At 38.1% G+C, this 72089-nt stretch overlaps 4 protein-coding genes and 1 non-coding gene across 8 annotated transcripts; 2 read left to right on the forward strand and 3 right to left on the reverse strand.

The window, feature by feature from the left end:
* Positions 1 to 269: 269 nt before the first annotated feature.
* Positions 270 to 818, reverse strand: LOC142642969 (mitochondrial import receptor subunit TOM7-1). The gene has a single exon (XM_075817443.1). The coding sequence runs from the start codon at positions 729 to 731 to the stop codon at positions 507 to 509; it is 225 nt and encodes a 74-aa protein (XP_075673558.1). The 5' UTR covers positions 732 to 818; the 3' UTR covers positions 270 to 506.
* A 3017-nt stretch (positions 819 to 3835) lies between these two features.
* Positions 3836 to 8004, forward strand: LOC142643284 (uncharacterized). The gene is made up of 2 exons (XM_075817833.1): positions 3836 to 4106; positions 7722 to 8004. The coding sequence occupies exons 1-2, from the start codon at positions 3939 to 3941 to the stop codon at positions 7767 to 7769; spliced, it is 216 nt and encodes a 71-aa protein (XP_075673948.1). The 5' UTR covers positions 3836 to 3938; the 3' UTR covers positions 7770 to 8004.
* A 2204-nt stretch (positions 8005 to 10208) lies between these two features.
* Positions 10209 to 18513, reverse strand: LOC142644617 (DNA-directed RNA polymerases II and IV subunit 5A-like). The gene is made up of 5 exons (XM_075819196.1): positions 18386 to 18513; positions 16798 to 17002; positions 14803 to 14979; positions 13982 to 14095; positions 10209 to 10641 (listed from the first exon to the last, which is right to left on the reverse strand). Exons 2-5 carry the CDS (start codon positions 16993 to 16995, stop codon positions 10516 to 10518), a joined length of 615 nt encoding a protein of 204 aa, XP_075675311.1. The 5' UTR covers positions 16996 to 17002; positions 18386 to 18513; the 3' UTR covers positions 10209 to 10515.
* Positions 18514 to 34935: 16422 nt separating this feature from the next.
* LOC142643677 (cell division control protein 2 homolog) lies at positions 34936 to 43626 on the reverse strand. 4 transcript variants are annotated; one of them, XM_075818379.1, is made up of 9 exons: positions 43487 to 43626; positions 41128 to 41239; positions 40850 to 41034; positions 39460 to 39580; positions 38661 to 38834; positions 37733 to 37896; positions 35941 to 36028; positions 35781 to 35834; positions 34936 to 35311 (listed from the first exon to the last, which is right to left on the reverse strand). In XM_075818379.1, exons 2-9 carry the CDS (start codon positions 41134 to 41136, stop codon positions 35222 to 35224), a joined length of 885 nt encoding a protein of 294 aa, XP_075674494.1. In that variant the 5' UTR covers positions 41137 to 41239; positions 43487 to 43626; the 3' UTR covers positions 34936 to 35221. The 4 variants fall into 4 exon arrangements, with proteins under 4 accessions (XP_075674494.1, XP_075674492.1, XP_075674493.1 ...); XM_075818377.1 differs by having other exon boundaries at positions 38661 to 38881; positions 39432 to 39580; XM_075818378.1 differs by lacking the exon at positions 43487 to 43626 and adding an exon at positions 42097 to 42180 and having other exon boundaries at positions 38661 to 38881; positions 39432 to 39580.
* Positions 43627 to 70402: 26776 nt separating this feature from the next.
* LOC142605440 (small nucleolar RNA snoR118) lies at positions 70403 to 70483 on the forward strand. Its single transcript, XR_012839060.1, has one exon. It is a non-coding gene; the product is annotated as a small nucleolar RNA snoR118 (small nucleolar RNA).
* The last annotated feature ends 1606 nt before the right edge of the window (positions 70484 to 72089 follow it).

The following is a 72089-nucleotide window of genomic DNA, read 5'->3' on the forward strand; positions in this document are numbered from 1 at the left end:
GGGTAATTAACTGAGATCATACTAATAATCATCAACCATCGCAGAAAACATCATCAATAAGACAATAACAAAACCCCCAATCTTCTATAGAAGTAATCAGATGGCAGAGGGAATACAATCACAAAACAAATTATTATTATTATTTTTAAAACTTTCTGTTCTCCTATTTTCTCAGCAACCAATCATATTAGATTAATATATCGTATAAGCATAATCAAGAATTAAAATTTAGATGCAGATGCTAATGAAACCACATCAGGCAACATAAAAAAAAAACGCAATAAAATAAAGCTTTCAACATTGAAAATTAAACATAGTATTATTTTTCTAATTTCCCTAGATTATGACTTTCTGAAAAGATAAACCTAAAGATACACAAAATCCATAACATAACAGATTAAAACCCAAACTCAAAACATGTAGATTTCGACAAATAGGCACCAACCCATGAAAGAAAATCCCAAATCCCGATCTGGGTATTGCAGAAAAAAAGCCAGTAAGATCGATCAGACAGGGCTGAGGAGCTGAGCGAGATGGGGTTTGGGCTCGGAGTTCATGCCGATGATGATGACCAAAGGAATGAAACCATAGTGGGTGACGACCTTGGCCTTCTTCAGGGCCCAAGTGCTCCACTCCTTGAAGCTCTCACCAATGGATTTTTCCTCTGCAGAGCCCTTCAAGGCCTTGCCGCTCGCTTTGCCCTTGCTTTTCAATGAAACCCTAGACGCCATTGATTTTTTCTGTGTTGTTTGTTTCTTCTCTCTTGTTGTAGTTGTGGTGGTACGTGTTTCGTGTCGATGTGTAAACCTAGGACTAAGGCCCTATATATGTTGTGGAGTATGTGTATTTTTAAGTCTGCCTCACTAACACGAGTGTAATTAGGGCCTGTTTCACTCTTTAAGTATTTCACATCACTTATACAAAACAATATTATTAGAATAATATTGCCAAACGGATCCTAATATTTTTGACAACCATAAATTTTCCTTGATGATAAAGTTTATAGCCTAAAAAAATTCAACAAAACTTTTTATAATTGCTGATACGGCAGATTATTAGCGATAGATAAAAATGTGATATTAATGATGAGCTTAAATGAGAACCATTAAAAACTTTTCAACTTAATTATTATAAAAAAAACATTTTCAATTTTGTTCTTTCATGATTTTTTTTTTTGGGAAAAAAATCACTTTTAGTCCCTATATTTCAGGTTGTTTTTGTTTTATTCCTTGTGTATTTAAAAAAAAAATTCAATTTTGGTTCTTGAGTCTTTCAACAAGGTTTCATTTTGATCCTTAAAATTATCTTAGTTATGGAACTTGCCTGCGTGTCTTGGCATGCATAATTGACAAAATTAACTAACAAATATTTTAAGTTTGTATAGCTGATACATCTTCTTGTCTAAACTTAATTGACAAGCCACAACCTTGCATGTGTCACAAGTTTTCTCCAAATGAAAGCCCTAATCCCCACGAAAAAACATTTAATAGTTGCTAATATGGCAAATTGTTAGTAATAGATAAAAAATTAATGTTAGTTGTGGGTTCAAATGAGAATCAACAAAAACTTATCAACTCAACTAATGTGAAAAAAGTAGTGAAATTTTCATGTTCTTTCTTCATTTTTATTTTGGGAAAAATTAACTGTTACTCCCCTATATTTTAGGTTGTTTTTGTTTTACTCATTGTGTGTGTGTGTGTGTGTGTGTTTTTTTTTTTTTTAAATTCAATTTGGTTCTTAAGTCTTTCAACAAGGTTTCATTTTGATCCTTAACACCATCTTAGTTATGGGACTTGCTTATATGACTTGGCAATGCATAATTGAGAAAATTAACTAAAAAAATGACGTATTTTAAGTTTGTGTGATTGATACATCTTCCTTAATTGACAAGCCACGACCCTGCATGTGTCACCAATTTTCCCCAAACATAAACCTAAATCCCCAAATTGAAGATCACAACCCATACATCCAAATTTAAAACATAATCCCCAAATTGTTATCTTCCTTTGTGAAATCCAATCCATCTCTATCAACTTGAAATTGATGGCACCTAGCTTGACATCCTTAGTTGTTAGCTTAAGGGGGGATGTATTTGCAACTTTAGGCATGAAGCTGGGATAGTGACTTCAATGGATTGTTGATAACCTTGAAAGAAGGTTTTATGGGTGTGCCAATTATTGGATAAGTGATTAGGGTGTTTTCGTTATCAACTTTATGGATGATTGTGGTCTACTTGTTAGCTTGTAAGTTTTTGTTATTGATATTTGTGCTTTTTTATTTCCTTCTTTCCGTGTGGGTAGGCTTTTTGGTTTTGATTAGTTTCCTGACATGAAACACCCCCCCCCCCCTTTTATGGAAATTTGTTATTTTACGTGTTCAAATTTGTTGTTAAGTTTTAATTATCAAACGAAACTCATGTTTCATAGTCTAAGTATGGGTCAAAGAGGGGGTGTGCAGTTATCCAACCGATTCGTCAAAAACTGACTTGATCCAATCCAACTCACCTAGTTGGGTCGGTTTTTAAGGGGTTGGAGGGTTGAATTGGATTGCCAATTTTTTTTACTACGGGTCTAGGTAGGTGCGGGTCAATAGATTCACAAATCAGCCTAATCCAACCTAACTCATCTATATTTAATATATATATATATTAAAAATATATTATAAAATTTTATAACTTACTCTTTTATTTATCAATTTAGTTGGAATAAAACTATATGATATCTTACTAAATTTGAAGCACTAATAAAATAGTTTGTATAGGGTTGGTGTTATGCTTAGGTTTCTTAAGTTATAAATTTGCTTTTATTTGTATTTGTGTTGTCCTAATACTCAATTAAAAATAAAAAATAAAAACTGTCCAACCTGATCCAAGTGGGTTGGGTTGGACCCTTGTGATGATTTGAGTTAGGTTGGATTTTTTTTCAACTCGACCATGTTGGGTTAGACTAAAAAAATCCCTCTACCCATCCTAACCCAACTCATGTACAGCCCTAGTCAAATTAAAAAAATGTCTACTTTATTAGTTTAATCTAGAATAGAAGCAAAAATAGTACAATACATCATTTGACCATATTGATCTATTTGCCTTTATTACAACGAAAATAATGGGTTAAGATCTTGTAGCATAATTGGTTAACACTTTTTAGTATTTTCAAGATATTCAAAATTTAAATCTTCACTCTCTCAATTATCAAAATAGAAGAAGGAAAGAAACAATGGTATGTTATTTAGTGCGTGTATATATCTAATTTATAAGTTATTTAACTCTTTTTTTTCCTACAAAAAAAAACTTTTTTTTTTAATGTTTCACGTATTCCATGTATAATTGTCCTTTTTTGTTTCTTTGTAAAAGTATTGGACTAGTAGAAAATTAGAACTAATGGCTAAAACAATCAACTTTTATATATATATATATATATATATATATATATATATATCATTCAACTTTTTATTTTTAAGCACCTTTTTATTTTTTATTTTATTTATTTATTTTATAGGAATCTTTTATATTTTATTTAAACTAAAGAAATATAAAAGAATAAAGGTGAGAAAGAGTGAGCCTAGCATCACACTAATTTTTACAATTTTGTCATAATTTTACTACGTGTCAAGTTATAAGTAATAGAAATAAAATAATAAATTTATGTGGGTCAATAATTTACCACTACCTACTTGAAAAAATTGTGGTAAAATTGTGAAAATTAGTTTGGTACTAAACTTTCTCGGTTGGAAAGGACGGGATGGCCTGACTGGCGCAGCCAAACAGTGGGAACAACAGGCAAAAACCAAGCACCAACCCAAGCAAAAAGAGTTGAATGTTCACTCACTCTATAACAGCAAATAGAGAAAGTAGAAAAACACACACACAAACACACTCATAACTTCACAAGGCAAGGACAAGGTAGAGAGAGAGAGAGAGAGAGAGAGAGAGAGAGAAGATGGCAGGAGGAATGGAGGCAAACAAGAACAAGTTCATAGAGGAATGGGGATCAGTCAGAGAGAATCTGGAGCACAACTTCCGTTGGACTCGTCGCAACTTCGCTCTCGTTGGCATCTTCGGCATCGCCGTTCCCTACCTCGTCTACAAAGGCATCGTCCGTGAATTCGTATGTCATTTCTCTCTCTCTCTCTCTACTATTTTCTCTTCAAAATCGATCAGATCCCATCACACTTTCATCTAAATAGTAGTTTTGTCGAATTCTAGAAATGGGTTTTTTTTTTTTTTTTTTTTTTTTTTTTATATACATACTATAGGATTTATAGCTTTGATGTTTTTGTCTAATGATAATTGCTTATGGGTTTTTTGGTTGTATTGGGATTAGAACCCATGTCACAGATTTTAGCAGTTGAGCTAAATACAGTTGGGTTTTACTATTTCAATTGGTATTTCAGCTAAATTGTAAATTTGTCCGAAATCTATAACCAGTGTAGCGTGTTTTAATTACGATGTTTTGTGCGTGAAAGGGACAACCTTGTAGTGTAAAATTGAGATTCTGGTTTATGGGTACTTGTAAATTGTAATGTTGTTAATATGTAAAATCTTGGGCTGTTAAAGTGGTAACTATAAATAAAAAAAGTTCGTACCTAGTACACAAAGCTCCCACTTTTGTGGGTTTGGGGAGAGGTGATTGGCAATCCGCCTTAGCCCCATTGTGGCGTACAATTGAGATTCTGGTTACTGGATACTTGTAATGTTGTAAATGTGTAAAATCATGCGCTGTTAAAGTGGAACTATCAATAAAAAAGGGTTGTATCTTGTGCACAAAGCTCCCACTTTTCCAGGGTCAGGGAGAGGTGATTGACAGTCAACCTTAACCCCATTTTTGTTTGGGAAAGGCTGATTCCCGAATTTGAACCCATGACTTGTACCTTTTGGTAGAAGGAACTTGTGGAAACTGTTAATGGGATAGAAAATTATTTTGATTGCTAAGTTACACGCGCACTCCCGTGGTCTTACCCTCCATCCCATGTAGGGAGGGAGGAAGTGCCATTTGCCAGCAACCCATGTAATCCAATGGCACTTCCTGACCTCTTCCAAGGGAGAGGTTGAAGGTTCAATCCCTAATAGTGAGATACCACATGGTGAACTGATAAAAAATAAAAAAGGGGGCAAGTCCCACTTGAGCTAGAACCCATGACCATGGGTTGAGGTTATATCAAAATAATTGGGTCTGTTTGTTTGTCTTGTGACATATTGGAGTTTGCTATAACGTGTTTCAAACACTTATGGAATGGCACCAAAGTTGCCATTGTTCTTGACATTTTTCTCCTCTTGAATAATAAAGCACGTACCTTGGAAAAATAGAGACCCACCTTACTTCATTGACCTTGTGATTGCTTTTATTGTCTTCAAGGAGAAGAAAAGCAACTAAAATTCCCTTGGAAGTTGTGAGTATGCAGTTCTTAATAAAAATTTCTCTCTTATGAGTGGATTGTTATGGTTGTTGGGTTGTGGGAATAAGGTTGAGAGAGCATTTGGATGTATCTTGTTGTTGAAAGCTTATTGACTTAAAACTGGTTAAAGTATAGTTGTACCTAGAAAAAGTGAGGCTTTAAAAATTTGAACATAAGCAAATAAGCTAAAAAGCTAAATGAAAAGTAAGTGTAAAACAGACACTGAGCTTCCTATATTTTTGAAGCTACTGACACAAATTCTACATAGATATGTGTTGATCTCTTTATATCTGTGCAAAGTATTTTCATATGGGACATCTAATCTTTTGGGAAATTGATTTGAATAATCTTGTGTTGTTTGAGTAGAGTTTCATTGTTAACAGATATGGAAAATTTTGTAGGCTTTCTTATTCAGTTCTACTGTATAAGGGAGAGGTAAACAAAGTAGTTTATCATCTACCATTTCAGTTCAAAGAATTGGTATATGATGACCTTAATTGACTTAAAACATCTGCGTGTTAAATTATTTCCTAGCCATAATCGTATTAGTTTTTGGCCGGATTTATAAGCTTAATAATGTTAGGTACTTTATTCAGTATCCCCATTTAAGTTGGATTAAAAAATCTCAAACATACATTATTCTTTAAAGTTAGTGACATATGCTACATTACCACACTAAGCACCATATTTTAGTTGGGGAAAAAGATGGGCTCCTCTATTTGATAAAAATTTCAATGTCTTGCTTGAGTAAAATCTGGCTATACCATGCTTAACTGTTTTTCATTCACAAATATCTTTTTTCACCCTTCTGATATGTGAGTTTTTTTGTCCCCAAGGGAAGGGAGTAAGGGAGATTTAAACTAGTGACCTCTGCTTCATGAGGCATGATACCCAGTTGAATGTGCTACCCCCTGGGATTATTTTCCATTCGCAAATATTATGTCTTCTAAGTTGCTCTCTTTATTTGTTCATTTAACTTGTATCCTCACACACCACTCGTTTCTTATGGGGGTGGAAGCACTATTTAGCCTAGAGGCCAATTCAGCTTTTGGTTTTAGTTTTTTAAGGTTGAAGACTTGCTATACTTAGAGATATATATATATATATAAAAGCTTTTAATTTAATGCAAAGGGCTATGGAATTTTATTTCTTATTTTCTTGGTTTATGTGAATGCTGTGAGAGGCGCCAAGCACAAGTCTGGTACAATGTTAAAATGTTAGGGTGCCAAGCGCAATCTTGACAGTGGCCACTTCTTGAAAAATGCTGAAGAATAGGACCATATCTAAGTCACCCCTTCCATGACCTCACTTTAAGTTTGACTAACACTCGGCTCTGTTTTGTTTTCAATAAAGTTTTTTGTTACTTATCAAAAAAAGTTTGACCAATACTGGGTAATGACCCTTTAGTGTGAGAAGTCCAGAATTGGCGCCTTAGAATATGTGGGGATGGAGACTGGGAGGGATGGTGTACAAGATCTTTTTATTTTGTTTCAGAATGATGTGAGGAGTCTTAAACTCTAGAAGTGTAATGTTATTTTGAGTTGTATAACATGCCTCATATGATCTACTTTATACAAGTTTTTGTAAATTCAGTTCTGGGGAAACTGGAAAGATCATTACTTTGCACTTTTCATGATATTGAATTATCTTTAGATTTATTATGCTATATAGGCTCTACTATTGAATTATCATAATTTCCTTGAGGTCCCTTATACTAATAACATTGAACTTTTTTATGTAAAGCCAATTCTACATACAATGGTACATAAATTGTGTGGTTTTTGTTTTTCTCTCCTTCCTTTTTTTTGGGGGGAAGGGGGCTGTTTCTGTGTTGCCTGAACTTATTTGCCTCTGTTTTGTACTTCATTTATTCATGTTTATTTTCGTCTACTTTTTGCCTGTGGTCACAGGTTTGGACTTTACCTAGTAAAAACTTGTAACATGTGACCTTGTTCCTCTATTTTTTATTTATTAAAATCTATTACTGTACGTACACCCTACTATCAAAGTTGTGCCGTTGAACTTTCTTTGCAGCAGATATGAATTGATTCCAAGACTAATTTGGACTCAAAATTCGATCTTTGTTTCATCACTGAAATGTAATGGTACTGCACACTGCAGAAACAGCCTTCTTCATTTTCATTTACTTTTTGCCCATGGTCAATCTTCTCTCCTTACCATTTGAGAAACAACTATGTAGAATAGTTTTGTACATTTTCATTTTTGTTATTTAGATGGATGCAAGTACATGTTGAAATTGTTATTCCATACTTCCAGTTACTCATTGAGCTTGCTAAGTGCTAACATATTGTTAATTGTGGTTACAGCATATGCAAGATGAGGATGCAGGCAGGCCGTACAGGAAGTTCCTGTGAGACTTCAAAAGTGCTTGATAATAATTGTGGGGAGTAGTAGAACTAGGTTCTCTATGGAACCACATAATATTCCTTTTCATAATCAGAGAAACAATTTTCTTTTCTTTTGTTGATCTGTAGCATATGGTGTTCTGCCAGTGTCCATTGTACTTTGCATACTCTGCTGTCAAAAATTCTGAATATTTGATACTCAAGTTCTGGCTTCTGCGATCAATTCAATATGTTTCTTCTTTTATGGAGCCCATCATGCATATTTATGTGAATTATGATCATGGGTTTAGAAACCAACCCTTGATAGAACTGAAGAAGGAGAAGGTTAAAGGTTTCAGGGTTTTATTTATTTATTTATTTTTTATATATATGGTTCGTCTGTAATTTTCCCTTGGACTGCTCTTTCTCAAAACTTTTAAATCTTGTGCGTAATATTTCCAAAATTTCTTAGAACTCCGGCCACGTAACAGAGAAATGTATTCCTTTAGACTCTGCTCAAGTAGAAACACTAGTGCCTGCAGGAGTTCAATGGGGGTCACATTGATAGATTATTTGTTTTTGAAATTTGCTTTACTAAGAACGGATATGAGTCACATGACAAATCTTGAGTTTGTGGCATTAAGCAACAGAATTGGCATTGGAAATGTTGTAGAGTTCTCAGTCTCTTAAAGGGTGGAGAATTAACGCTACCATCTGCAAAATAGCTTGAGCAGCCACAATGTATCATTTATGATTGCAAACAAATGCTGGTGTTCATATTGGTTAATTCAGAACAGAGAGAGTGGCTTCTTCAAATCATCATATACCTTAGAGCCAGGGCTAGGTTTTGTAACCAGATTAGAAATCCCATCTATAAGTGAGTTCTATAAGTAAATAAGGGATACCATTTTCAAGCTTTAAAAGCAATTGTTTAGGATAGAGTTGTATGGTTCGAAATTTGCTTAATGTATGATTTGTAGGATTCGGTAACATGAGTTTGTAGCAGATTGCTGCTTGTATATGTGTTGTTGACAAATTGCATCTGTTGTGTTGCTTTTGTAATGAAATTTATTCCATCATTTGAAAAAAGAAATAAAGGAAACTAGAACATGGGTACTGTTTGGTAGGAGTGTTTCAGAACTGTTGTTTGTTGTTTAAATGCTTAAATATGTGGGCCCCACACTAAGTTCTGTGTTAGGTAAGGTGTGTTGTTGAAGTGGTGTTTGAGTTATGTTGTCCCAAATATGTTACTGTTTGGTTGAAATACATTGGGCCCATCTGAAGTGACTATACCTCAATGTCTCTTCTCCTCGACACCATCTGTCCTTTCTGAGTCTCTACCCTCTCCATCATTCTCGAAACTCTCTTCTCCTCTTCCTCTTACACAATGGCAGTCCCATCACCATAGAGTAGCTAACCCTTCATTAGTCCCACCCACCCACCTAAATCCCTTGTTACTCATACCTAACGACCACCTAAAAACTATCATAAATCCAAAATCAAAGTTACCAAACCCTAAATTCACCAATTCAACCCAAATTTGTACGGCCTGATTCATCTCCTCAACCACCGTATTTACTCAGCCAGTCTAGCCATGCCTTAATCATTGTTTTGGGCAAGATTTTTTCAAACAAGTATTAGACTTTATCTCAAATCAAATTAAGTTCCCTTGCATAGCTCATCTACCATTACCACGGTATATTGTAGATGTAGACACTCCGTCTTCCTCCTTGGCCTTTGCGCCCTATTCATCCTCCTCCAATGCAGTTCTTTCACCTATAGTAAGTGTTTAATATTGCTGTTCAATTAAATGTTGAATTTTGCTGTTGCATTTGTTCTTTGTTGCTGTTGAACAATCTTTCACCCATGGTGTTCATATTTATTCACAATTGCTGTTGATTTTTGTTGTTGATTTTGGACACGATTTTCCTCCAAGCCCATCAAACTAAAGTTAAGTATGGTTTGGAAAATGAGCCTTTAAAGCACAATAGGGTTTGGGAAAATGAGCTTTCAAGGTGAATATTTGATTTCATATAAATCATTTGATCTCACTGAATTAGTAATTGCCAAATATCACTGAATTCATTCCCTGTTTCATCTGGACAACTGATTTCATTGAATCGTGTCACCTTTGCTTCACCGCCTAGGAAAAGTAATGACCTGACAATGATATGACCAAAACTAAAATGGTAGCATAAAAAAGTTCAAAAGTACACTTTGGAAATTATTATCAAGGTGAAATATTCTAGTCACAATCCCAGAAAACATGTAACATGGGACTACTGTGCTGGTCTGATCTTTGGCTTCTTTTTTGAAACGCTGAATGCAGCTTAAAAAAATGATTCATATCTATGCCAAGTTTGAAATAGGATGATACATGACATGACAAGACAAAAACAAACTGCAACAATAAAATTGAACAAAATAAAAACAAAGGATAGATAACATGAGAAAGTTAGTGCCAAACCATTGGAGGGAAATTTCCAAAAGAAAATTTATTATTCAATTAAAACTATAAACAAAACTGAATCCTAGGTTCTTTAGAGTTCCAAACTTAATAGGAATAACAAAAAAAAAATTAAAAATTAAAATTGTCTTGCAAGAAAATAAATTAGACTCCTACACCAAATAGGAAAAGAAAAAAACAAAATAAATGACTGGGCTTATATATTTAGGCCCCAATATTCGTATGTTGGGCCATCTTTTTACGTCTATGCTCATAGATCTGTGTATTTGAAGGCATTATATCTTGTATCTGCAGAGCACCATAGGAATTTTATACAGCAAGTCTATATGTTTCATATTCATCAGCAGTCATACTTTCTCGGATGATCTTCACAACTTGCCCACGTTTAAGCCCATAATACTTAGCAACTGGATCACGTACCAATATCTGTGGTAGCTGGTTTTGATACAAAAACAAAAACAAATACAAGAAAATGTTAGAACTTGGAGGGATTGTCTTAGATTAGCCGGCCTATGTATATATCATAAATGAAGTAGACATCACAAATGATTAGAAATATCGAGGTTCAAGCATTTGCAGAGAAGATGGAAAAACATGATTTTGAATTGGTATGCAATCCAAGGTAACTTAAGCTAAACATATATGAACATGATCCTTGGTTCTTTTTCCAATATCTGAGGAAGCCAAAATCCAATCCAATATCAAACATGAAATATTTCGTTAGAAAAGTAAGCCACAGCATTATCACATGTGAAGTAGAATTAAGATTTGAGTATGAGATTTGCTAGTTGTAAACATTTGAAGAGAGGATGGGCATACAACAATGGGATAGAGAACAATGGGCATACACTGGTTCAGAATTTCACATGTAATTCGAACTTTTAACAGTTGAACTAGACAATGTACGGATGAACAAAAGTTCCCTCTTTCAAAGCCAAAGCTAGCAGAGCTGGGAGTTGTTTTTGATTAGTCGGGATAGAGATGCTTCTGTGGCTGATTTAGTGCAAGGAAACAATGGGGTGATGCATTGGGACCTTCAGTTTTCAAGATTGGGAGCTGGAAGCAATGGATAGGTTTATGGATTTGATCTGTTTAATGTTGGCGAACAGAAGGGGAGATGAGAAGATGTGCTAGAGGCCCTCAAAGAGTAGAGGTTTTGAGATAGGAGGCTATTACTGGTTGTTATGTAAGCCTACCTCAAACTCATTTCCATGGAAAATTATTTGGATATGAAAGATCCTTCCTACAGTTGCCTTCTTCTCTTGGACTGCTGAGCTGGGGAAGATTTTGTTTATAGATAAATTACGGAAGAGAAGTATAATTGTTTATCAATTGGTGTGTTATGTGCAAACAAAATGGGGAAAACGTGGACCATCTGCTTCTACATTGTCCTATAGCTTGTGAGTTTTGGTCCCTGGTTTTTTGTGTGTTTGGTTTACATCAGGTTATGCCACAGTGAGTAAAGGATCTGTTAGCATCTTGGCAGGGCAGTTTTGGCCTGCATCATAATGTCATAATCTGGAAGATGGTGCCACACTGTGTGGTGTGATGTATTTGGAAAGAGAGGAATGCTAGGGATGTGTACAGTCTAGCATCGAGCTTAAATCCTTTTTCATTGTTAGACTTGCTTGAGCTTTGTAGTTTGAGAGGTTGATGCTGTTGCTTTCTTTGTAGTATACTTGGAAATTTTTGTTAATAAAGATTCGTTACTTATCACAAAAAGAAAAAAAAAAGAAAAAAAAAAAGAAGAAAAATGAAAAAAAAGAAAGCCAAAGCTAGCTGAGCCATCCAACCACAAAAGAAGACAGTGATTATGGTGCTGCCAATTGAGATTGTTTATAGAAGGGTTTTTAAAAAAAAAAAAAATAGCTTTAATTTTTTTAAAGAAAAACCCTATTAAAAGTAACTTTGATGTTAAGCATGGGAAGCAGGAAGCTTACCAGTAGCTAAAAATATATTATTTCATGTGGAGAATTTTAAGTGGCAGAACCTGCTGTGTTGAGAAACAGTTTTTCTGTTCACTTGTGAGTAATTCCTCAGGCAGCACCATCTATTGTCTTTCTTTATAGCTGAAACTCTCTCTTTCCTTATCCTATCATCTCTCTTTCTTATTTTTGTTTGACCATATTCATTGCATGACAGGCCATAAGAGTCAAATAAGGCTGTACTGCATAATCAACCAGTGTTTGACCTGTCCGTCTATGGGATAAATAGATATTAGAACAATATTTGTAGAATTTGATTACGATTTAATATTATTTTACAAAATTTGGGTAAGAAAATATTGTTGTTGCTAAAAAATTATGTTGATGGGCTTTTTACAAGATGTCTTCTGTGTGTCCTTGTTGTAGCTTGTAACATTTCATTAACATTACACCATTTAATAATTTTGCATTAGATCAATATGTAACCAAACCCACCATTAGATTATGAAAGTGGGACAAATTTGGTAACCTGCTTACAATTGACTATATGGTGGGGGTAAGGGTATGTAAAATTAGTGGTTTCAGGGCCTGGGATTGTTAAAGCGTGTGATTAACATCTGTAATTTGGATATAGCGTGGAAAAAATAGGAACTAAGAGGCAGAGAGGGGGTGACACAAGGATCAAGTTGAAGGAATTATGGCACAGCAGGACACTTAAGTCTTTCTAAGGTTGCTTTGTGCTAAAGCTGTGGGAAAAAGGTTTACAGTTAAGGTTTCAAAAGATCAAGGGAAATTTCCCTTTCCCCAACTATCAAAGAAAGAAAATAATAATAATAATAAAAAAATAAATAAATGATTATGATCAAAGGATAGCATGAAATAAGACTCTGGGAAAGAGGAAGATTTCTTGGAAAGAGGGAAATTCCCAAGAGGGCACCCAAGCCTTTCATAAACCAAAACTCAATTTCTCATTAATCACACACACACACAACCAACTTGTAATTGGACTAACCCAAAAATTTCACATAAATGCCTATAAACATAAGTACAGACATGGCATCTACTAATAGAATAAATCCCATGGGCCTGCATCTAACCCATGGCCTTTGTTCAACAATCACAGAAATTGCAAAAAAAAAAAATCATCAGGTTCAAACTTATACATTAGTAGAAATTAGACTGAAATAAGATCACACAGGACAAGCCAAACAAGACGTTATTAAAGCTCTTGACGAGCCAAGAGAAATGAAAATGGAAGCTATAGTTCCTTGTACTCTTACAAAAATCAATGACAAATGCAAGTTTGTAAAGATATGACTCTTCATAAGAAAGCAAAATTTAGCCAAGCATGACCATTAGAGCTTTTTTTTTTTTTGATAAGTAGTAAGTTTATTGATATAAAAAAAAAAGGGGTAGCACTCTCGTACACAGGGAGTGTACAAGAGGTCAACCAATCAAGAACAAAAATTTCAAGAATCTAGGAAATCAAAAAAAGATTAAAATGATTGGTTCCGCAATGCAGCCAACCAATCCATTAAAGTTCTAAAGAAAAATAGCTTCAAGTCTAAAATTGATCTCTCCTTATCTTCAAAGCACCTACTATTTCTCTCTCTCCAAAGACACCAAAATAAGCAATGGGGAACAAACAACCATATATACCCATTTCGATGACAGCCAAATCTGCCTTGCCAGCATGAACATTAGAGCTTATGTGAATGGAATTCAATTACTTTTCCTTTTCAGGGGTGGGGGGAGTATGTGGCATTTGGTGCTTGCAAAAGCAGTAGTACAAATAAATCAACATGCCCTGGAATCTAACAAGTGCAAATTTGAAGTTATTCAAGACTGACCTGTAAATCCTTTAATCCATACTTCTTCAGCATCTCCTTCTTTTCATCGTTGGATAGTACTACATGTTTAGGAACTAAAACATGTTCTGTTATATTGACCACTAATTCTTTTTCCTGCATAAAGAGTTGACAAAAGCATTAGATTACCAACATTCAGCTCCTATAGCAGCAGTTGCTGGTACTACCAAAACATCCCATGGCAATATTAGGAAAAGGAAAAGAAAGTTTTACAGCTACATGCACAGTTGTATCTGATTTACATCACCCACTATGAAAGCCAAATGTTGAGAAAAACTCCCCCACCCTTCACTTATACTTCGCCATAAACCACACCCATGGGCCCTCCTACAACCTTTAGTACTCCACCCCCCCCCCCCCCCCTTGCCCTCTCCATATATAGTGGCAATAACCCTCTGCCAAAGATTAGAAACTTCATGCTCAAACCTCCATAACAATTTCCCTAGTAAAGTTTGATTAAAGAACACAATCATCCAAATCCCCAACCCGCCCACCTCAAAAGGTGAGCAAACCTTATCTCATGCCACCAAACCAAAGGGTATTTGAAACACTCCTCTGAAGCCCCCCAAAAGTTTCTCTAAATTCTTTCCAATCTATCAGCCATAGATTTAGGGACGGTAAATGACGATAGATAGTATGTTGGAAGGCTAGAAAGAGTACTCTTCAACAAAGTGAGTCTACCACCGTTTGATAAATAATTTAAAAAAAAAAGAAAAAGAAAAAAGAAAGAGATGCACAATAATGGGTATCTTTCAAAAACATAAACATTGGCTATTGAATATCAGCAGAGAATTAGTGTTCACCTCAAAGACCTCCATGCGGATAAGTTTATTGACTTCTTCAACACCATGTTTGGCTTGTGCTGTCAAACGGTTTTGAGCAACCACAATTGCACTGAAAATATTATCACCTTTCAGACGCTGGGCCAAATTCTTTACTACTCCAGCACCAACTTGTCCCTCAGGAAAGAAGACATAAATCTGGAACAAGGACAAAAGCAAATAAGAAGCAAGCACACAAAAAATTGCAGACTTAAACAATATATGCAAAATGTGGCACAAACAAGCAGTCCTAATTTAACAGATCAAAAAGAGACCACCACAAGAAGGAACAGAAAGAAACATGTAAAAAAAAAAAATTGCAAGTAAAACAAAGTGAATGAGTGTGCTCATTTAATTTGAGGTAAATAAAATGATAAAAGTCCGACATCCTATGACTTTGGGTAGACTAATTCCAAACTAGAATGAGAACTAACAATAAGGTGGAAAGTGATCTTACCATCAAACAAATTCTCAAGTTACTGCCAAAAACATGAAACTAATTCTTCACACAATTCAGGAATTGGGGTACCCCCATTTTCGTAATAAATGGTCAAAAATGTGAAAGTAGGAAATAAAAGATAAAATTGTAATTTTGTACTATACAGTTCCTAGAAGACAAACTAAGAAATATCTTCTCAAACTTTTTGTACTATATTTCTATGTCTGATGGTACAGACAAGCTCCTTTGGCCCTCATCTTTGAAGGGGTTGTATGAAGTTAGTAAGGGCTACCATTGCCTTAGTAACACTAATGTCTCCAGTAACTGATTCATGAAAGAGTGCGCAATATCAATTGGAAAAATCTTTATTGTCCTTAGCTTCCTTTTAAACCGGTGGTTCTCATGGTAACTTCTTCATAAAGATTTGCCTCTCGGGACTATTCTAGCTAGCAGAAGTATAACCACTGCTTTTTTGTGCCCCAATCTGTCAGGAGGAATCTTTTATAGTTTCTTACTTGCCCTGTTGCTATAGCCAATTTTCTTGGTTGTAATTTGACTCTTTGAGCTGATTTTCTTAATCTTTGCAATTTGCTTACATGGTTATCTACCTGGTTGGATAATACTCAATTCAAGAATAAACACAATCTATGGTTTTCCATTGTTCTGGTGACCACTTAATGGACTGTGGAGCAGAAGCAAAATTTTGTTTTGAAGATAATTAAGGGGATACTATGGCTACTTGAATATTTAGTAATTGTCTTATTTGCAGGTACATTGCAGGTTTTAAGAAGCAGGAAAATCACCAAAACCAGCAGACCTAAATTATCTCAGTCTACGTTTGGTGGTGCTGTGTTAGATTGGTAAATCCTACAGCTAGCGCAACAACTGTGGAGTTGTAGCTTTTGTTGCAAAGAAGGAAGGGAAAAGAGTTTTGCCATGTTGCTCCAGGAAAGCTGTTATGAGCATGACACAAGCAAATCTTTTAGCTATGAGATAAGCAATGATTAAGGCTGCAGAATTGGGTTTTTGTTGCGTGGTGGTACTTCTGAATAGCAAAGAAATTCAGGAGCATCTCTCAAAGGTGAAGATGCTGCTTTGTATTGTACAATTTTGGTGGAGGATATAAGACATTGCCAACAGACTGTGATCAGGCTTAGCATACATACTGTTCGCCTTAAGATATTTTGCAGTTGTTGCCGAATTAGCTGATATGGAAATAAAATCTTATATGAGTGTAGCCTGGGTGTCTTCTTTTCAACTCTTTTCTTCTGTGGTATATATAATAAGAGGGAAAAAATTGAAATTCTATTATAAGGAGCAACTTATCTTTTTTTTTTTTGCAAGGTATATAGGGGGAGGGTAGCTGGAACCACTGGGCTATCCCTCAAACCCCAAGGAGAAACTTATCTTGACCACACACAAAATGATCCACAGAGCGAATACCAAAGTTGGGATTAAGGTCGAACTAAGTTGGGAAATCAATAAGAATGTTCACTTTGCCTTTCTACTCCTTTTACTTGAAGAAAGAGATATCATACCTGATCGGAGGAATCTTGTTCCTTGACTTTATGGATAAAAAGCTCATCCCTTTTAATTCTTTCACCAAAATGCTGAGTAAACTGCTGTCTTGTCATGTTGATCTCAGAATCGTCAACACTATAACCACGATCCCTCAGCATTTGAAACACTGTTTTTCGGACTTTATATATCCTTGAAACTTGTTCTGGTGTTGACATCTTTTAACTGGTAAGATTTAAAAGAGAGCTTGTCTGTTAGGTTTTGCCATGAAAAATATCTCAAGACTCTATTATAAATTGGGAGAAGACATTGCAAGGCTACTTCTTAGTCAAAAGTCAATTTCAATAAATTAACTAATAAAAGTTAATTAGATCATGACTAAAGACACTTTATCTAATTGAACGAAGCATTAATATCCAAAATGAGTTGGCAGGACGATAACAAAGCCTTAGTCCCAAAATTCGGGGTCGCCTATGGATCCTCCACAAATTAGATGGGTCAGTCACACAAACAATAAAGAAAAACAATGATGATATAAGCAGAAGAGAATTCCTGGTAACTCAATCTGTAACTCCAATTCCAGCAAAGATTATTTAATGTCTTCAACTATACAAAGCTATATATATCTGTTGGATTACCAGCTAAAACATTACAAGGAGTATATTCAGATTAATTATATAATTTGTAAAAGCTTAATATATGGATTCAGATATATCTAAGGCTGAATGTATCATTTTCATTGAGGAGACCATCCAAAACCTTTAACAATATCACTTCTAGTCCTAAAAATTCTATGTCACCTCTACGAAAGATAATCAGGTAAATAGTATAAACCACTAGTATATATATAGCATATAATATTTATGCATATGGAGAATGCACCAATTTTCATTAGTCCAAATTAGCATCTCCTACCCAACAAAAAATATGGGTTGGAATTTGATGCCACAGGTTCAATCCCAAATTTGGTGTTTGAGTAAATTTGATCATCAGTTCGTCACACAAAAATACAATCCTCAATAAAGAACATTCTCATTAGTCAAGCTTAATTCTGTCCAGAATTGAGCTTAATTCCGCAAGTCGAACCATTTCCCCCTAGACCCCAAGCACTTTGTGCATAGAGAGGTGTCAATTCAGCTACAAGGTCTTTGGCAGAATTGAGCTTGTTGAATACATAATGACCACAACCCAAGGGTACAATCTATGAGCAAAATTATTATTTTTAAGCACAATCTAGAGAAAGAACAAAAGGGCTTCTTGATCATGAAAAAGATAATATGAATGGAGAAGTTATCTGATGAGACAGCCACGAGTGGGACCCACATATGAAACAGACCAAATGTATATACATTCATACATACATTGATATATATATATACATATATAATCCATGTATTGAACTTCAAATATTAGAATAAAATTGAAAGTATATGAAAATATAAAATTACCCAGATGGAATATTAAACATGAATTGCGAGCTTAACTGTCTATGTGACACCAAAACACACACAGACACACACACACAGCATAATTACATAAGTGAATCAAAAAAATATATAAAAGCATGGGATTAAGGGTACCAGAACTTTGAGATTGTGTTCATAGTACCTGGGTCTTTTTGCACAGACCTTGACAACCTCAAAATCTTGTCTGTGAACTGGGATTCTTAAATCTTTGCAAAGCTAGGGAGAGAGAGAGAGAGTATCAATGTTTATCACGTTAGCTCAGACTCATGCAAAGGGAGCCTAATTGAGGTTTAGGGTTTTTCATCCCTTGTTGGGCCTAACGGCCCAGCCCATCGTATCCCAATGCCAACAGTAACTTTTATGTGTAACGGGCTCTAGCCTCTAGTCTGGATAGATAAACAAGCCCAAAGTATAAAAATAAATAATTAAAGTAAATTTTAATTTGGATTTTAATTAGCTCAACGGATAAAGTCTTTTATCTCTTATATAAGAAATTTGGAGTTTAACTTTAAACCTGTCTACATAAAAAATCATTAGGTTCTACTTCTAATCTTTTCTTCACAAAAAATCACTTAATGTTTTGACTTGAAGTTAACGTATAACCGGTAAAAGAAGTTGGTATAAGTTTGATTTCTATGATGTATATTAAAAAAATATTTAAATAAGGGAAAATGGAATAAAATAAAGGCAAATAAGCAATGTCTAGCACATTTAAGGCCCTTTTAAGCTTAGCTATGGGAGTTTACAATCCATAAAGGGCACTTTTTTATTATCATCCAATTCAAATTGAAAGGCTCGGATATATTATTCTCTCTTACATATAACCTCAAATTAACTCTAAACTCATAATTTGTTACTTGTTGAAATCAACCGTAAACAAAACTCTTATTAGCAGTAACTTGCTAATTAAACCTTTATATGAGCGAACCAGTAGGTCATAATTGTCTTTTTGAAACCAGTAAACCTGTTACCTTTTGATTTATCAAAGGGTAAAATTGAGTTTTTAATAAAATATGTGGGTAATTTGATAATTGACCTTCAGATCCAACGGTAATATTTATTAAAAGCGCTTTGACTTTTGTAAAAGCAGTTGAGAGCTATCCACACATTAAAGTCTCATCCTTCACATTTAAAAATGCAACTTTTTTGAGAAATTAGCTTTTAAAACCGTTACCAAACGCACGTTTTATTTTTATTTTGTTTCAAAAAGTGCGTTTTGGCTTCTAAAAGCTGAAACAAACGCACACTATGTACCCATAAATGGGACCAATTTTAGTCGTGACTTTTGGGTTTTCACGGGGAAGTGGATGATGGTGAGTATATCTTGCCAATCAAAAGGACTAAATTTTATTAATCCTTGAAGTCCATCAAGGCATCAATAGGCCATAAGCTTTTGGGCTTGCTCAACAGACCGTATCCTCTGTAGGATAAGTCAAACATATCTTACAAATTTAAATAATGAAAACAAATATATCCAATCCTATTAAGAAATTGCTTTCTGTCATTGCTTTATATTAGATTTTTGATTGGCTTTATAAGATGTGGGGTCGTAGAGCTAATTTTTTGAGTTCTACTTATTACTTTAGTCGTATTTTCAGTTTCTCTCATTAATTCATGCCAATATTTTATTAACTAGATCTCACAATAACTCATCTTTAATGGGACATCGTATAGTGCCCATTAACATTTTCCAATATATTTTAAAGGATAAATCTTATGTACACATTAAATTCAACCACGCGATTGTGTTAATTAATCAACCATATTGTTGGATTTAATTATCTTTAAATAAGATAACACTATTTTTTTTATCCTAATCAATTTGACCAAATAATTAAATTTAATTAATAAATTCAAGATAAAGCATCTAAATAATTGTACTTAAATTTTAACCCGTGAATCAAATTCTTACAAGTAGATTGCTTTTATGTGTGACCTTTCCAAGGGGTTGGATACATCATTGGTATCTTGTCCAATCATACCTATCTACTTGTTCAACGTTAATTAATAGAGAATCGCCAAATTCATATACAAGTTGTATCCTAAATGATATTCGCTAATCACCATTTAATTAAATATACATCACGATTGAGGCCAAGGGGTACAAATTTTAGGGCATGTTTGGTATGTTGTAATAGATATTGTAATGAAATGGTTGTGGGGAGTAAAAGGACTCAAATGGGCATATAGGCCTTTGGACTGTAGCATGAAGGGCCGACCTGCTCCAGAATTAAACTCTACGAATCGGCCCATATGCCGAGGTTCCGAGGATACAACCGAGGGTGAATTCCTCCTCGGATCGACCCAAGAGAATTCAAGATTTCATTATGAAAGTCAAGGCACAACTCTAGAATACTAATGGTTAAAGGGGGGCACCCTAAACCTTCTAGATGCACCAGTGTTAAAGAAAATATCAAGTGCAAAGGCTGCCACCTCCGCATTAAAGGCTTTGCACCTACCTCCCTGACCGCATTAATGGGGAAGTGACCCCTGAACAGTAGGGCTGAAACTTCTAGTCACTGTCCAAAAAGTGTGACAAAAAGGAAGTATTTAAGGGGGATGGAGGCCAGAGAGGAGAAGGGCACTAAGAAAGAAATTAAGAAATTGTAATCTTTAAGGAAGAAAGAGAAATAATAAAGAAGTAGTCCTCGGCTCGAGTCCGAGGAGATCCATTTGCAATTATCGTTCGTTATTTACCTGTATTTGTTTATAAAAGCCTGTTATCAAGCTCCCAGCACTTCTAACCTAGGTTTCAAGCCCACACTCTACAAATTTTATTGTTTAAGGCTCATTGGGCCTGAGCCCGTGATTGTCTTTGGGTCCAGGTGCAATTGTGCGCTTACAATTGGCGCCGTCTGTGGGAACTCTAGTCTAGAAGGAGTGGGGACACTATGGCAGGCTTGGGTTCTCACCATGCAGAATCACAAGGATCACAGCCAGAGGATCTTTTCGAGCGTCTTGAGCGTCGAAGGGATCGTGAGGGAAGCGTCCATACAGAATACCCCGGGGATAGCCATACTCATGGTGGGAGCAGCACCACCCATGGGGATGGAGCTAAAGCCATGCAGAAGGAGATTAATCGTTTGAAGAGAAAGTTACGCCGCGCCAGACGTAGGTCTTCACCATCCTCATCTAATCCTTCCTCAGAGGAGGAATGGAGAGGTAGCTGCATCTCAAGATCATGCTCACCCCCCAGTGCAATGTCCTCTGGTGAGGAGGATGACCAGCCAGCTCGCAGACGCAAGAAGGCTCCTTCCAGGGGCTTAGGGAACGATGCTATGAGTCGGGCGCTGCACCAACTCTCCAAATCTCCGTTTTCACGGAGGATTGAGAAGGGGAGGCTTCCCAGGAGGTTTACTCAACCCACCTTTACCATCTACAATGGCCGGACTGATCCGGTGGAGCATGTGAGTCATTTTAACCAGAGGATGGCGGTGCACTCTCACAACGAGACCCTGATGTGTAAAGTTTCCCCCTCTAGCTTGGGACCTGTTGCTATGAGGTGGTTCAACGGTCTTAAATCGGGGTCTATAGGTTCGTTTGGGGAGCTTACTAGAGCATTCGCTTCGTGGTTCATTACGTGTAGCAGAGTACCTCGGCCATTGGACTCGCTGTTATCCATGACCATGAGGGAAGGGGAGACACTGAAAGCATACTCCGACCGTTACTGGGAGACGTTTAATGACATAGATGGCGACTTTGATGAGGTGGCGCTTAATACCTTTAAGGTAGGCCTTCCTACTGATCACAACCTGAGAAAGTCTTTGACTAAAAAGCCCGTCCGCAGTGTACGTCGCCTCATGGACCGTATTGACGAGTACAAGAGAGTGGAGGAAGACCAACAGCAAGGAAAGGGTAAGGAGAAGGTTATCCCGCAGGAGAGAAGGGATTTCAGGTCGGACAGGTACCACAATAACAAGCCGAAGAGAGACTACGTTGGGCAGTCCGGCTCGGTAGCACCTCAGGTCGTGAACACTGTGTTCCGAGAACCAGTACATCAGCTGCTGGAGAAAGTTCGTAAGGAACCATTCTTCAAATGGCCTGGTAAGATGGCAGGAGACCCTGCGAAGAGGAATCAGAACCTTTTCTGCCAATACCATCAGGATGTGGGCCACACTACCGAGAATTGTCGGACCCTTTGGAGCCACTTGGAGCAGCTTGTTAGTGAAGGAAAACTGAAGCAACACTTGTGCCAACCTAGCGGGCCGGGCAGTTAATCTGGCTCAAACAATCAGAGGAATAATTCATCTCGGCCGGCTTTAAGAACAATTAATGTTATTTTTGCTGCACCTGGCAGGACCGGTTCGGCTCCCACCAGGGTGATGGCCGTTTCACATCCTCAGGCCGAGGAGTTGGGCTGCAGATCGAAGAGGTTGAAGCTAAATTTGCCCGTTTTAGGGTTTTCCGAGGAGGATAAGGTAGGGACTATCCAACCCCATGACGATGCTCTTGTAGTTACGCTTAGGATAGGGAATTATGATGTAAGGAGGGTGATGATAGATCAGGGCAGCGGTGCAGATATCATGTACCCTGATCTATTTAAGGGGTTAAGATTGAAGCTGGAAGATCTTACTCCTTATGACTCGCCACTTATAAGCTTCGAAGGGAGAGCCGTTGTGCCGAAGGGACAGATCCGTTTGCCCGTTCAATCCGGCTCAGAAACGGTTGAGGTGGATTTCATTGTGGTTGACGCGTACTCTCCATATACAGCCATCCTCGCCAGGCCATGGCTGCACGCTCTTGGAGCTGTCTCTTCTACCTTGCATGTTAAGGTTAAGTTCCCCTCGGGGGAATGTGTTGAAGAAATCCTCGGCAGCCAATCGGTGGCCAGGCAATGCATGTCGGCTGTAGTACTGCACTAGGCAGAAGCCGAGTCGTCGGCTTCGATCACCAAAGACTTATAGCAGTTAACCGCTCCTGATTCATCTGGAATGATGACAGAAGAGGAGGCTCATTATGAGGAATTAGAGAAGTTTTTAATAGCCGATGATCTAGAGAGGTTCTTCCAAGTCGGCATACGTATGCCACACCAGGAGAAAATGGAGTTGTTGGAATTTCTGAAGGATAATATTGATGTTTTTGCGTGGGACCCGTATGAGACTCCAGGTGTAGATCCGAGCTTCATTTGCCATCGTTTGAATGTCAACCCTGCCATTGTTCCGAGAAGGCAGCCACCTTGGCGTTCGTCCAAAGAACATTCCGAGGCTGTGAAGGAAGAGGTGCTCAAACTCAAGAGGGCTGGGGCTATTAAGGAAGTTTTCTACCCCGAATGGTTAGCGCATACGGTTGTTGTTAAAAAGAAGAATGGAATGTGGATAGTATGTGTGGACTTCACAGATTTGAACAAAGCCTGCCCCAAGGACTCGTTCCCAATGCCGCGTATTGATCAACTGGTGGATGCCATTGTCGGACATCCTCGAATGAGTTTTTTGGATGCTTTCCAGGGTTACCATCAGATTCCATTGGCGTTGGAGGATTAAGAGAAGACTGCTTTCATTACTCCAACAGGGAACTACCACTATAAGGTCATGCCATTCAGGTTGAAGAATGCCGGGGCTACCTACCAAAGAATGATGACCAGAATGTTTGAACAGTAACTAGGGAAGACTATTGAGGTGTATGTTGATGATATGGTGGTGAAGAGCAAAACAATACATTCACACGTCAAAGATCTAGCTGACACCTTCCAGGTGCTAAGAAAGTACAAACTGCGCCTTAACGCCTCAAAGTGCTCTTTTGGCGTGGGGTCCGGGAAGTTTTTGGGGTACATGATTACTCACAGAGGCATAGAGGTGAACCCAGCGCAGGTCAAGGCTATTCAGGATTTGCAGCAGCCTCGGAACCCAAAAGAGATCCAGAAACTGACCGGAATGATTGCTGCATTGAATAGGTTTATCTCTCGGTCAGCTGACCGATGCTGTCATTTCTTCCAATTGTTGAATAAATGGAAAGGATTTCAATGGACCTAGGACTGCGTGTTAGCTTTCCAGCAGCTTAAGCAGTATCTTTCTCGGCCACCCATCTTGTCTCGCCCCGAGGCGGACGAGGTCTTGTTTACTTATCTGGCAGTGGCCGTCCACGCGGTCAGCCTGGTCCTTATAAGGAATGAAAGCGGGGTACAAAGACCGGTCTACTATGTTAGTAAGTCTTTGAATGAGGCCGAGGTGCGCTATCTGCTCTTAGAGAAAGCGCTTCTGGCCATAGTTCATGCCACTCGCAAGCTTCCTCATTATTTCCAATCTCACATCGTAGTGGTTCTGACCCAATTGCCTCTCAAGGCGGTGTTACGCAGCGCCGATTACTCTGGTAGGGTGGCAAAGTGGGGAACCATTTTAGGGGCTTTTGACATTAAATACAAGCCTCGCACCTCGGTGAAGGCCCAGGTCTTCGTTGACTTGGTGGCAGAGTTTACTAAACCACTGTTAGAAGAAACTCTAAAAGAAGCACATATGGATGGAAAATCAGTTGGAGTGATCACGGCCGCAGTGCCTTCGATTTGGAAAGTGTATGTGGATGGGGCTGCTAATCAGAGAGGGTCTGGTGTTGGACTTGTTCTAATGTCCCCAGAGGGAATTGTCTTCGAGAAATCTTTGAGGTTGGCAATCTCGGCTACTAACAATGAGGCCGATTATGAAGCAGTCTTGGTAGGCATGCAGATGGTACGTAGGATGGGTGGAAAGGAAATCCATGTGTTCTCAGACTCTCAGTTAGTGGTCGGCTAAGTCATGGGGACCATGGAAGCTAGAGACCCCAGAATGCAGGAATATTTGGCCCAAGTCAAGCGTCAACAAGCTGAATTTGACTCCTTCGTCTTAGCTCATATTTCTAGGAGTGCAAACACCTATGCAGATTCTTTGGCTACGTTGGCGACGTCCTCGGCTCAGGACTTGCCCAGGGTTATCCTCGTGGAGGATTTGTTGGAGCCAACTCTTACCATCGTCAGCACAGTTCACATTCATCTGATAAGGCCTGGGCCTAGTTGGATCGACCCGGTTATAGCTTTTCTTAAGAATGATATCCTTCCTGAGGATAAATCTGAAGCAGAAAAGATACGTCGAAAGGCGCCACGTTTCTGGTTGTCCGAGGACCAGAAGCTGTACAAACGATCCTTCTCAGGACCGTACTTGTTGTGTGTGCACCCTGAATCAACGGAAGCATTACTGGAGGAATTGCATGAGGGGATTTGTGGAAGCCACACTGGGGGAAGGTCCTTAGCCCATAGAGCTCTTACTCAGGGTTATTGGTGGCCCAATATGCAGAGAGAGGCTCAGGACTATGCTAGAAAATGTGATCAATGTCAGAGGTTCGTCCCTAATATTCATAAACCTGGTGGAGTTCTTAACCCTCTCTCCAGTCCTTGGCCCTTTGCCCAATGGGGATTGGATATAGTGGGGCCATTTCCGAGAGCTGCAAGAAACAAAAGATGGCTTCTTGTGGGAACAGACTATTTCACTAAATGGGTTGAGGCCGAGCCCTTGGCAAATATCAGAGATGTTGATTCCAAGATGTTTATCTGGAAAAATATTGTTACTAGATTCGGTATACCACACACACTTATCTCAGACAATGGCGTTCAATTTGACAGCAAGGTTTTTAGGCAATATTGTGGTGACATGGGTATCATAAATAGATACTCCACCCCAGCTTATCCTCAGGGAAATGGGCAAGCCGAGGCCGTTAACAAGGTCATAGTCAGTGGGCTTAAGAAAAAGTTGGACGATGCGAAAGGCAGATGGGTAGAAGAACTCTCTCATGTTCTGTGGACGTATCGGACCACACCGCGCAGGTCCACGGGAGAAACGCCATTCTCTATAACTTATGGAGCCGAGGCGGTGATACCTCTGGAATCTGGTTTTCCCACCCTAAAGACGAGCTCTTTTAGCTCGGAGAATAACAATGGAATCCTGGAAAAAGGTCTTGATTTACTCGAGGAACGACGCGAGGCAGCTATGGTCCAAATGGCTTATTATCAACAGAAGCTAAAACGGGGATATGATGCCCACGTGAAGCTAAGGCCACTTTCCCCTGGTGATCTTGTACTAAGAAAAGTTGTAGGCACTTCTAAGAACCCAGCTTGGGGTAAGCTAGGACCCAACTGGGAAGGCCCCTATCGCATTATTTCAGTAGCAGGCATAGGGTCATATCGGCTAGCTGACCTAGATGAAAGAATTGTACCACGCCCATGGAATGTAAATAATCTTAGAAGGTATTATTATTAATAAAATGTGCTTTTGTCAGTTAACATTTCAAAGTTATGAGTACCTCTGATGCTTGCAATTACTAGTCTTAAGAATCAAACAGAAACTTGGTTAAGTGTAGTCCTCGGACCACAAACCTTGTGGAAATTGATATCTTATCATTTGTTAAACAGAACCTTAGTTATGTTGGGTCCTCGGACCTCCTACTTTGAGAAAATTAACATTTGAGGTTACTAGTCTTAAGAATAAAACAGAAACTTGGTTAAGTGTAGTCCTCGGACCACAAACCTTGTGGAAATTGATATCTTATCATTTGTTAAACAGAACCTTAGTTATGCCGGGTCCTCGGACCTCCTACTTTGGGAAAATTAACATTTGAGGTTACTAGTCTTAAGAATCAAACAGAAACTTGGTTAAGTGTAGTCCTCGGACCACAAACCTTGTGGAAATTGATATCTTATCATTTGTTAAACAGAACCTTAGTTATGCCGGGTCCTCGGACCTCCTACTTTGGGAAAATTAACATTTGAGGTTACTAGTCTTAAGAATCAAATAGAAACTTGGTTAAGTGTAGTCCTCGGACCACAAACCTTGTGAAAATTGATATCTTATCATTTGTTAAACAGAACCTTAGTTATGCCAGGTCCTCGGACCTCCTACTTTGGGAAAATTAACATTTGAGGTTACTAGTCTTAAGAATCAAACAGAAACTTGGTTAAGTGTAGTCCTCGGACCACAAACCTTGTGGAAATTGATATCTTATCATTTGTTAAACAGAACCTTAGTTATGCCGGGTCCTCGGACCTCCTACTTTGGGAAAATTAACATTGGAAGTTACTAGTCTTAAGAATCAAACAGAAACTTGGTTAAGTGTAGTCCTCGGACCACAAACCTTGCCACTGATCTTAATATCTTGTCACTGTTCTTATTCTTATCACCCGTTTTGTGAAAATCATTATCTCACCATTCATTAATTTGGATCTCAAATTCTTCATTTTTAAGTGTTACACAAATTTTTGTAAGGAATGGTCTTCGGACCTTACATCCTACTGAAAGCAATACGTCAGGTTACAAAAGGTTTAATTGTTATGTGAGTTGTCTAACTGTGACATTATTTGATGTCTAAATTAAGTTATGTGGCTGTTTTGAAGTCATAGTGGTTTGCATGGTGGAATTATACTTATTTATTATGTTTTCCCTTTAACTATTTGTTATTGAAAACTTTCATGGCAAGCACCAAAAGAATAAAGTAAAACAAAGACAACATGAATGAAAGTTAAATAAAAGTTTTCTTCATTAATTATATACAAAGAAGGGGAGTACAGAAAGTTCCTATACTAGACCCTAAACTAGGGAAGGGGGGTCTTGAAGGGAGCTGCTGCCAGCCTCAGTACTCTTCAATTCCAGCTCAAAGGTGGACAAGGCTTGTTTCCCTTTGTCTGTTGAAGGAATGGGGGGCTCCACGCTTTGGATCTGCTCCTTCTTGGCACCACCGCACTCGTCTTTCTCTTTATGGGAACCTTCAGGTTCTGTAGGAGCAGGAACGAGCTCTTCCACCACAGGAGGAAGGGCAGGAGAGGTAGCAACAGGAGGGTCTTCAATTTCCTGTATGTCTAGGGGAAGCCAGATGTTCTCGGGCTTCCTTAGCTCGGAAGCTTGAGGAACCCCTACTGCATTCATGGCCTCTCCCCAGACCTGCTGACAGTACTCTCGGCACAAAGCCGCAAAAGCCTCTGTCAGCTCTTCTTGCGTTCTAGTCACCCCCTCCTGATAACTGGCCTTCTTCGCAGCCTCCAGTGCGTGCTTATGGGCGCGAGCCTCCTCCTTAGCCCTCGTAAGCTCCTTTTCCAAGTCAGAGCGTGCCTGTTGGACTTGGGCGAGCTCGTCATCCTTTTGACGAAGGAGCTTACGCTGTCCCTCCACTTGGGTCTCCATCGTCTTTAGGCTGGCCTTGTCACCATCTCTCTCTCTTTTTAGATCGGCCAACCTTGATGTGAGCTTCCCATTCTCGGCTAGGGCCTGGCTTAAGGACTTTTCTGCCTCTTGCCTTAGTTCTTGCTCCATCCCAGCGTGCTTCCAAGAATCCTCCACGAATTTCTCAGCCGCGAAAACTTCTTGGATGGACTGCAAAAATGTTGGGAGGTTAAATATGCTGAAGTATTTACAAGTGAATATAAGGTACGAGTGAAAGGTGGAACTTACCAGAGCTAAACCCCTCTTTAACGAGAAGAACAGCTACGGCTGGCCCATCTTCTCCAAGGTTTCCATGTCCTTGGGCAGCAGAAGAGGGCGCTCCAGCACCTCGGCTAAGTGGTGAGCGTGGCCTTGCTGGACCGCCCTAATGCTGGAATGGCAGGGAATGGGAGCGCCGTCTAGTCTCAAGTCAAGAGACCAGGTAGCTGGTGCTCGGCGAACCTCGGCCACGTCTCTGATCTCCCTGCTTTCAACTGAGCGGGCGCGCCCTTTGCCCTTGTCCAACTTCTGCTGCTGGGCCAGCGCGGGCTGCTTCATCTTCTTTTGCTTTTCACCTCCAGCCCCCTCAACCTCCGCTTTCCTTTTCTTCTTGGGATCTTCGACTGGAGGCTTAGGGTCGGCTGGAGGAGGAGGAGGTAGTGGTAAAATCGGGGGAACCTGGGACCCCCGTGTCCCCTTCTTTGCCACTCGGGCGCCTCTATCGGTCATAAGATCCTTTAGCTTGTCCATCTCTTCTTCAATGGAACTGTCGTCTGGACGCGCTATCACTAGACCCGCGATCCCAGAGGCCTCAGCTTCTTCTTCTCCCTCGTCGAAAAGGATAACAAACGGGTTTCCGCGAGGTCGTGGGGAGTCCTTGAGCCAAAACTGGTCTATCTCCTCGTCCAATGTGTTCGAGGAAGACACTCGCTCCTCTGGGACGTCAATAGCCTGAGAGTGCACAGCGAAGGGAACTGCCGCTATGGGCTGTGTGTACAACACTGTATGTGGGGCGTCAGGGATGTCGTGGTCGGCCAAAAAGTGGGGTCTGGCTACGTTAATTCTCCTACGCCTTCGGTCACCCGCGATTATGGCGTTCTCGATCTCCTGGAAGTCCGAGGAGACGGGATCGTACCCCAAAATCAAATGGGCCGCTCTAAGTTGTAGGTCTCTGCTTACGAACACCTCGGAGCGTAGTACTCTGTTCAAGTCTGCAACGTTGCAGTGGCTTAAGCGCGGACGCACGTTTTGCTTATCTACAGAGAGAAACATCAAAATAAGAGAATACGGTCAGATACGTAGAACATATAATAAATCAAAGTCAGACGCTTAAGTAAATGCCAATACATATTCCTAGATGATTTAGGAAGTTAGGGGAAGTTAGATCCTAAGGTGTCGCACTTGGATCCCCCCACTCAACATGGCAGTGGGGGCCGTCGTGCCAATTGCCAGAGACGATGAGGTAGTCATCCTTCATGCCTTTATTGGACTTGGGCAAACAGGAGATCAACCTAACTACGCTGGAGCGGGATTTGATGTAGTAACCTACTTCAGTGAGTTTGTGGCATTCGTACATGAAGACGACATCATGCCAGGTGAGGTTCAGACCCATTTGCTCGTTTAGAGCGTCGACGCTACCCAAAACTCTAAAAACGTTTGGGGCGCACTGATCGGGACACAACTGGTGGTTGCGGAGGTACTCCCTAGTTACAGGCTTCATTGGGAGGGTCATCCCACCTTCTACGAAGGCTACCATTGGGATGATAATCTCTCCAGCCTTCCTAGAACCAGCCACGGCTTCCACCGGGCAGTATTTTAAACCTACGTCGCTAGGAATACGATACTTGGCTCTAAAGCCTTCCATCCCAGCGGCGGTATCAACTAGACACTTGAACTTTCCCATCAGAAAGGAACGAAAGGCTAAATTCTAAAAGGGAGAATGATTACAAGGGGAGCCGAGGACAGGGTCCGAGGAGAAAGGGTTAAGAGAAAAAAAGGAACAGGAACTTACAGACTTGAAGTTGTGCGAGTTTCCACGGATTTGTGCAGACAAAAGGTGATCATTGATGTTTTGATGGGGTTAGCCTCTGGAGAAATAAATGAAGGCGCAGGTTCCTGAAGCGTCACGACGTGTGGGAAGTGGCCTCGAAATTGTATTTGTCCCGCCCAAATTTTCACGGAGTAACAAGGACCGTTGGATGCTCATCTCACCGTTGAACATGGGGGACAAGTTATAACTTACGGTAATAAATGCGCGCGTTTTTGAAAATAAAACCGCCAAGTGGCATCCTCTGGAACGCGAAACGATTTTCACATGTGTAGTTATTTACAGAAAGTGTGGGGAAGGTGTTCGTTGGATCAAAACCCTATTTTTCTCCTCGGATGATGAAAAATAGAGTTTTGAGGGGCTATTGTGGGGAGTAAAAGGACCCAAATGGGCATATGGGCCTTTGGACTGTAGCATGAAGGGCCGACCTGCTCCAAAATTAAACTCTACGAATCGGCCCATATGCCGAGGTTCCGAGGATACAACCGAGGGTGAATTCCTCCTCGGATCGACCTAAGAGAATTCAAGATTTCATTATGAAGGTCAAGGCACAACTCTGGAAGACTAATGGTTAAAGGGGGACACCCTGAATCTTCTAGATGCACCAGTGTTAAAGAAAATATCAAGTGCAAAGGCTGCCACCTCCGCATTAAAGGCTCTGCACCTACCTCCCTGGCCGCATTAATGGGGAAGTGACCCCTGAACAGTAGGGCTGAAACTTCTAGTCACTGTCCAAAAAGTGTGACAAAAATGAAGTATTTAAGAGGGATGGAGGCCAGAGAGGAGAAGGGAGGGTAACTAAGAAAGAAATTAAGAAATTGTAATCTTTAAGGAAGAAAGAGAAATAATAAAGAAGTAGTCCTCGGCTCGAGTCTGAGGAGATCCATTTGCAATCATCGTTCGTTATTTACCTGTATTTGTTTATAAAAGCCTGTTATCAAGCTCCCAGCACTTCTAACCTAGGTTTCAAGCCCACACTCTACAAATTTTATTGTTTAAGGCTCATTGGGCCTGAGCCCATGATTGTCTTTGGGTCCAGGTGCAATTGTGCGCTTACAATGGTAATTCATGAGGAATAACTATTTGTTTATTTGGTTGTATATTCGTTATGGGGAATAGTTATTTTTTAGTAATAACTATTTTTAATGAATAAATGATAATAGTTATTTTTCTTTTAAAAAAAATGATAATAGTTATTATATCATAACATATTTTAATATCATTCTTATCATAATCTTCATTTAGTGTACCAAACTTACTATAATTCGATTAGTCAAAAGTCATAATGCTCAAAACATCTCTTCATTAAAAAAAAAAGAAAATCATGACAATAAAAATACTTGTTTGTTACACACACACACACACACACACATATATATATATATATATATACATATATTGTAAAATTAAAAAAAAAAAATCCAACTAAAATAATCTTGTATGGCATTATTGATTGGATTAGGTTAACTTAGTGAAGTTAAGTAAGACAAACTAGGTGATGCCGCCCCTATTGGGATGTACTATTAAACCAGAATTGGGATTATCCGCTAACAATTGCAAATAGTACTCATTTTTCATATTATCTAACTCACTGGTATATGAAATGTTGCAGTACTTGAAACCTCAAAATAGCACCCTCATATTCAACAATGTCTTTCTCAAAATTAGCCTCCTCTTACTAACCATTTTCTTCTTTTCAAACCTACTTTTGGTGTCCACCCTCTCTTTCACATTTGTTCATCAAATCATCAGAATTTTACCACCAATGACCCTAATGAAACAAATCTAAAAGAGCTCACACTTTATCTTTCACATGAAACAGCAGCAAAGGGTTTCAGTGTTGGTTCCAAGGGTCATGGCCAACACCAAGTATATGCAGGGGAGATACGTTGGTGACTAGGGGGCCATGCCCCCCCCCCCCCCCCAAACCAAAGTTTTTAAAAAAATTTTAGAGTAGGTAAAATTGCATACTTGAACCATTTTTCTACAAACTAGTCCACACATGAAAAATTATTTGGCGCCCCCATTTGTCCACGTTTAGTGTTCCTTCCAAACTTGCTTTTCATCTTTAAATATTTTTCCTCATTTATTATTAGTTTTTTCTGTTGAAACTCCTTCATATGTCAAACCATTGGCTTGATTAGAAGTTTTACTTTTTCAATTTAGCTTCAATATATTTTTCTAATCTGGTGTGAGCTGATATTGCTCTTTATTGTTATTATATTGCTCTATATTGTAAGTTGAGATTGTTGTTCGCATCTATTGCTACTTGTTAGTAAATATTGCTCTTTGTTACTGAATATACCTGTTGTTGTTTTTCCTACTTTTTTTTTTTGTTGCTCTATTTTGCTGTTACTGAATATACATGTTGTTGTTTTTCCTACTTTTTTTTTTTTTTTTGCTCTATTTTGCTGTGGTCATTCTTTTGGCTTTGTATTCTTGCTTTTCTTTGCATAAAATTTATAATTTTGTCTCAAAAAAGAGTGCTGAGCTTATTTGAAACTAGCAAAAATGACTTTAAGATCTTGAGAAGTACTAGAGTATTCTTCTCCTTTTTTTTTTTATTAAACCAATTGATAAGCTTTATTCGAAATACCAAAGTCATCTTGTATTTTTATATATAATTTCATATTGGCTTATAAGATTTTGTTATTTTTAATTCTAAAAATTTTATATTTTCTTGTAGATGTAATTGTTATATTTATATTTAATTTCTTGTATGGTTTGAACTTATAATTGTTAAAAGGACTAAGAGAAACTTAGAAGGGAAAATGAACTTAAAATACTTAATTGGTCATTTAGTTTTGTTAAGTGCTAATAAGAATTACATTGATTAAACCAATGCACAAAAAGATATATGTAGCATTTTGAGTTTTTCTTGAATTGTGACTCACTACGAGATAGTTTTATCTTGCCCCCCAAACCAAAATATCTAGCTCTGCCCTTGAGTATATGGAGCTGCTCTTTGTCGTGGTGATGTCTTAGATATAGAATGCTCTACGTGTGTTGTTACTGCAAGCAAAGAAATTCGAAACCTTTGCCCATATAACAAGGGTGCAACAATTTGGTATGACCGTTACCTATATAAGTATCAAAGTGACGATATATTTGGCCAATTTGTCTATGAAAACATGGTGTTGAAGTGCAACAATCAAAATGTAACTCAGATTTCACCATTCAGAGAAGCTATATCAAATTTGTTGACCCAAGTAGCTAACGATTCTGTGATGACGAAAAGTATGTACGCAATTCAAAAGTAGACACATGTCATTATCTCAATGGGTTCAGTGCAACTGGACACTGGACCCAAACCTCACCCTTAAAGAATGAGACTTAGGTCCAGTGCATCTAGTACACTAGACCCATTAAGATGGTAACACGTATTCAAAAGTAGACACATGTCATTATCTTAACGGGTCCAGTGCAACTGAACACTAAATCCAAACCTCACCCTTAAAGGATAAGGCTTAGGTCTAGATGCACTGGACCCGTTGAGATGGTAACATGTATTCAAAAGTAGACATATATTATTATCACAACAGGTCCAGTGCAATTAGACACTTGACCCAAACCTCACCCTTCATTAAATTTTGTTTAAACCAAGACTTGACTAGATCTTACTCACTCAAAAGAGAGATTTGGATGGAGAGTCACCTGATCACGCAATCAGTAGTAGGTTCCAATAATATGCACTTAAATCAATAAAGTAAAATAATCATATAAAACAAGAGGTAAAGTAATGTATTCTTTTACTTATATTTTGATATATAGTACCGCATATGAGAAAAAATAACTTTCAAATATTAATAAAAGTTTGAATTAATTATCAATCATATAACAGATATTTGACATATTTGAATGGTCTGAATAATTATTATTTAAAAAAAAAAAGAACTCATCAAATTTAAAGTTGACTATTGAATGGAATACTCTCATTTCGTATGATGGGAGTCGCTCTTCTATGCTATGCGCTACTCATGGTGCAACTGTAGAGAATACTTTAGTTGAAGATGGTGATAATGCAAATACATTCAGTGCTCTATTTCATTATATTCCATCCATGTCCCAATTACATTCATTTCCCTTCAGTTTCATTGAGATAAGAGATGTCGTTTCTAGTCTATTTGTTTTTATTTCTATATACATACATAGAAAGTTTAAAAATCCGCAGCACTGGCTCAACGAAGTTAGAATTGAATCTTTCTGTTGGCTTTCCGAAAAATTCATTCATGAATAAGATGTTCCATCAACGAGCTGGCAAGCGAGTAGACATGCTTAATCATTTATCAAGCTTGTAGGCCTGCGGAAAATGCCTAATAATATATACTTTTTTGTTTGTCCAATGTTTAAGTGTGCTAGCACTTAGACCAAACATGGTTTCAAAATTCTGTTGGCTTCCAGTCTTATTGGAAAAAAAGGGAAGATAGGAGAGGGAGATAAGGTACATAATAGCAAATACAAGGTAGTAAAACCAACTTTCAATTCCACATAAAATAACAAAAATAAAAATACTATGTTTTCTTTCATACATGATACTGTCAATTACAGGCAAATTGGAGAGAAAATGCCAGTTACCATTAGGACAAGGAGAAAAGGGAAAAAAATTGAAGCAGATTCTAGTTGTTCCAATATATTCATCTAACGCCAAGTCAAAGAAATCTAAACTCCAACAAAAAAAAAAAGGCAACTAAAGTCTTCATACATATTTCTCACACAATCAAAACCCATAGAATTCTACACATTAATATATATACTTCTCCAACAGAATGGTTACAGAGAATCAGGGTACAAACCCGATATCTTTGAAGTATTCATGCTCAAGAGCACTCCTGGCTGTAATTCTTCTGCTGGGATCGAAGCAGAGCATTTTCTGGAACATGATACAGAAATGCTTAATCAGTAGGAAAACATAGTTCATATAATGTATAACATTGTATCCATTTGTGTATGGTATCATCTGTAATTACATGGTTTAGCCCATGGGAAGCTTCTAGATGTTAGAAGCAGATAAAGCAAGAAAAAGCAGATGGGGCTTTGTTCATCTGATGAAACCATGAACTAGGAACTTGTTTCCAGATGAACATAGTAGAGCTACTAGTTCTTTTATTTTTTGCGAGCATTACACCCTTAACACAACCCCCCCCCCCCCCCCCCCCCCAAAAAAAAATCAAAATCAAAGGGTATTCAGGCAGGTGATAATTTTTTTTTTTTTACCTAACTCATAAAAGCTTGAGTAAAATAATAAACTTAAGTGACCAAGAAGCCATCATTGAATTAAAAGATTTGGAATTATCATCTTCTCCCAACTATAATAGATGTGATATCAAATGCAAACTTACAGAAAGAAGATCAATTCCAGCTGAATCAAGACTTGGAACCACAGTAGCCAGATCCTGCGTGGCAAGGATGCATCTTTTAAAATTTTAGGAATTGATAGTTTTTTTTAATGGTCCTGGTAATGGAAATTTATGGACCACAGTATCACATATGCTTAGTTACCTTGGGGGGCCATTTGGGAAAGGTAGATTTGTAATCAGGCAAAGATGTCACACCAGGCCATGTATTCTCATTCGGAGTACCTAAGACTCTTCATATATAAAAAAGGAAAAAATGAAAAAAAAAAAAAAAAAGATATGAAAATATAATAATATACATGCATATCTGGAAGAAACATTATGTTCCGACTTCTTTCATGATTTTTTTCAATTATTTAACTATTTCACAAGAACTTCCACCCTCATTTTCTTTCAACCGTTCTAAATGAATGAATCCCACCAACGTGAACATACTTCTATCATCATTTTTATTGGCCATATATATATATATATATATATATATATATATGGGTTGGGTTCAAGTTACACCTAGCGTAACTCTAAGTAATGTTACACTACTCGATAACTTATTATTAAATTCATATTTTGAAAATCCAACCGTTGAATTACATGTTTTATGTGTTCTTAACATGCATGCCAAATTTCATGTCAATCAAATGTAATTTACCATTCAATCTACAAACTAATCTTTTATGCATTATTTCAAACTACAAAAACTTGAATTTAAATAATTGATTGATGACATGACTATTGATCTTTGATCACCTCGAAATTTTGTAAGCATGGAGAATATACAAAGATAATGTAATCTAATGGTGGATTTGTCAAAATTTGCATCCAATTAAAAACTATTGGTTGGTGTAACATTTCTTATAGAGTTACACCAGGTATAACTTAAACCTAATCCTATATATATATATATATATATATATATATATATATATATATGAGGCAGAAAAATGACCACAGCACCAGAGCAACAATACAAGCCAACTACTTATTCTTTTCACATAAATTTTCTTCATATTTTTGGTGAATTCATGTGTCTTTGTATTTATTCTGTTTCCGCAAGAAGGGGGGAGGGTTTGATGGAATTGTCATTAGGCAATTTAGAGCAACAACCAGTTCCCAGTAATATGCACTTTAAAAACAAAAGAGTGACTTTTCAGGAAAAATATGAACTATTTAAGGTTTTCACCACAAACTTAGAGCAGCAGCCACCACTTCAGTTCACATATGATAAACTTATACATGACTTACAAAGTGTAAGTTAATGGGAGAGCAGCAACTGAGAGAGAGAGAGAGAGAAAGAGAGCTTATATTCTTTTTTTTTTGATAGGTATAGAAAGAGAGCTTATATTCAATGGGTCAAACTTTACACGTGCACATCCAATAATTGTGAACCACACGATTTCATTTTTTTCATCAATTGTTCAAGGTCTGGTCATCTAATTATATATTCATTGTGCATCTAGAATGCATCCCATCACATGTTTGGTTTGATTTTTCATCAAAACCACATACAGAGCATATACTCATAAAATTTTGGGCAATTTATATTCCTAACATATTTAGCATCCCAAAATTGTTGACTGTTGAGATGTTACTTGAACCAAAATTTAGCAGAATGCCACAATATATACAACCATTATCCATTCCAGTATAAAAAAAGGGGAAAAAGTATACAATATATGTATAACAAAGATGTCAAAATACACTAGTCTAAAGTAAAACAAAAAAGTAGACAATCTGGTCATTTTACTCGCACGTATTTTATAAAAATCTGGGGCCACTTTATCCGGCCACATTGATCTATTTTGGGAAAGGGATAGTCTATTAACATGCATAATATAACATTTATTCATAGCACATGCAGTCATCCTTCCATACATATGGCTGCAACTAAATTCTCAATGAAAATTGATGATGAAAAATGTTGATGGGAAGCTGTTCACCTGAAAATCTTAAATAGCTCATCAATCTCAGAGTCCCCAGGAAATAATGCTCGTTGGTTAACCATCTCAGCAAATATACATCCAACTGACCACACATCAACAGGGGTAGAGTAGTGGCGGGATCCAAGCAATATTTCTGGAGCTCTGTACCACAGGGTCACCACCTAAAAGAAGTTAAGAGAATCATCAATCAGGTACAAAAATAAGTGATGGATTGAAATTGTTATTCATTACTCAAATTTCTTATTAAGTGATAGTAGAAGTATTAGAAACATAAGATACAACAAAATTTTAATTTTTTTAAATATATTTTTCAGTTTTAACCATATAGATTTGTCAAAGATTCTGCTGTCCATCAAGGGATGCATTACGGGCTGTTGAACAAATCCAGAACAAAAATTTACATTGATTCAGTCCAAGAAATGCCTTGGGTAATATTACTAGAATTAGCCATGAACAACCAAGTCTGAAAACTTGTTGGTAGAAAATTCACTACCATATCACGCATTTTAAGCTTTTTATAGGGATTGAGAAAAAAAAAAAAACAGTTCTGCTAGACTACAAGAGCCACGTGGCCCACATCACTAATTCACTACTGGCAAGAACCTACACATCTTTTCTTCCCTTTTTGTATATTCCATTTTTTAGAGAAAGAAAACATACACAACTCACAGGCTCAGACAAGATTGAACCTATATGATGCAGTTCAACCCCTTTTAATTGGGAAGGAGGTGCCACTCGATCCAAAGACCATAAGTTTTACTTTTCCATTGTTACTTGGAGGTGGAAGTAAAATCATAGTGTTCAAATTTTGGCAATGAACAGCAAAAGCCTAGAGCAATTGCAACAACTAAAAAACATAATACCCTTTTACTGGAGAAACACAGATTAGAACATTAGGAAAATTGAGCCCAATGCATATTTATACCTCATGTGTAAATGTTCTGACTGGAATACCAAATGCTCGGGCCAGTCCAAAGTCGGCAAGCTTTAGTGCATTTGTACGGCGATCTATTAGCAAATTTTGGGGTTTCAAATCTCGGTGAAGAACTCTATGAGAATGACAATAAGCAATGCCACGGAGAATTTGATAAAGGAACATCTGCAGAAATGAAAGATATCCCCAATTGAATATTTTTGCAAGTAGTCCTGTTGCATCATTATTGCCATATTTAAAACCAGACTCAAGATGAACCAGAGAAAAGGTTCAGGAAGAATATATTTAAACCTAGAAAAATTAACCAAAAACAAAAATTATAGTAAAAACATGGTCAGAATATAAGATTGCGTTAACAAGTCCTTTAAATATGCTCAACAGGTAAAAGAGACGGGCTAAAAACGTAATAAATGACACATATATAGGGCCGGCAGATTCATGGTTGGTGCCTGACAGGAATTGACAAAAGTGAAAATTATTTCACTAGATATAAAAAATAAAAAAAAAATTAAAAAAAAAGAAGAAGAGAGAGAAAGAAAAAAGAACAATCAGAAGCACCATTTATCTAACTTCATCATAGAAGTTGTAAGGCACCACAACCAAGATATGGTGTGCGCCTGATGTGAAAATACTTTTATTTGCCAATTAGATGACCGCTAAATGACAATAATTCTTTCACTCAAAAGATCACACAATTTTAAAAAATAATTAAAAAAAAAAAAACAGAAAAATAGTCTTATTGCGTGACGTGAATATACAAACCTCCGATGGCAGAAAGCAGCCCACTTACTTTTATTTGGCGTAGATCCTTTGCAAATTCTGGAGATGAATCCATGTACTTCTTAAGATCCAAGTCAAGGTACTCAAAGACAAGATATAAGCGCTTCTCACTGTGCACAACATCCTGTAACCTGTCAAACACAAATTCATCAGCAATTACAGGCAACCCCCAAGAGACAAAATAACCATCATAAAGTAAATAGATTTGAAGGAAAAAAATTGATGCCAGAGAGTTCACATGTGAAGATTTCCATAGGTTAAAAATTTATGCTGCATGTAGATTCTTCTAACATTCTTTGTAGCTGACACATCAGCATGCATATGTATTAGCATTTAGACACCTGTAAGAGCACTACTCATTTTGTTTTGAAGTTGCCATGCTAAACAATCATACACCACATAGAGACTAAAACTAATGCCATTGTTTTAGTTAAGGCTACTCTTATTAGAACTAACATGCTCAGAGTAGAATGTTAATTGTCTAGCACTTATCTAGAAAAAAAAAACAAAAGCATATCTATCCATAAGTGATAAGCCATTTAACTCCAAGAATTTCCATTGTGCTATAGTGTCACCTGTGATTGATTGAGGTGGAATTTGAAAGGGAATGCAGTTTTTGATGTTCGTTCATTCTATGATGCTTTAAGAGGCACCTGTGAGCCGACTTTCCCTTAGAAGAGTATTTGGTCTGTCAAGGCCCCTAGGGGGATTTTTCTTTGTATGGATGGAAACATGGGGAATATCCTCACTTGTGATAATCTTATTAGGAGAGGATACACTCTAGAAAGGGGTGGTTTTGTATCTATCACTGTAGTGGGGAGACAGTGGAGCACATTTTGTTAGTAAGTTACACGTGCACATCGTGGGTCTTGAACCCTCAAACTTACCCACATCTCATTAAGGAAGGAGAAAGTGTCATTTGAGCTAGAGCCCACTGGTGATCTTATTTAGATTGTTTTGATCATTATTTTTTCTTCTCTTTCCATTTCAACCAAAGCTGAATTATATCAATGATAAGAAATTAGATGATGCTGAAAGAAAACCAGAGGTCAAAAACAGTTCCTGAACCATGACTTTAAAGTTTAAACTACTACTTCCAAGTGAAAGGAACAGGGGAATAATAATGAAGTTAGCCCAATACATGAGCTAGAAGGCTAAATGAAAATCTCAAGAGAAGAGCTTGCCTTGATATTACAGTCCTAAATTCATATACTACTTTCCATCCCTTCAAATGCAGATATTTTTATCTTTGTCATTAGTTCCATGATTGGGCAAGAGAAATTATATATGTAGCGGACAACAGGCACAAGTAGAATTTTTGTTCCCGACACACACATCCTTATTTATATGCATACTCCTGCTTTAATGAGATCAGAGAATCCCATAAATCTAATGAATACCTGACAATGTTCCCATGCTGCATTTCTTTCAAGAGGGAGATTTCCCGTATTGCCGTGCTTGGTACTCCCTCATCTTCCTGCTCCAAGCGAATCTTCTTTAAAGCTATAGTCTCATTAGTCGTACGGTCACGAGCCTTATAAACCACACCATAGGTTCCTTCCCCAATCTTCTCAACTTTCTCGTACTGTAACATTCACAAACATCATAATATCATAAGAATCACTAATTTAATTATTCACAAACTAACAAAATAAAAACTGAAATATCTTTCACTTACCTGCTCCATCCAGTCCAGGTAAAAAAATCCTCTTTGCTCAAGTTGAAGTTACAATGCCAAAGGAGACTGGTGCAGCCAGTGCATGGTTAAAGAAAAAATATCCTTTGAAAGCCTAAGATTAAGGTAAAGCCCAAGAATAAGTTTCCCCGATAGCTGATTAGGTCATTAATATTTTGTGTCATGTTTTGTTAGTTTTTTTTAGGATCAATGTTAGTTTGTAATTCAGTATTTGTTGGTTATGGATTAGGTAACTACTATTTAGTTTATGGGAAATGCATGTGTGTTTTGGCCCAATTTAATCAGTACTTGATTTACAATTCAAAGTAGGACTTCTAGCTTTATTAGGAAAAATTAAGAGATGGAATCTATATAATAGTATCATTGTACCCAAATAAGAAGAGAGTTTTTGTGATAAAAAGCAATAGAGTTTTATACTGATCAACCAATTATACAATGGGTCTAACATAAGGATCAAGGAAAGAGGGACAAACAGTATAAATCTTATCCCCTTCCCTTGCCATGGTAGCAAGTACATTAGCAGCTTTGTTCATCATAGATTTAACGCAATGGAATGAAATTGCACTTAAATTAGCTTAGAGAGTGGATATCATCTGCTAAAAGACCTAACTGCGATAGATTAATTATTTTCTCCCTTTCCCTTCTCTTTGTCACTTTGATATTCACATTACTATTCATGTGCAAATTCAATTTTATTTTATTCTTGCCTCTTTGCAACCTTAAATCAAATATTTTCCCTTCCCTACCAAAGCCAAAAGCCTAAACATATAATTTCTCCTCAGCCTAAGCCTACCACAAGAACACGTGGACAGATTTTCCAATATGTCCTAAGACAGATACAATAAAGTTTTCAAACCAGTAAAGTTATATTATAAAAGAGTTTCTATGGAATAACAAGACAAGCAGATATACATAGCACTAAACAGGAAAAGCCAGAGAGTAAGAGCACACCATTTTTTCCCACCAATTGTAAGTCAAGATGAAGCAATGACACCCAATTCCTTCCACCTTTCTACTTGCTCTTTCAAGAACTACTATAATATATTAGGGAATTCAAATTATCAAGCAGCTTGGTCCAGCATTACATGTCTTTTTCTGAGTTTGGTTGGCATTCTATCACACATGAAAATTCTCTTTTTTTTTTTTGTTTTCCTTTTTTTCTGGTTTTTCCTAAGAGCACAAAGCATAATAGAATACATCTAAAGGATCTAATGTTCTCCATATCAACTCCACAAAAGACGATCATATTGAGTGCAAATAGCAGGCATGAGATAGTCATATCCTCCCCATTTCCCCCCCCCCCCCCCCCCACATCTTAAACCCCTTTATCCTCCCTCCCACAACTATGCTTCCAAACATTTTAACGAGCACTTGCATTATTAAAAGACACAAAAGAAGTAAAAATGAGTCTTCTCTCAAACCCCTAGAGCCCAAATAAAAGCCTGGCGAGTTACAATTAACAAGCATAGAAAACCTGACGGAAGATATACAAGTCCTAATTCTAGGCCCTCCATCTCTCCCCAAACCTATATCTCTTTAACACGTAGAGATGGCCATTCCAATTCACATGATTATAACCCTTGCCTAATGTCAAATTTACAAATCAATCAGGGCATGTTACTCCAAACTCTACTATCCATTAATTCATTCACTATCTATACATAATCTAAAATCTTTATGTCCCCTATAAAATTCACTTTGCAAATCAAATACCAACTAGCCTACTACCCTCCTCAATCTATTTGCCAACACATTCACTAGTATCTTGTAAAAACTTCCCACCAAAATAATTGGTCGAAAATATCTAAATATTCAATGCACCTAGAAACATCTTTGGTAAAATGGCTATTATAGTGTGTAGTATGAGCGAATAGCCGATGTTTCAACTATCATCACCGCTAACCAATACTAAGAAACAGATAACAGCATATATAAACAGCTTCATTGCTAACAATCATAATCTATGCATTCAAATGTGCTAATAATAACATTATAATTAAGCATAAGGCAATTCCAAAATATGATTTATGAAAAGAACAAGTTCAATTTTATGCATTAAAATGTGCAACAGAGTTCACATACATAATCAAATTTCCACAATGTGTCAATCCTAAGCAACATACAATAATTATTAACTCATGGAAACATTAATATCACAGAAATAACAAAACCCAACTTGGGAATTTCAGAAATCAAACACAATTATAGTTAAAAAAAATGAAGCAAAACTCAGAGCAAGATCGGGCTTGGTAAGGCATGAAATCCAAACAAAACTTAAAACCCACAAACAATAACCATTTTTGAAGGGAGATCTAAACCCAAAATGGTGATCAGAGATCACCTTTGAAGCCTAGTAATGTGGCTGACGGCTCTCTCTCTCTCTCTCTCTCTTGCTCTCTCTCTCTAAAGTGTGAAGTCAAGTCAGCACGAGAGTGAGAAAATGGAGTGGAATTTTGGTATATAAAGGGTCAATGGTTGGCGGGTTTTGTAACGGATATGGGTCACTCACACTTTTTTCTGACTCACTAGTGGGCTGTACACCATCGTTTATATGTCTGCCTACCAATTTGGGCTGTACTAATACTGGTGTCAATTTATATTCTACCAGATGACTGGAGTAAATCTAGGACTATTCTATGCAGTAGATTGTGTTTCACTATGCCTGACTCTCTTGTAAATCCTCCTTCTAATCCTTTGTCTTCTTAGTTTTAAGCTCAGTTTGTTTCAGCATTAAAATTATTTGAAAAATAGTTTATTTCGCAGAGTATTTTTTAGAAAACTATCTCATTTTTTTGTGTTTAGTAATGACCTTGAAAATGAACTTAAAAATATTTTTCTGGTGTTTGGTATGCGAATTTTTTTATTTTATATTTCTTGTATAATTTAAATCATGTGTATTATGTAAACTAATTCTTGTAATCACCCTCCCTTAAAAGTTATCATGACTTTTGAATGGAATTATGGTGTGCCTTTGTGTTAGAACTCATTTCCCTCTCCCTTGTACATATTTATGTTTGTTTCTAAAAAAAAAAAAAAAAAAAGGGTAATTGTCTCACATTGCTTAAGAGAGAGTGTTGTGTGTAGTATAACTTGTCCTACCCTCCCTTAAAAGTTATCATGACTTTTGAGTGGAGTTGTGGTGTGCTTTTATGTTAGAACCCCTTTTTCCTCTCCCTTGTGTGTGTGTTTGTTTCTCAAAAAAAAAAAAAAACTATTCTAATCAATATAAATAATATTAAAAAAAAACCCAAGAAATTTGGTTTTCATACTAAAATTTCGCAATAGATACAATCAAAATTAGTTGTCGAATTTTTATGATTTCTACTGCTCATCTTGTTCATATATAAGCACGCGTGCATGCACGCCCATTTGTCAACCATTTGTCTATATATATATATATATATATATATATATATATATATATATACACACACACACACACACATACTGATAAGGGAATACATTTTTAAAAAGTACAAATAACAATAACTTTTAATAACAAACAACAATAACTTATAATATCTCCAGTTTACCAAAAAAAAAAAATTGTGTTTCATTATCTGTCACTTTCATATAGATTTATTACTCTCTCTTTCCATTACTAACATACTCTATCACATGAGATTTGTGGTAAAATTGTAGCGCAAAAGTTTGTGGTCCTAAATTCTGTGTTGACATTGTAGGATTTCATTGCATATTCATCATGTATTTCACCTACCTTTTTTTGGTGCTAAACTACAAATTACACTCTCAAACTTTGTCCAAATTCAATTCAATCATGTAACTTCATTTTCGTTCAATTCAACCCTCGAACTTTAACTTTGTACCATTCAATCATCCCATCTACTTCCCTTAGAAAATTGCCATTAAGTGTCCTAAAATGAGACCAGAAAACAATGTTGCTTTAGGGATTACTAACAACGCAATTTTAATGAAAATTAATGGAATGACTAAATTAAATAAAATTGAAATTTAGAAGACTAGACTAAATGAAAGTGAAATTACATGTTTGAATTGCATTTTAGGCAAAGTTAAAGAGTATAATTTGTGATTTAGCCTTTTTTTTTTAAATCATTATTGGCATGATTTGTTGGGATTTGTGCATCAAAAAGTGAAATTAATGTTAGACTTAGATAAAAGTGGCCACATTGTAAAAAAATAAGAGTCTAGTTAACAAGTGTCTTAAGTCATTCGATGAGGTTGATTTTTATAACACAATTAATGGACTTTATACGGGGACTTGCATTGCTTTTAGTTAATACTTAAAGGGCATTTGTTTATTAACTTTTGATGGGAACAACTTTTTTAGCTGAAATTAAAAACTTTTTTGTTGAAAGTATAGAAAAAAAGAGAGAGTTAAAAGTTAGTTGAATAGTACAATGAAACTTATGAATTATATCAAAAAGTGCAATAGAACCCATGAATAGTAACAAAGGAAAGTAAAAATTCAAATAAGTTGAAACTTGCTTCACATCCCAAATAGGCCGAAGCCTCCTTGAGGCGTGCATGAAGGCACCCATTAACAAAAGCAAAATTAATAAATATTATTCCTTAGTATTACTGTTTAGTGAAACCAATTGAGGTGTAGCTTTTGGTATCTAGTAATTATTAGTTACACTAGGAGTAAACTTGACATTATAACCCAATAAATGCAAGTAAATTAACACTAGCCTTAACTTTTTTACACTCCCTCTGTGTCATTTTGTTAGGCCTATTTAGAAAAACTTACTATTTAAGGGAACATTATATAATGTATTTTATTTTACATAGAAATATATAAGTTTCCAAACTACCATCATTAATTTAAACTTAAAATGAAATGATGGCTATGATAGGAAATTTATTTATTGACTTTTAAAAGAGAACTTTATTTTGGGAAATCAAATAAATAAGAGTACTAACAATAGGTAATTATTGGATACTCCTAGAGTATCATAAATGTATAGTCCTTCTTCTCACATAATTATAAGTCTCACTAATTAAATTCATAATGGGACCCACAATTCATGTAAGAGAGGAGACTATATATTTATTATATTCCTAGAGTATTCAATAACTTTCCACTAACAATTTGGGACAAATGGAATATTAACTTATAAATTTATGTTATATAGTTATACAAGTTTGAGATATATATTTTTAATAAATTTAGATTTAAAATAGCTTCTCTCAAAATAGAATAGCCTTTGGCAGTTCGCCTGGTTACCAAAAAAAGAAAAAGTCTTTGGGAGTTGAAGTTGTTTAAAATAGATTTTGTTACAAGCATTTGACGTCATTATTGCTCATCTTTATATATAAGAAGTACAAGCCACCTTTACAAACTCACTATAGAGCTTTGATTTTCAGGTGTAGCTAACAACAACGACAAAAAATATTTTCTGGTTTGATCATATACAAGGAGATTGCTTTAAGAGTTTTCTAGCAAGTTCTAAAACCATCATTGGAGACTGAAGAAGAGGGAAATAAAAGTTACAAGAACGAAACAAAACCAAGAAATCCATCAAATCGTCTGCTCTGGTGACTAGCTATGAGGATCTCTTAATAGAGATTTTTATGCTTCTATCTGTGAAGCAATTTGTCATACTCAAATTGGTATGCAAACACCGAAAATTAATCTATTATATCTGATCAATTGTTTACAGTACTTCATGCTCGTAAACACACTAGGCTTAATGGTTTATTGTTAAGATTCTAAATTCTGCATTAGATCAAGCATAAATGACTCTAAATTTTGCATTATATATAACAGAGTTCCAATGTGTAGGACATTTTGTTAGTTTCCTCTAATATTTCAATAATTTTTCTTGTAAAAAATTATAATATTTTTTAGGAAATTTAGACTCCGATTGATAAAATTAGCAAGTTTTAAATCCAAGTTGTTAATTAGGTTTATTATGAATAAAACTTGTTAAAACAAACAAACAAACATCAATATCATGTCAAAATCATATGCAGCGGAAAAGTACAAAACTAATTAAACCAACCAGTTTCATAGTAAAAAAGCCTGGGGGGAAACCTTTCCGAAAAGCAATTCACTATAGTAAAAAGAAGTTTCAGATCTAGTACAAAACCTTTGTCCCTAGACTCTACAATCCCTGTAGATGAACTCACATCAGAAACCTTCTACCGCTTCAGAACCTTTGAACTCTTCAATATATGAATGCCACCCTTTGATGCACGAATCCCAGTACATGACTAACTCCTTTGCACGAATCTCAGTATGTGACTCACTTACCAATTTGAGAAAGAAGAATGTTGGCTGCAAAGTTCTTCACTTCATCAACAATGAAGATCAAGAAGCACTTTATTACAAAACGCTAAGCGCAAAGACACAATAGCTTCTTTTAGATAGAATAAGACTTCGGTCACCTTTTGCATATATTCTCCTTGTATTTTCTTATGAGACGACCTCTAAAATAAATCTTATATATCTTTACAGTTGTGAAAAAAGAAACCCTACACAAATACAAAAGCATGGGCCAAAAATCAGATATGAAAATTCTAATTTTCGTAACCTCGAAGATAGCAGGTGTCGAGCCTCATTAAACATTTTCTTCATTTGTTTCTTGGTCCAATCTTCATGGCTTTAATACTAGACTTGAACAACATGTTCTTTGAAGTATTAAACATACCCTAGATTTACCTTAATACAAGTAAAGTGCGTTTTATCATAGGATTAGCCAATTACATAAAAGAATGACATATGTTCTTAACAAGTGAACCACATATGTCCTAACAATCTCCTCCTTTGGCAATCTGTGACAAAACCACAACAAACAAATGAACATATGATAGAAGTCATAAATTACTCAACTCATATTCACTTGTTAAGTACAATAAAATTTATCCTAACACAAACTCTTGAAAAATTTTGCAAGAAGAAAGTTTATGGCAAGTAGACTTTGATAACCTATATTTCTGAAATACTTTAAAACAAAACTCATCAAGGCATCTTAGTGTGAAGCAGAAATAATAAATTGTATACAAATATAAGAAACATGTGTATATAGATAGAAAAGAAACAACACATGTAGAGATAGGTGAAGAAAACATACATCATCACATATATACATCAAAGATAAGTACAATGTATGTAAACATGGTCACAAGACCTAAGGTACAAAAACAAGAAGCTAAAAGAAGCTCCTACAACAACAAGGAGGTAAACACTCCTCCTAACAAGATGAAGCAAATCTCCTCCTTACAGAGGCATGTATTTCTCCCCCTAACTTGTAGAATCCTAAAAAGAAACCACAATTTTTCCAATTTCTCCTATTTTTTATCATGATTGACAAAGGGTACAAGAAACTATAAAGTCTTACCCGAGAAACAAAAAAATGATCAAGGAGGCACAAAGAATCTATAAAAATGCATGAATGTAATGAAACAAAATGCTATGGATGACAAGATAAGAGAAACATGCAAAAACATGTGAAAAACAATGCATGCAGAGGATCTTGATGGATCGAGAGGTGTCGATAAGCTATCGAGCATACCTCGATGGATAGAACAGCTATCGAGAAGTTATCGAGGGGACATGAACTTTCTCGATCAATCCATCTAGCTATCGAGAGGTGTCAAGATTGCGATAAAAATCAACTGAAGATCTCGACAGATAAACCAGGTATCCAGAGGTGTCGAGGAGGTGTCAAGATGACTTAAAATTAGTTTTTCAAGAAGAGAAAAACACAGATATGAATGCAATCAAACATGCACCTCAGCCAAAGATCCAACCAACATTTTAACCTCTCAAAATCATCTCTCAAACAACAAAGAGTGACGCATTTAGCTTCCAAGAACACACACACACACTGAACAAGTCTAACTAATTTTATATTTCAAAAACAAGTTAAGACAGTTTAGTGAGCATACATCAAAACATGTAAACCTTGTGATGGCCAAATCACATTGTATCTGCACATGTATCAAGAGTAGCAAAGAAAGATTTCAAAAAGGTGCTGATGGGACAAATATCAAGAAGATTATCAATATGATCTATATGTGAAAGGCTAGGACGAAAGGGGAGAAGGACATATAAAAGGGAAGAACTTCAGGACAGAAATGAGGTATCTAAGATTGAGAGAGAAAAAAAAAAGCATTGTGTAACTAAGAACTTGAACATTTGTATAAGTCTAGGATAAATATATAAGAACATTACTTCCTCAGACCTGACTGAGGAGCATTTTTCTTTGTCCAAATTGTTTATATTGTTTATCTTGACACAAACCAGCCTATCACCTAACTCATTGAACGTTCAGTTTTAGGCCTACTCTCTTATAAATTCATTGTTTTGGGCTTATTGGGCCATGGCCTAAACCGCTTGGGTTGTGGACTGAATCTAGTCCTTACACCATTAAATTTAGAATAAATTTCTCATAAAATAGGATGGTATTTATAATTTTTCCTTATAATTATTAAAGATATACTACATGTAACCCATATTAATTTTTATGACAAAATGCTTAAATTTTGACTAAATTATATTACTCTTTTTGGCATTATAATTATTTATCAAGTAAAATTTGTCACTGTATACAATTTAAAAAAGAAATCAAAATCAAAATTTATTTTAATTCAAAGACTAATAATAAGGCTTGATGTTGGTTTGCAAAGATCAGTCACACCGACGACAGTGATGGAGGGCCTATTGTTGCTTGCAATTATTCTAATAAGACAACAACACTTTTTTATAGGGAAAGCTTAACTGATACCCTGACGTTATTGGTTTAAAATATATTTTTGAAATTTTTTACAGAAAACATAATGCAACTGTTTTTTTAGAAATTTTTTATATTTTTTATAAAAATGGTATAAAAAATTTTCTTAAATGATTTATTAATTAATGCACACTGGTTAGCCAGACTCATCCTTTCAATGCAGAATTAGGAATTTTTTCAAGGGGGACCAGCTTAAATATATAAAGTTCTTAAATAGCAAAAAAAAAAAAAAAAAAACAAAAAAAGAAGAAGAAGAAGAAGAAGAAGAAAGAGAATCTGAATAAAACATTATTACATAAATGATCTCTTCCATGGTAATAAAATCTATATTCTTAGGTTTTTATATTTGAGCATTTTTGTGATTTTTTTTTTTGAGAAGCATTTTTATGAGTTAAACATCTAAAATTTCAATATTTGGGATGAAGAATTGGGCAATAATTACTGTAAGTGTCTAGTTGATACCGTCGCTGGGAATACGGTATTTGGCTCTAAAGCCTTCCATCCCAGCGGCGGTATCAACTAGACACTTGAATTTTCCCATTACAGAGGAACGATAGACTAAACTCTAAAAGGGATAGTGTTTGTAGTGATAGCCGAGGACAAATATCAGGGAGAAAAAGGTTAAGAATAGGAGCAAGAACTTACAAGGTTGAAGGAGCTCAAATTTCCACGGTTTTCTGCAAGTAAGGAATGATGGTTGATGTCTTGATGGGATTACCCCCAGAGGAATTAAATGAAGGCGCAGTTTCCCGAAGCGTCACGACGTGCGAAAAGGCGGCCTCGAAATTATATTTGTCCCGCCTAAAATTTCGTGGAGTGATGAGGGCCGTTGGATGTCCATCTCACCGTTGAACGTGAGGGACAAAACGTAACTGGCAGTATTAAATACGCGCGTTGTTCAAAATAAAACCGCCAAATGGCATCTTCTGGGACGCGAAACGATTTCCACACGTGCCATTACTCACAAAATGATTGGAGTAGGTTCTCGTCGGATCAAAACCCTATTTTTCTCCTCGGACGTTGAAAATTAGAGTTTTGAGGGGCTATTGTGGGGGGCAAAAAGATCCTGATGGGAACGTGGGCCTTTTGGGCCGTGTTAAGGAAGGCCGACCTGATCCTGGGTTTAGAAATTGTTAGTACTATGGGTCGGCCCATACGCCGAGGATCCGAGGATCCAGCCGAGGGCGAACTTACCCTCGGATGAGCACCGAAGAACTCGGGATTTCATAGTAAAGGTTAGGGGATGACACAGTTAAGGCCAATGGTTAAAAGGGGTGAACCCTAGAACGCCCCAGAAGCACCGGTGTTGAAGAAATGTCAAAGATAAAGGCTGCTACCTCCACATTAAAAACCCTGCACCTACCACCCTGGCCGCATTTATGGGGAAGTGACACCTGAACAGTGGAAGAGAAACTTCTGGTTACTATTCAAAGGCACTGAGAAAAGAAATATCTAGTCTAAGGGGGAGGTGGGGCAACACGTGTACAAAGTGTTCAAAAGAGGAGTATTTAAGGAGAAACCCGGAATAGAAAAGGGGAGGACTTTTTGTAACCTAAAAAGAAAGAAAAGACTAAGAAAGGGATATAATATAATAACAGCTCTCGGCTTACGTCCGAGGAGGCCAATTTACAATATTCCTTATTGTTTCCAAGTATTCGAAATCCTTAGTTTGTCATTTAATCCCCACATACTTCTAACCTGGGTTTCAAGCCCACACTCTACAAATTCATATTGTTTAAGGCTCATTGGGCCTAGGCCCGTAACTGTTCTTGGGGCCAGGTGCAATTATGCACTTACAATTACTTCGAACTTGAATATTTTTTTTGTTCTTTTCTTAAAAATCAATTAAGGATGGCGTCTCTATAAATTACTTACATTTACCTGGATATTAAATTTTTATTAAACTATCTATATGCCTAATTAAATATATTAAATACTAGACAACTAATTCAACCATTATTATCACTTCTAGCACCCAAAAAAAAACCCTATTATAAATATAAGAGAAATGTTAATAAATGCTCTAATGACATTGGTTTAGGAACTATTTTTAGAAACATTTTTTTGAAAAATGATAAAACAATTAATTTTTTTGTTAGCTTTTTAAATTTCCCACAAAAGTGGCGATAAAAATTTCTTAATATAATTTATTAACTATTGTCTTAAGAGTATCTGTCAACAAGACCCTAAATATAAAATCAGCAATATCAAGACATGACAAATATAAAGATATACTCTAAATAATATCAAACCACCCTTGTTATTATCAAATATAACCATATATATATATGATAATATCATAAAGTACCAAATAATCTAAATATATAACATAGCACAACACAATAATAAGTAATATAATGTATGTAATAACTAATAACATATTATTTCCCCTTAAAAAAAACCATTTTATTAACTTTAGAAAAAAAAATTATTAACTTTACTATTTTGATTCAAAAGAGAGATAGTGTATTATGATGAGAGAGAGAGAGAGAGAGAGAGAGAGAGAGAGAGAGAGAGAGAGAGAGAGCCATTAAAGAGTCAAAACAATCATTTAGTGAATGAGAGGCAGCACTGGTTGTCGGAGCTGGGTGTGGAGCGGAGGCCAAGCTAACTTGTCAAGGCAAAGTGGACCTCTTTGGTTCAGTGACTTAATTGTGAGGCGGTGTGATTTTTCGGGGGTGTTTGGTATATGTGTTTGAAAACATGTGTGAAAATATGTGTGGGTGAAAAAATGTATAAAAATTCGTGTAATGTTGTTTAAAAACTGAAAATATGTGTTTGAGTGGGTGTACCAAACATCCCCTTCATTTTTCTAGGTTTTACGAAGTGGAAGCCAAGAACCCTTAAAGGATTTTCAGTATTAGCCTTTTTTTTCGTTGATATATAGGTATTTTGGAAATTTAGTTTTATAGAAATTAGAAAATTTTGGATTTAATTTTCTTGTATTTGGAGTTTGGATAGTCCGTAGGGGGCCATATATATATATATATATATATATATATATATATATATTATTTTTTAAAGTTCTTTGTTTTAGTTCAATTTTGGGTAAATTGCAAATTACACCTTTGAAGTTTGGGGTTGATTGGATTTTACACTCCAAATTTCCAAAAACTTGATGTTACATCCTGAAGTTTGGTTCCATTAGCAATTCATCCCTCATAGTTAGTTTCTGCTGTTAAGTGATAGATCATCAAGCTGATGTGTTTTACCTTTGCCAAATCAGCCTCGAAACTACGTCAATAGTTGGTTATAATCAAAACTACACTGTTTTAGTCCTAAACTTCAAACACAAACTATAGCTTAAGGTAGGCCACAAACAAAGTTGTGTGTGCAAGATCTTCATTCTGGGGTATATTTACTTGGTACTATGAGTCAATGACTGAAAACCTTGATCCACTTGCTTTTTATTCCATGCGCCAATGAAATGAGAGTTGGGTTTCGGTTTTGTTGAAAGTTATAACCATGCTATAAAAAAAGGGCTCGTTGTTGTAATTGGTGAGTGTGAACTGTGAAGCAAGGCTGTGTGTGCATTAACAGTTCGTGAATTTTGATTTGACGAAATAGCCATTTTGTGAGCACAAATTAAACATGTGGTGGTCCGAGGTGAGCTTGAGCCTTCACTGCCCGCCAGGGTTCATGAGATGAGCTGATGGGTTTGAATTAAAGAGGCCTAGATTCGTGGGGTTTGGGTTAGGGAGGAATGAGGTCTGCCTTCTTTGTGGTTTTTGTTTTTAATTTTAGAGTTTGGCCTGCTGTTTAAGCTACATTTGGTGTTTTAAGTTTAGGCCTGAAGCGATGCAGTTTTGATTATGTCAGCTATTTACTTGGTCATCATTGAAACAACGTAGTTTTGAGGCTGATTTAACAAAAATAAAACACATCAATATGATAATGTGTTACTTAACAGCAAGCTATTCATTTGGTCATCATTGAAACAACATAGTTTTGAGGCTGATTTTGCAAAAATAAAACACATCAATATGATAATGTGTTACTTAACAACAAAAACTAACAGTGAGGGGTGAATTGCTAACAGAACCAAACTTTAGGGTGTAAAATCAAGTTTTTGAAATTTTAGAGTATAAAATCCAATCAACTCCAAACTTTAGGGATGTAATTTGCAATTTTTCCTTCAATTTTTTATGGATCAGCTCTTTTTTTTTTTTTTTGGGTTGTATGTACTGCTTCAACTCTTTTATTGGGTTTTTACTTTTTTTTTTGCTGGAATAAATCATGAATTTAAAGGATTATCTTAAGGTCTAAATTCTAAATTTTGTTCGTTCAAAAAAACTTTCTAAAATTTGAGAGCAGTCCAATAAGGAAATTTTTGTCTAATTTATAAATTTGCTTCTATATTTAATAGGAAATTTCAAAAGTCAGGGGGCCACCTTAGATTTGCCTCTACATTCTTTATATCGATTTTTTTTAAAGATAAAAGATAGAATATTTTTGTATCGATAACACTAATTGACTATATTCAATTTTCTAGAAGCCCCCAATGATAGAAATAGGAAGGGCAAAGGAGCTCAAACATGTCTAAGGATGATTGTAGACTTTAAGACTAGGCCAAAGTCCCTTCTCTAGGGTATGAACTCCAAAAGAAGTTCTCAGCCTAGTAAGCCTGAGAATTCATACCAACACCAAGGGAGTTTATTGCCATGCAAGAATCATGGGTGAGGTAGCCATGTTACATTTCAAAAAGATACCTTTTACTTTAAGGCAGGTTTTTGTTTTGTTTTGTTTTTTTTTTTTTTTTTTTTGAGAGGAACACCAAAATTTTATTGCATACTTTCTAAAGGAAATTACATCATGGAGAAGAGTTTGTTCTAAGAAACAGGGGTTCATTTCCATTCAAGTAGGAAAATCAACAATGCCCTTGGCATGTTTAATCTTTTGATTTATTTATTCATTTTTAACAATCCACTTCCCATGTAAAGAAAAATGTAACTAATGACCATGGAGATACAGTGAATTATAGGTGATTATTGGGTACTCTAAAAGTATATTTCCTCCCTCTCACATAGGGGTGGATCCCAACTATTATAGGCCCCACTCCATATAAGAGGAAGTGAGTATACTTTCAAAGTATCTAATAAATTTATGTGAATTCTTATATAAGCCTTATAAGAAACTCCTTCACAAAATCATCAAGTTGCCTCATAACCTACAAAGGATGTCCTTCTAGATTTGGGCCTCTGCCAATTTATCATTGATGAGAGTGACTACGTTCCTCTTAAGGTTATGGAATATGATATTAGTTGGGTTCTTCATGCTATTTGGAGTATATAATATTAGGCGGTTTGCTAAAAGATTAAGAGATTTCAATTCTTATTGTAGTTGGAAATAGTAGAGTCATGTTGCTTATGCTTTGGCAAAGGAGGTGTTAATAGTGACTCCTAGATTTGTGTAGAAGATTGTCCTAACTTAAACTTCCTTTTGCCTTGTGTACACGTTTACATGATATGAATGAATAAAACGCCTTTGTTTAATTTCAAAAACAAAAAAAAAAAAAAAATTGGTGAAGAGGATTTGAGTATGGTTCTTTTTACGAGAGATTAAATAATATTACTAAAAACACAAATAACTAACTAAATAAATAAATTTGCAGCTTCTTTTTGAGTTTGTCTAAAGCCATAACAAATTCAACAATGGTTGAAGCGGTGAGTTGTAATTAAAGTATAATAAATATGAATATATAATGTTAAAGATGATTTGTTCCAGGTGAAAATACTGTGGGGAGTAAAATGATCCTGATGGGAATATGGGCCTTTGGGCTATGCTAAGGAAGGCCGACCTGCTCTTGGGTTTGGAATTTGTTAGTACTACGGGTCGGCCCATACGCCGAGGATCCAAGAGTACAGCCGAGGGTGAATTTCTCCTCGGACGGACACTGGAGAACCGGGGACTTCATTGTAAAGGTTGGGAATGACACGGCCAAGACCATTGGCTAAAAGGGGTGAGCCCTTGAATCTCCTGGAAGCACCGATGTTAGGGAAATACCAAAGGTAAAGGCTGCCACATCCACATTAAAGACCCTGCACCTACCACCCTGGCCGCATTAATGGGGAAGTGACACCTGAACAGTGGAAATGAAACTTCTGGTTACTATTCAAAGGCACTGAGGAAAGAAATATCTAGCCTAAGGGGGAGTTAGGGCAACACGTGTACAAAGTATCAAAAAGAAGAGTATTTAAGGAGCAACCTAGAACAAAAAAGGGGGGGACTTTTCTGTAATCAAAAAGAAAAAGGGAAGGAGATAATATAAGAACAACTCTCGGCTTACGTCCGAGGAGGTCGATTTACAATATTCCTTGTTGTTTTCAAGTGTTAGCAATCTTTGACTTGTCATTTGATCCTTAGTCACTTCTAACCTGGGTTTCAAGCCCACACTCTACAAATTCATATTGTTTAAGGCTCATTAGGCCTGAGCCCGTAATTGTTCTTGGGGCCAGGTGCAATTGTGCGCTTACAATTGGCGCCGTCTGTGGGAACTCTAGTCTAGAAGAGGTAAGGATATTATGGCAGGCTTAGGCCCTTACCATGCAGAGTCACAGAGATCACAACCGGAGGACCATTTCGAACGTCTTGAACATCAAAGGGATCGTGAGGGGAGTGTCCATACTGAGTACCCAGGCGCCAGCCATACTCATGGTGGGAGTAGCACCACCCACGATGAGGGTTCTAAATCCATGCAGAAGGAAATCAACCGTTTAAAGAGAAAGCTACGCCGCGCCAAGCGTAGGTTTTCACCGTCCTCATCTAATTCTTCCTCAGAGGAGGATAGGGGAGCTGGCAATGGCTCAAGGTCGCGCTCTCCCACCAGTGCAACATCCTCCGGTGAGGAGGACGACCAGCCAACTCGCAGACGTAAGAAGCCACATTCTAGGGGCTTAGGCAACGATGCTATGAGTAGGGCGTTACACCAGCTCTCCAAATCTCCATTTGCACGGAGGATTGAGAAATGAAGGCTTCCCAGAAGGTTTACCCAGCCCTCTTTCACCATCTATAATGGCCGGACTGATCCGGTGGAGCATGTGAGTCACTTTAACCAGAGGATGGCAGTGCACTCTCACAACGAGACCCTGATGTGTAAAGTTTTCCCCTCTAGCCTGGGACCTGTTGCTATGAGGTGGTTCAACGGCCTTAAATCAGGGTCTATAAGTTCGTTTGGGGAGCTCACTAGAGCATTCGCATCACGGTTCATTACGTGTAGTAGAGTACCTCGGCCATTGGACTCGCTGTTATCCATGACCATGAGGGAAGGGGAGACGTTGAAAGCATACTCCGATCGTTATTGGGAGATGTTTAATGAAATAGATGGCGATTTTGATGAGGTGGCGCTTAATACCTTTAAGGTAGGCCTCCCTACAGATCACGACCTGAGAAAGTCTTTGACCAAAAAGCCTGTTCGCAGTGTACGTCGCCTCATGGACCGTATTGACGAGTATAAGAGAGTGGAGGAAGACCAACAGCAAGGAAAGGGAAAGGAGAAGGTTATCCCGCAGGAGAGAAGGGATTTCAGGTCGGACAGATACCACAATAATAGGCTGAGGAGAGATTACGTAGGACAGTCCGCCTCGGCAGCACCTCAGGCCGTGAACACTGTATTCCGGGAACCAGTGCATCAGCTGCTGGAGAAAGTTCGTAAGGAACCCTTCTTTAAATGGCCTGATAAGATGGCAGGAGACCCTGCGAAGAGGAATTATAACCTCTTTTGCCAGTACCACCGGGATGTGGGCCACACTACCGAGAACTGTCGGACCTTATGGAACCATCTGGAGCAGCTCGTCAGTGAGGGAAAGTTAAAGCAGCACTTGTGTCAGCCCACTGGGCAGGTCAGTCAAGTTGGCTCAAATAACCAGAGGAACAATACATCTTGGCCAGCATTGGGAACAATTAATGTTATCTTCGCTGCCCCTGGTAGGACCGGCTCAGGTCCCACTAGGGTAATGGCGGTTTCCCATCCTCAGACCGAGGATGTGGGTCGCAGGCCGAAGAGATTGAAGGGCACTTTGCCCGTCTTAGATTTTTCCGAGGAGGATAAGGTGGGTACTATCCAGCCCCATGACGACGCTCTTGTGGTTACCCTCAGAATAGGGAACTATGATGTGAGGAGGGTGATGATAGATCAGGGCAGCGGTGCAGATATCATGTACCCTGATCTGTTTAAGGGGTTAAGGTTGAAGTTGGAAGACCTTACTCCGTATGATTCGCCGCTCATAAGTTTTGAAGGGAGAGCCGTTGTGCCGAAGGGACAGATTCGTTTGCCCGTTCAATCCGGCTCAGAAACGGTTGAGGTGGACTTTATTGTGGTTGACGCGTACTCTCCGTATACAGCCATCCTTGCCCGGCCATGGCTGCACGCGCTTGGAGCCGTCTCCTCTACCTTACATGTTAAAGTTAAATTCCCCTCGGGGGAATGTGTTGAGGAAATCCTCGGCAGCCAATCGGTGGCCAGACAATGCATCTCGGCTGCTGTCCTGCATCAAACAGAAGCCGAGACTTCAGTTTTAATCACCAAAGACTTATAGCAGTTAACGGCTCCTGATTCATCTGGAGTGGTGACAGGAGATGAGACACATTGCGAGGGGTTGGAGAAGTTTCCAGTAGCCGATGACCCAGAGAGATTCTTCCAAGTCGGTGTACTTTTGCCACACCAAGAGAAGATGGAATTGTTAGAATTTTTGAAGGGCAATGTTGATGTTTTTGCGTGGGATCCTTATGAAGCTCCAGGCGTGGATCCGAGCTTCATTTGTCATCACTTAAATGTCAACCCAGCTATCGTTCCGAGAAGGCAGTCACCTCGGCGATCTTCCAGGGAACATTCCGAGGCTGTGAAGGAAGAGGTGCTTAAACTCAAGAGGGCTGGTGCTATCAAAGAGGTTTTCAACCCCGAGTGGTTGGCTCATACGGTTGTTGTCAAAAAGAAGAATGGAACGTGGAGGGTATGTGTGGACTTCACTGATCTGAACAAGGCCTGTCCTAAAGATTCGTTCCCAATGCCACGCATTGATCAACTGGTGGATGCCACTGTTGGACATCCTCGGATGAGTTTTTTGGACGCCTTCCAGGGTTACCATCAGATTCCCTTGGCATTAGAGGATCAGGAGAAGACTGCCTTCATTACACCGACGGGGAATTATCATTATAAGGTCATGCCATTCGGCTTGAAGAATGCTGGGGCTACCTATCAAAGGATGATGACCAGAATGTTCGAACAGCAAATGGAGAAAACCATTGAAGTATATGTCGACGATATGGTGGTGAAAAGCAAAGCAATACCCTCACACGTGAAAGATTTGGCCGACACTTTTCAGATATTGAGAAAGTACAAGTTGCGCCTCAACGCCTCAAAGTGCTCTTTCGGCGTGGGGTCTGGAAAATTTTTGGGATACATGATCACTCATAGAGGCATAGAGGTAAATCCGGCGCAGGTCAAGGCTATTCAGGACTTGCAGTCTCCTCGGAACCCAAAAGAAATCCAGAAGCTAACGGGAATGATTGCTGCCTTGAATAGATTCATATCCCGGTCAGCTGACCGGTGTCGTCCTTTCTTTCAACTGTTGAATAAGTGGAAAGGGTTTCAGTGGACCGAGGACTGCGAGTTAGCTTTTCAACAGCTCAAGCAATATCTTTCTCGGCCACCCATTTTGTCTCGTCCGGAGGCGCATGAGATTTTGTTTGCTTATCTGGCAGTGGCCGTCCACGCGGTCAGCTTGGTCCTGATAAGAGATGATAACGGGGTGCAAAGACCGGTATATTATGTTAGTAAGTCTTTAGGTGAAGCCGAGGTGCGTTATCAACCCTTAGAGAAAGCGCTCCTAGCCGTGGTTCATGCCACGCGAAAGCTTCCCCATTATTTTCAGTCTCACACAGTGGTTGTTCTGACCCAATTGCCCCTCAAGGCAGTGCTACGTAGTGCCGACTACTCGGGCAGGATAGCAAAGTGGGGGACCATCCTGGGGGCTTTTGGTGTTAAATACAAGCCTCGCACCTCGGTGAAGGGCCAAGTCCTCGCTGACTTGGTGGCGGAATTTGCCGAGCCATTGCTGGAAGAAACTCTGAAAAAGGCCCACATGGGTGAAAAATCAGTTGGTGTGATCACAGCTGCGGTGTCTCCGATTTGGGAAGTGTATGTGGATGGGGCTGCCAACCAGAGAGGGTCTGGTATTGGACTTGTTCTAATGTCCCCTGAAGGAATTGTCTTTGAAAAATCTTTAAGATTGGCCTTCTCGGCCACTAACAATGAGGCCGAGTATGAAGCAGTGTTGGTAGGCATGCAGATGGTACGTAAGATGGGTGGTAAGGAAGTCCATGTCTTCTCGGACTCTCAACTGGTGGTCGGCCAGGTCATGGGGACCATGGAGGCTAGAGACCCCAGAATGCAGGAATATTTGGCCCAGATCAAACGCCAGCAAACTGAGTTTGATTCCTTCGCCTTAACCCATATCTCTCGGAGCGGAAACACCCATGCAGACTCTTTAGCCACGCTGGCAACTACCTCGGCTCAAGGTTTACCTAGGAGGATTTACTAAAACCCTTTGTTGTCATTGCCGGCGCACCTCGTATCCATCTAATAAGGCCTGGTCCTAGTTGGATTGACCTGGTCGTATCTTTTCTTAAGAATGATGTCCTTCCTGAGGACAAATCTGAGGCAGATAAGATACGCCGAAAGGCGCCGCGTTTCTGGTTGTCCGAGGACCAGAAACTGTACAAACGATCCTTTTCAGGACCGTACTTGTTGTGTGTACACCCTGACTCAACGGAAGGGCTTTTGGAAGAACTGCATGAAGGGATTTGTGGTAGCCACACCGGGGGAAGATCCTTAGCCCACAGAGCTCTAACTCAGGGTTATTGGTGGCCTAATATGCAAAGGGAGGCTCAAGACTATGCCAGGAAATGCGATCAGTGTCAGAGGTTCGCCCCTAATATTCATCAAGCTGGAGGAGTTCTTAACCCCCTTTCCAGTCCTTGGCCCTTCGCACAGTGGGGACTGGACATAGTTGGGCCATTCCCAAGGGCAACAGGTAACAAAAGATGGCTTCTCGTGGGAACAGACTATTTCACTAAATGGGTTGAGGCCGAGCCCTTAGCAAATATTAGAGATGTTGACTCCAAGAAGTTCGTCTGGAAGAACATCGTCACTAGATTCGGAATACCACACACACTCATCTCGGACAATGGTGTCCAGTTCGATAGTAAGGCTTTCAGGAAGTATTGTGGTGACATGGGTATCATAAATAGATATTCCACCCCAGTTTATCCTCAAGGAAATGGACAAACCGAGACCGTTAACAAGGTCATTGTCAGTGGGCTGAAGAAAAGGTTGGACGATGCGAAAGGCAGATGGGTAGAAGAGCTCCCTCACGTTCTGTGGACGTACCAAACCACACCGCGCAGGTCCACTGGAGAAACGCCATTCTCTATGACTTATGGAGCCGAGGCGGTCATACCTTTGGAATCTGGTTTTCCTACCCTAAAGACAAGTTCTTTTAGCCCGGAGAATAACGATGGACTCCTAGAGAAAGGTCTTGATTTACTTGAGGAACGACGCGAGGCAGCTATGGTTCAAATGGCTTACTATCAACAGAAGCTAAAACGAGGATATGATGCCCACGCGAGGCTAAGGCCACTTGCACCTGGTGATCTTGTGCTAAGAAAAGTTGTTGGCACCTCTAAAAACCCAGCTTCGGGTAAGCTAGGACCCAATTGGGAAGGCCCTTATCGCATTGTGTCAGTAGCAGGCATAGGGTCATATCGGCTAGCTGACCTGGACGAACGAATTGTACCACGTCCATGGAATGTAAATAACCTTAGAAGATATTATTATTAATAAAATGTGCTTTTGTCAGTTAATATTTCAAAGTTATGACTATCTCTGATGCTTGCAGCTACTGTTCTTAAGAATCAAACAGAAACTTGGTTAAGTGCAGTCCTCGGACCACAAACCTTGTGGAAATTGATGTCTTGTCATTTGTTAAACAGAACCTTAGTTATGTCGGGTCCTCGGACCTCCTACTTTGGGGAAATTAACATTTGAAGCTACTATCTTTAAGAATCAAACAGAAACTTGGTTAAGTGCAGTCCTCGGACCACAAACCTTGTGGAAATTGATGTCTTGTCATTTGTTAAACAGAACCTTAGTTATGCCGGGTCCTCGGACCTCCTACATTGGTGTAATTACAATTTGAAGCTACTATCTTTTAGTATGATAAAGAAACTTGGTTAAGTGCAGTCCTCGGACCACAAACCTTGTGGAAATTGATGTCTTGTCATTTGTTAAACAGAACCTTAGTTTTGCCGGGTCCTCGGACCTCCTACTTTGGGGAAATTAACATTTGAAGTTACTATCTTTAAGAATCAAACAGAAACTTGGTTAAGTGCAGTCCTCGGACCACAAACCTTGTGAAAATTGATGTCTTGTCATTTGTTAAACAGAACCTTAGTTATGCCGGGTCCTCGGACCTCCTACTTGGTCGAAATTAACATTTGAAGCTACTATCTTTAAGATTCAAACCCCCACTTGGTTAAGTGCAGTCCTCGGACCACAAACCTTGTGGAAATTGATGTCTTGTCATTTGTTAAACAGAACCTTAGTTATGCCGGGTCCTCGGACCTCCTACTTTGGGGAAATTAACATTTGAAGCTACTATCTTTAAGAATCAAACAGAAACTTGGTTAAGTGCAGTCCTCGGACCACAAACCTTGTGAAAATTGATGTCTTGTCATTTGTTAAACAGAACCTTAGTTATGCCGGGTCCTCGGACCTCTTACTTTGGGGAAATTAACATTTGAAGCTGCTATCTTTAAGAATCAAACAGAAACTTGGTTAAGTGCAGTCCTCGGACCACAAACCTTGTGGAAATTGATGTCTTGTCATTTGTTAAACAGAACCTTAGTTATGCCGGGTCCTCGGACCTCCTACTTTGGGGAAATTAACATTTGAAGCTACTATCTTTAAGAATCAAACAGAAACTTGGTTAAGTGCAGTCCTCGGACCACAAACCTTGTGGAAATTGATGTCTTGTCATTTGTTAAACAGAACCTTAGTTATGCCGGGTCCTCGGACCTCCTACTTTGGGAAAATTAACATTTGAAGCTACTATCTTTAAGAATCAAACAGAAAGTTGGTTAAGTGCAGTCCTCGAACCACAAACCTTGTGGAAATTGATGTCTTGTCATTTGTTAAACAGAACCTTAGTTATGCCGGGTCCTCGGACCTCCTACTTTGGGGAAATTAACATTTGAAGCTACTATCTTTAAGAATCAAACAGAACTTGGTTAAGTGCAGTCCTTGGACCTCCTACTTTGGGAAATTTAACGTTTGAAGTTATGACTATCAATAACCAAACAAGAACTTGGCCAAGTATAGTCCTCGGATCACAAATCTTGTTGGTGTCCTTACCCTTATCACACATGTTAAGGAAATTATTGCTTCTCCATTTGTTAAAATTGGATCTTCGGTTCTTTATTTTTGACTGTCAAATCTGTTCAGATTATAAAAGTTTGATCTTTATGTGAGTTATTTGCACAGTGACACTTTTTAATATCTAAAGTTATGTGATAATTTTTGAAGTCATGATGGTTTGCATGGTAGAGTGACATTCCCTGTAATTACTTCTTGTTACAAACTTTCATGGCAAACACGAAGAAAATAAAGTAAAGTAAAGGCAACAATAATAAAGGCCGAATGAAATGTTTTTCATTAAACGTATACAAAAAAAGGGAATACAAAAATTCCTAGACTAGGCCCTAAGCTAGGGAAGGAGAGCTTCATGGGAGCTGCTGCCAGTCTCAGTACTCTTCAATTCCATTTCAAAGGTTGATAATGCTTGTTTTCCTTTGTTCGTTGAAGGCATGAGGGGCTCCATGCTTGGGGTTTCCTCCTTCTCGGCACCATCACGCTTGTCCTCCTCTTTATGGGAACCTTCAGGTTCTGTAGGAGTAGGAACAAGCTCTTGTACCACTGGAGGAAGAGCAGGAGAGGAAGGGACAGGAGGGTCTTCAATTTCTTGAATGTCTAAGGGAAGCCAAATATTTTCGGGCTTCCTCAGTTCGGAAACTTGAGGAACCCCTGCCATATTCATGGCCTCCCCCCAGACTTGCTGACAGTATTCACGGCACAAGGCCGCGAAGGCTTCTGTCAACTCCTCTTGGGTTTTGGTGACCCCCTCCTGGTAACTGGCCTTCTTCGCGGCCTCCATGGCATGCTTGTGGACGTGAGCTTCCTCTTTAGCCAGCGCAAGCTCCTTTTCAAGATCGGAGCGTGCCTGTTGGATTTGGGCAAGCTCGTCCTCCTTTTGACGGAGGAGCTTACGCTGCGCCTCCACTTGACTCTCCATTGTCTTCAAGCTGGCCTTGTCACCGTCTCTCTCTCTCTCTTCAGATCGGCCAACTGTGAAGTGAGCCTTCCTTTCTCTGCCAGGGCCTGGCCCAGAGACTTTTCTGCTTCTTGCCTCAACTCCTGCTCCATCCCAGCACGCCTCCGAGAGTCCTCCACGAAATTCTCGGCCGCAAAAACTTCTTGGATGGACTGAGAAAGGGTTAAGAAGGTTAAATACAACGAAATGCTTATAAATAAGTGTAGAAAACAAAAGTGTACAATTGGAGTTTACTAGAGCTAAACCCCTTTTTAACGAGAGGAATAGCTGCGGATGGCCCATCTTCTCCAAAGACTCCATGTCCTTGAGCAGCAGAAGAGAACGCTCCAACACCTCGGCCAAGTGGTGGGCGTGGCCTTGTTGCACGGCTCTTATGCTGGAGTGGCAGGGAATAGGGGCGCCGTCCAGTCTCAAATCAGGAGACCAGGCGACTGGCGCTCGTCGTACCTTAGCCACTTCTCTAATCTCCCCACTCTCGGCCGAGCGGGCGTGCCCTTTGCCTTTGTCTGGCTTCTGCTGCTGGGCCAGAGGCGGTTGCTGTTTTATTTTCTTTGCCCTCTCCCCACCAGCCACCTCGGCGTCCACCTTTCTCTTCTTCTTAGGATCGTCGGTAGGAGGCTTAGTGTCGGCTGGAGGAGGAGGAGGTGGTGGCAAGGCAGGATGAGCTTGGGACCCCCTTGCACCCTTCTTTGCCACCCGGGCACCTCTGTCGGACATGAGATCCTTAAGCGTGTCCATTTCTTCTTCGGTTGTACTATCGTCTGGACGCGCTATCACTAGACCTGCAATCCCTGAGGCCTCGGCTTCTTCTTCTTCTTCCTCCTCGTCGGAGAGGATAACAAATGGGTTTCCGCGAGGTCGTGGAGAGCCCTCGAACTGAAATTGCTCTATCTCCTCGTCCAAAGTGTTGGAAGAAGACACTCGCTCCTTCGGGATGGCAACGCCCTGAAGATGGACGGCGAGGGGAACTGCCGCTATGGGCTGGTTGTACAACACGGTGTGGGGGGCGTCGGGGAGATCGCGGTCGTCCAAAAAGTTGGGCCGGGCTACGTTTATTTTCCTTCGCCTTCGGTCACCTGCGATTATAGCGTTTTCTATCTCCTGGAAGTCCGAAGAGATGGGAGTGTACCCCAGAATCAGATGAGTGGCTCTGAGTTGTAAGTCCTCGCTGACAAACACCTCGGAGCGAAGGACTCGGTTTAGATCGGCAACACTGCAGTGGCTCAAGCGTGGACGCACGTGTTGTTTATCTGCGAAGAAAGATGTGAAAGTGAACGACATGGTCAGATTCACATGGCAAGTGATAAAGTTAAACAAATATAAACACATATTAGTGTGCATGTTTGTGAATATTAAAGGAAGTTGTCAGGTGGGGAGGTTAATCCTAAGGTGTCGCACTTGGATCTCCCCACTCAACTGGGCAGTGGAGGCCGTCGTGCCAGTTCCCAGAGACGATCAGGTAGTCGTCCTTCATGCCTTTATTGGATTTGGGCAGACAGGAGATTAGCCTAACGACACTGGAGCGAGACTTAATGTAATAACCTACATTGGAAAGTTTATGTGACTCGTATAGAAAGACGACGTCATGCTAGGTGAGGTTTAAACCCATCTGCTCGTTTAGAGCATCGATACTACCCAAAACTCTAAAAACGTTTGGGAGGCACTGATCGGGACACAACCGGTGGTTGCGAAGGTACTCCCTAGTGACAGGTCTCATTGGGAGGGTCATCCCACCCTCTATAAAGGCTATCATTGGGATGATCACTTCTCCCTCTTTTCTAGAACCGGCCACGGCTTCTGCCGGGCAATATTTTAACCCTACATCACCGGGAATGTGATATTTGGCTCTGAAGCCTTCCATTCCGGCGGCGGTATCGACTAGACACTTAAACCTACCCATAGGAGAGAAACGAAAGATTAAACTCTAAGAGGGAGAATGTTTATAGTGACAGCCGAGGACAAGGACCGAGGAGAAAAGGTTAAGAATAGAAAGAACAAAAACTTACAAAGTTGAAGATGTGCAAATTTCCACGATTTTCTGCAGGTAAAGTATGATGGCTGATGTTTTGATGGGATTAACCCCTGGGGAATTAAATGAAGGCGCAGGTTCCCGAAGCGTCACGGCGTGTGGGAAAGCGGCCTCGAAATTATATTTATCCCGCTTAAATTTTCGTGGAGTAATGAGGGCCGTTGGATGTCCATCTCGCCGTTGAACGTGGGGGACAAAGTGTAACTGGCAGTAATAAATGCGTGCGTTTTTGAAAATAAAACCGCCAAGTGGCATCTCCTGGGACGCGAAACAATTTCCACACGTGCCATCGCTCACAAAGTATGTGGAGCAGGTTCTCGTCAGATCAAAATCCTATTTTTCTCCTCAGACGTCGAAAATTGGAGTTTTGAGGGGTTATTGTGGAGAGTAAAAAGACCCTGATGGGAATATGGGCCTTTGGGCTATGCTAAGGAAGGTCGACCTGCTCTTGGGTTTGGAATTTGTTAGTACTACGGGTCGGCCCATACGCCGAGGATCCAAGAGTACAGCCGATGGTGAATTTCTCCTCGGACGGACACTGGAGAACCGGGGACTTCATTGTAAAGGTTGGGGAATGACACGGCCAAGACCATTGGCTAGAAGGGGTGAGCCCTTGAATCTCCTGGAAGCACTGATGTTAGGGAAATACCAAAGGTAAAGGCTGCCACATCCGCATTAAAGACCCTGTACCTACCACCCTGGCCGCATTAATGGGGAAGTGACACCTGAACAGTGGAAAGGAAACTTCTGGTTACTATTCAAAGGCACTGAGGAAAGAAATATCTAGCCTAAGGGGGAGTTAGGGCAACACGTGTACAAAGTATCAAAAAGAAGAGTATTTAAGGAGCAACCTAGAACAAAAAAGGGGGGGACTTTTCTGTAATCAAAAAGAAAAAGGGAAGGAGATAATATAAGAACAACTCTCGGCTTACGTCCGAGGAGGTCGATTTACAATATTCCTTGTTGTTTTCAAGTGTTAGCAATCTTTGACTTGTCATTTGATCCTTAGTCACTTCTAACCTGGGTTTCAAGCCCACACTCTACAAATTCATATTGTTTAAGGCTCATTGGGCCTGAGCCCGTAATTGTTCTTGGGGCCAGGTGCAATTGTGCGCTTACAAATACTACTTCAGTCGATTTGGACCATACATTTTGGTCAATATTATTTTTAAATTGCAACAAATTTGATCATTAACTCACTAATAAAAAATACTTATATAGCAAATGGTTTATACAGTTAGTACACTTAAAGCTTATGTGGCTAATAAAAAAAGGTCCAAATTGACTGTAAATTAAAAGTAACAATAAACAAATTGAATGTTACCAGAAATTAATGACCAAATTAACTATACTCTCAAAATATAGTAACCAAAATAGTATTTTAACCTTTAATTTATAAGTGATATTATAATTTAGGTTAAAATGCAAAATTGACTCTCTAAGGTTTTTTAGATTTCATTTTAGTTCTCAAACTTTGCTTTCATTCATTTTAGTATTTTAATTTCAAGTTTATTCAATTAAGCTTCTCCGTCAAGTTTATTTTTGCTCAGTTTCTTATTTAAGAAAATTACAATTTATCGACCCACTTGTGATTTGACCGAAATTTAAGTTGTCTACCTATAATTTGAAATTTGACATTTTACTCACTTGAGATTAGGGATAGCAATGTGGCGGGTTGGGGGCAGGACAAAGCCAAAGGATGAGGTCTTCATCCTCACCCTGCTAATTTTGTCTTGAATAATACATCCAAGTGTTTAACAAGACAATCACAAAAAAAAAAAAAAAAAAACTCATAGTATAACACAACAAAATAAAGGCAGAGGATCACATTGGGTATAATAAAATAAGCTAATATTGATATATTTGTTTAAATAGTAGAGTTTTAGGATATGAAAAATTTACAATTATAATCCTTAGCAATGCAGGGTGGGGCGGGGATAGGGAAGGGCAGGTCTAAAAAGTCAAAACCCATCCTTGCCCTGCCCCGCCTGCCCTTTTGTGCGGGGCAAAAATCATGCCTCATCCTCGCCCTACCACCTTTGCGGGGCGGGAAAAACCTGCGCAGGGCGAAGTGAGGAGGAGTGGGTTAAATGGAGTGGAGCAAAATTGCCATCCTCACCTGAAAGTAGCTCTTTTAGATTTATATAACTCAACTCTATTAAAAACAAAGGCCAAAATAGGAAATTAACACAGTTTCCCAAACAATGTAATTAGTAGGTATTGTTACAAAACTATATTTTTTACTAACATCTCGAGTTTAAAAGAGTCGATTTTGGGCCTAAAAATCAAGTCTTTGAGGGTCGATTTTCATGGTCTGACCATGTCTGATGTGTCATTTTTTCCACGTGGCATCCACTTGGAAATCGAGTCTTTAAGACTCGATTTATAACCCTTTACAACACTTGTATACTGTTTTAAGCCCACCATTTACATCTTCTCATCAGAGAAAAAAAAAAAAAAACCCAAAAACAGATCGACATGGGTGGACTAGATCGACGACCTTCTTCGTCTTCCTCTGCCTTTGCTTATTTCACTTTAAGCTTCTCGTCTAGATCGACGACCTTCTTCAACAACCACCACCACTCCACCTCTCCTCCTCTCCGCCATGCGTCAACATGTACAGAGCCTCGCATCCGTCGTCTCTTTCGGTGTGATTCTCCATCGACCACCACTGCTCGACGGACAGCAAAACAACACCATGATCGGTGACGGCGAGAATTCTGGGTTCATGGGTTTTGGATTGTTGATTTTGTGGGTTCATGGTTTTTTTTTACTGGTGTTTTTGGTTCTTCTTCGTATAGGTTTTTTGGTGTTTGATTTTTTTTTTTTTGTGGGTTTGGTTGAAATGGTGGTTTAGTGGCTGTGTTGGTGATGGTTCGGTAGCTGTGGTTGTGGTTGCCGTGGGATGTGTTGGTGGTTGTGGCTGTGTTGGTGGGTTTTTTTTTTTTTTTTTTTTTTTGGCTGTGGGTTGGGATTGCCGTATGGAGTTTGTTGCTGGTGGAATGGTGGTGGAGGTGGATGTGGTTAGTTAAAAGTTTGTTGTGGGTGATATTTTTTTTTTTGGTATTTCTGCCTTTTTGGGAATGGCTTGTACAAGAGACTTAGACTAAATTTTTTTTGGCTTATAAATCGAGTGTTAAAGACTCGATTTCCAAGTTAGCATCACGTGGAAAAAATGCTATATCAGACATGATCAGATCATGAAAATTGACTTTCAAAGATTCGATTTTTAGGTCCAAAATCGACTCTTTTAGCCTCGAGATGTTATTTAAAAATATAGTTTTGTAACAATGTCTACTAATTATATTGTTTGGGAAACTGTGTTAATTTTCTATTTTGGCCCCAAAATAAAATAGGCAAATTACAATTTATGTTTGGTTAAAATTTAAATGGTTTACTTTGAAATTTTATGATGCAAGTATTCCGATAAATAGTTTTTTATCTTATTTGATTTTGTATTTTTATTTTTTATGTGTTTTTGAATAAGAGAAATATAGAAGTAGAGCAAAATTAAATATTTAACTTTGTTTTTGGGGCCAAAATAGGAAATTAACATAATTTCTCAAACATTATAATTAGTAAGCTGTTACAAACCGAAGGCCCAAATCTTTAAACAAAGCCTATTCGGGAACGCAAGGGTTTTATTTTTTTGGGGTAAAATTATCCGCTCTATAAAATCCAGGAACCATCTTCACAGTCCACAGTACATGGAAGTATGGAACCCTAATTTTAGCTTCTCTCTTCAGTCTTCACCTTCCTTTGTGTCTCTGTGTGTTATAATTATTGTTTGGTAGAATAGTCCTTAATTTTTTTGCCCAATGATGTACACCAAAATTTTATTGAGCGGTTTGGCATGGTTTTTTGATTCATTATCAGCCCTTTACTCAACACCACTTTTCACTACCACCACAACCACAACCACATTCTACTCTTCTTTTATCATTTATATATATATATACACACAAATTTTATTTTCTATGGTGGTGGTTTGTAAAGGCTTTTGATGAGTGCCCATTGCCTTAAAAAAAACAACCGTGGATGATCATTCAAAGCTATGAGATCTGAGGGCTTCTTTTTCTTTATTTTCATTTACATGCATTTCTTGTATTTGGGTTTTTGTTTTTGTTGTGAATGATGATAAATGCACTGGGCTCTGAGCAGTTTTTATTTATTGATGGAAATGCAACCTAGAAAGCTGTTTCTGATACTTCATAGTTTAGTGCTTTGAATTTCCCACATGTACCTAAGTAATTTATCTCTATCTGTATTTGTCCAATGATTAAAAAAACTCAATTGATTTTCTTCATCAGCCTTTACCATGTTTTCTCTGTTGTCATCATCATTATTATGGGATATGGGGGATTTATCTCAACAGTACCCTTATCCTGTTTTGTTAGAAATCTATTGTTTGAATCCTTGAACTGCTAGATGGTGATTAGAAGTACACTATTTGACTCAATCAATGCTAAGTTATAAGTTAATTGTTGTTTCTTTTAATCTGTGGCCTGTTATTATGGTAAACAGAGAATTTTGACAATAAACTTTGGTCACAGTCACACACCTGTCTTTAAGATTGACATTAATTTTAGGCATTTTGGTTCCTTTTCTAAAATGCATGTGGCCCTTGCTTGGCTATGGTTACAGTAGGTAATTCCTGATTCCTTTTTCAATTTCTACTAGTTTGCTAGATATTTTTAGACTACCTTTTTTTTTCTCTCCTAGTATTGTTCAGTTGATGAGGTCACTTATTTGATTTGTTTAACCCTTAATTACATTGAAAGAGCATTGAAGCCGTTTTCATCTGCCCAATGATGAATTCAAATTGCACTGTGACAGTTATTTTGATTTTCATTTTGAACCCCCATTGACGCATCCGTGAGCCCACCAGCATGTGTTCTAGGCTACTAGTCGCTGTTGGCTGTTGGCTGTTGGCTGCTGGTTGTGGTTGAGGTGGTGGTGGTGGTGTTTATTGTTGTTGTTGTTGTTGTTATTGTTTTTGTTTTATAATGTGGGAAGGCTCTTAATGAAAATCATAAGCTTCACTGTTCACGAATACATGATCTGAGGGCTGCAGCAGCTTCTTCCCCCATAACCAACTTTTTCCTTGTTAAAATTGGTGTATTTTTGTCTTTTTTAATTTCTTATCCCTCCTTTTAGCATTAAAAATTTAAACTTGTGTTTTCCATAGAGGTTTCTGATGGTTAATTGGAGTCTTAGGCATGGTCATATTATCTTTGTTCAATGGGTTTTTATTTTGACAAGGTTCTATGTTAAGCTTATCTTTGTTCAATGGGTTTTTCTAACTCAAAAGTTTTAGTCAAGATTCTTTAATAAGTCTCCATGTGAAATTTGTCTCTGGCTTGGGAATTATTATTTGCCAGACTTTAACAATTGAGTAAGCTGTTTGTTCACAAACTGCCTAGTCTGACTCTTATTACTCAGTAAATTACTCCATTGTGCCTGAATTAAACAATGGATAACAGAAGTTTTTGGGTGCTATATTCTGGGGGTGTTAGCCAGATGGAGATATGCTAGAAATTTCTTAAGTAAAAGAAGTGGCTATTTTTGGTGCAAAACTTTCTTACAAGGCAAGTCTTTGTTTTCCATTATGCTTTTTCCTTAATTATTTGCATCATTTACTTTAAAGAATCAAGATTGTTAATGGAAAGCTCATCTTTAATCTCTTTCATTATTTTGGTTTTTGTTGATCATGGTTATTTCTTAAGTGGATTTTACAATTGTTGATTTGCTGACTTTCACTTTGGTTTTTGGCATACTACATTTCTATCCTGCACTATGATGGACTTCTGAACT

The sequence above is a fragment of the Castanea sativa genome, chromosome 7 (genome assembly GCF_040712315.1).
Source record: "Castanea sativa cultivar Marrone di Chiusa Pesio chromosome 7, ASM4071231v1".
In the NCBI taxonomy this organism is placed as follows: Eukaryota; Viridiplantae; Streptophyta; class Magnoliopsida; order Fagales; family Fagaceae; genus Castanea; species Castanea sativa.

Coding starts and splice junctions, on each gene's coding strand:
- LOC142642969 (XM_075817443.1), bottom strand. CDS start 731: ATGGCGTCTAGGGTTTCATTGAAAAGCAAGGGCAAAGCGAGCGGCAAG.
- LOC142643284 (XM_075817833.1), top strand. CDS start 3,939: ATGGCAGGAGGAATGGAGGCAAACAAGAACAAGTTCATAGAGGAATGG. Junction 4,107..7,721: donor AAGGCATCGTCCGTGAATTC/GTATGTCATTTC, acceptor TTGTGGTTACAG/CATATGCAAGATGAGGATGC.
- LOC142644617 (XM_075819196.1), bottom strand. CDS start 16,995: ATGTCAACACCAGAACAAGTTTCAAGGATATATAAAGTCCGAAAAACA. Junction 14,980..16,797: donor AACAAGATTCCTCCGATCAG/GTATGATATCTC, acceptor TCCTTGTTCCAG/ATTTATGTCTTCTTTCCTGA. Junction 14,096..14,802: donor TCCGCATGGAGGTCTTTGAG/GTGAACACTAAT, acceptor CTCTTTATGCAG/GAAAAAGAATTAGTGGTCAA.
- LOC142643677 (XM_075818377.1), bottom strand. Junction 37,897..38,660: donor TCAGAACATTTACACATGAG/GTATAAATATGC, acceptor AACTTCTTTTAG/GTGGTGACCCTGTGGTACAG. Junction 35,312..35,780: donor CTGGAATTGATCTTCTTTCT/GTAAGTTTGCAT, acceptor ATCATGTTCCAG/AAAATGCTCTGCTTCGATCC.